Raw genomic sequence first — 72089 nt, 5'->3', positions numbered from 1 at the left:
GGGCTAAAGAGAAGTTCTAGAGAGAGGGGGAAGTGAGGGGAGGTGTGAGGAATGAAGATGGCTTCACCTATTATTTATAGGAGGATGGAGGTTCATTCACATCGTGAGTTTTAAGGTGCTCACGTTGTGAGCCAGGCTAGCTACAGCCAGGCACAACCTGGTGCTGACACGTGGCATCGCACATAAGGTGGAAATCAGCCAATTTTCAAAAATCCATAACTTTCGCATATGAACTCCATTTTCTACGTTCTTTACATACACGTGTAGGTAAAAACAAGATCTACAACTTTCATTTAGACTTCGTTGGCTAATTCCCGACTGGTCATACATTTAATAGTAGGAGGAGATTAGATTGTTAAATGACCGCGAAGAATTCGTAACTCCTTCATACAAACTCCATTTTCATTTGTATTTTTATCATTGAGTTCATAATAATGAGATCTTCAACTCTCATTTAGGTTGCATAGGCTAAAAACCGCTCGAACTAAAATTAGAGTTTCAGGTCGTACACTGCTAAGCTGAAACTTCGAAAAATCATAACTTCCTCATACAAAGTCAGATTTGGGCGTTCTTTTTATGGATGCTCTCAGGTTAACATATTCTATGACTTTCATTTATATTACTAGGGCTAAAAGTCGCTCTATCATAAACTCACTATTTACATCTTCCCGGTGTCGTGTTGGTTCCGTCGCGAAACTTTGACGGGTCATAACTTCTTCATTGTAACTCGAATTTCGGCGCTCTTTATATGTACAAAACCCTTGAGATATATTCTACAACTTGGTTATTATTATTTATTCTAAATAATCTTTTTTCAAAAAGTCGTTTTCAACCCCTATTATCTCTAAATTGACTAGCCTGTATCTACGAGCGTTACATGTGTCCCCTTTGATTACACTGGAAGCAAATTAGATCTGATAATGACGTGACGATGGTGGTAGCTATATAATCCCTGCTAACATGACCAGTTCAACCACACTTACAGTAGCCCGAACTCCCCGCCTTACACGTCCCCTTGTGCAACTTGCCGCACTTGCCACAACGGTTGCAGCCCTACAGGTTCCTAGGTCGGTGATTTGATACCTTGAGTTTCTTTCCTTCACTCCCTGATTGAATCCCCTTTGGTTTAATCTTTTTCTCCATCTCCAAATCTAACTCTCTCTCTCTCTCTATCTCTCTCTCTCTCTCTCTCTCTCTCTCTCTCTCTCTTTCTCTCTCTCACACACACAATCATATCTTCCAACATTTTATAGTCGGATCGGTTCACAAATTGGTGGATATCACTCCGCAACATCTCATGGTATCGGGCCTTTTACATCTTCTCGTCCGCCACCTACTGCGGTACGAGAAGGGCCCTCTCACTGAACATGGCGGTGATCTCAGTCACCGTCTCAGTCATCTGCTGGAGATCCTGGAACTCCCTAGCAAGTTGTTGCACCTCTATCATAGGTGCAAACTTCTCCCTGAACCTGGCCAAGAAATCACTCCAAGTCATCGCATCTAAAGATGAATCATCTCCAATGGCATATACGACCTCCTCCTACCATTCACGTCCTCTTTCCTTTAGGAGACAGGAAGCAAGTCGGACCTTGTCCCCCTCGATACATCTACTGGTACGGAAGGCGTTGGCAACATCTACCAACCACTTGTTGCTAGTAATGGGGTCCCAATCCCCATGATAGTCTAGAGCTCCACAAGCCCAGAACTCCCTGAAAGTCACCATGCGCGCCCGTAGCATGGCCTCCATCTCGGTACGAAATGCACCCAGCCTCTCCTCAAGTATCTCTAAGATGCCGTCCTTGACCGTACCTAAGATTATAGGAGTCTAGTCTAAAATATTGTGTGTAATCTTAGATGAAATGAACTCTCCCATCTGCTAGTCGAGCTGCCCAGCTCCAAACCCCGAGCCTGATCCCTCACATGCACCAGAGTTTCCAACTGGACTAGTGCGTAGTGTCACCATACTGAAAATACACCATAACAAACATCAATATACTCATCATAACTCGAGGGATCATACATACTACAAGTTTCCTAGGTTCATCTCAGCTTACCTTGATTCGAGTACGGATCCTCTGCTTTCAGTAGTATGGGCCCATACTACCTTCCACATCTATCCGTACTTTCCTTAAGAACTGCCTTGACTCCACCAAGTCCATTCTACTACTACTGCTATCTGCTAATTTCATCCTAGGCTTTCCCTAGGGTAACCCCCAACCTACTCTCCACCATCAGTTGCATAAGAAGTCACTGCTATCTCTCCCTCACTAGCTCACGAATACTATTACATATTACTAAGACCATATAATTCTTCGAATGAGAGGTTCTACCGTACAACGGTTAGAATCAAACAAGAGTTGTGAAATAAGGCTAAACCTAACCTTCTGAAATTAATTAGTCCTTGTAATATGTAACTTAACATATTCATTTACTAGTTAGTTAAAGATAACTAGAACTCCTAAAAGCACAAAGTAGGCAGCATTCGAGCATTGAGTAACATAATCAAGCATATCCTTCTCAGGCTATCATATTACTGACTAATCAGTACTTGCATACAGTTCAATAAACTCATATAAAAGGCATATAAGGCATCATTCCTAGATCTTTAGCCCTAACTAGCATGCAGTTCTCATACACATATAATAGGTATACAATGCATCATTCCTAGATCCTTAGCCCTAATCTAGCAAGCAGTTCTCATAATCATAATATAACAATCTTGTATGGGTAATTTAGGATTACTTACTTGAGCTCAGTTGATTGCACGCACCACACCCTTTTCTCTTGTCAAAAATCCTTTTTAATAAACATAGTTTTCTTTTGAAAATATTTATACCAAGTTCTCGGTTTGAGTTCAGACACACCCGCGAGTGCATCCGGATCCCTCAAACCGAGGCTATCATACCAACTTGAAAAATCCCAAAAATACGGTCCAAAATTTTCATTTTTAATTCATAAATAAAACCATAGTCACCAAAATCAGTCATCCAAAGACATAAGTCATCATATCAAATCAGAGTATCATATGAAAACACATAACAACATATCAGAGTAAAACATCCCAGGATAAAACAAATGGTGTGTGCACTGCAATCATCCCAATCTCTTTCCCTTGATACCGGAAGTACCTGAAACCAAAACTGAAAACTATAAGCACATAGCATAGTGAGTCTCCCCAAACTACCACATATCATACATATAATCACATAATTACATAATAACATACATTGGGCCTTGCCCGCTACATCGTGCCACGCCCGACATCGAGCAAAGCTAGGTATACATATAACATATCAACAAATACATGTAAACATAAACATATAAACATTCATCAGGCCCCGCCCGACATTGGAGAAAGATCCGGAAACATATAAACATTCATTGGGCTTTCCCCAGCATCGGACCGAAGTCCAGAAACACATAAAACAAGCACATGAAAGAATCACGAAGACATCAAGCATACAAACATTCCTTAGGATTTCCCCCGCATTAGACCGAAGTCTGGAAACACATAAGCAACTACATCGGGCTCTACCCGGCCTCAGACCTTAGTCTGGAATATGCTAACATACATAAACGGTCTAGAATTGGTGCCTTCGACCCATTCCGACTGGAGGAAAACTCACCTCAATTTTGGGAGAAATAGCTTAAACGTCTTTGCTCCTGCAATCGACTCTACTTACGCCCTATAAAGAAACAACCCCTTAGATACCTTTCTATACTCAATACCCCTTCACGAGTCAACCTTGGTCAAAGTCAAGGTCAAGGTCAAAGTCAATGTCAACACCCCGAGTTGACTCAACTCGTCGAGTCATCCCTCTGACTCACCGAGTTCCCATGCTCAGCAGAATTGTGATAAAATGAGTCAACTCATCTAGTCCCTCCATAGACTCGTCGAATTCTGCCCTTTACAGAATCGGCACAAATCGTTTTAACTCGTCAGGTTCCTCTATGGACTTGTCGAGTTCTTCAGATTGTTGCTTCTTCTTAATGGATTAAGCCCCTATTCCTCATATATGAGCTTCATACTTCACATATACACTGAAGATGTTGTAACATCCCGAGTTCAGGAGTGCAAGTTCAGGGTTCAAAGTGAAAATGTGAAAGGGCAACTCGGCGACTCCATGGATGGACTCGGCGAGTACGGTCGCGATGTTGGTCAAGTGATAAGTGACCAACTCATCGAGTCTCAAGGGTGGACTCGGCGAGTTGGTGCTGTATGAAGAAAACCCTAATACCGAGGATTTAGCCCTATATAATGAACATAAAACCCTCTCCCCAGCCTCTTTACTCTCCCATGAAGTCCAGAAACCCTAGCTTTCGGTTATAAGAGAGTTAGATAGCATTTAGAGCCTTGGAGGAGGAAATCTTGTAAGTGAAGTGAAGAACAAGAAGGTTGGAGCAAAGGGATTTATAGAGATTTAGCTTATTCTTCAGTTGGAGCTTCCTTTTGAGATAATAATCTGCTGTTTGAGCTTTTGTGCATCTAAATCAATCAATTGTGAGGGTTTTGTGGTATGTATGAGGTCCATCTCAAGTTTGGTGTAAGATCTGAGGTTGCTACCTCAGATTTAGGTGGTTAATGGTCCAGAAAGCTAGAAACTCTACGCTTAAGAGTTGTTGGTGAAGTTCTTGTGTCCCAAACCCTAGCCCTAGAGCATATTATGCTTAGATCTCTTTGGATTCATGTAAAGTTTGCAACTTTACGTGAGGAATAACTTGTGGAAGAGTAGATCTGTGGATTGGAACCCCTGCATGGCTTGGAAATCCTCTGTCTAGATTCAGACCTGGTGGTACTCGGCGAGTCACCTGGGTGGACTCAGCGAGTTGCTTGAAGAAAGACTGGAACTCGGCGAGTTGGAAGAACAACTCGGCGAGTTTGATGAAGATGGCCTGGAACTCAGCGAGTTGTAAGAACAACTCGGTGAGTTGGTTGAAGATAGCCTTGGACTTGGACTCGTCAAGTCTGATCTTGAGGTCCTAGCCTTTTCTGGTTAAGCAAAGAATCAGTGAGTCAAGGGATGACTCAGTGAGTTGAGATGAGATTTTCCGAGTTGAGAAACTCGGCGAGTCGTCGGGTTGACTCGGCGAGTAGAGCCAGTCAGGAGGTTGACTTTGACTTTGACTTTGACCAAGAGTTAACCAGTTGACTTCTAGGAGCATTTTGGTATTTTGTGGTATTTATTGAGTTTAGTCTTTCAGCTTTATCAGGGGTGAAGTCGCGTCGGAGATTGGAGCAGCGTGAGCTTATCTTTTCAGTCAGCAGTTGCAAGGTGAGTTATCCTCACTATATCAACAGGGTCTAAGGCACCAAGGCCGGCCCTTTATCGGATTGAGATTCGGGTATCTGTTGTTATGTTATTGCTTTGATATGTCTGCATCCTGGTAGCTTGGATGGTATATGTTAAAGACCTGGTTAAAGTCGGTTTCCTGATATGTAGGGTGATGCATTGCTAGTGACCGGTTAGGTCGGTATCCTGGTTAGGGTAATGATATGTTATGTGATCTGTTTGATCAGCTTGTTGACTATGAACTGTTATATGATTGTATGTTATGTGCACATGGTTGTTTGGACTGGAGTTGGGTTGAGGCGGGTCCTGCTTTGTGCTATAGGCCAAGATACCTAGGGCGGACCGGTTGTTCTGAAGGCCCAGCGAGCGGTCCGGATAGGCTGTAGGCCCCACGAGGGCGGACCAGACGTGCCCAGGCTCGGAGAGTGGACCAGGACGATTGAAGGCCCAATGCAGGCGGACCAGTCATACTGTAGACTCAGAGAGTGGACCAGGTGGGTTGAAGGCCCGGTGCGGGTGGACCAACCACACTGCAGACTCGAGGGACATGACTGGACTCGAAGGGTGGACCAGGTGGACTGAAGGCCCGACACGGCGGACCAGTCCCACAGTAGACCCGATATGCATGGCTGTTCTGTGATTCGATATGATATGGCATGTTACGTGTATGGTATATGTGGTTGGTATTTTGGGGGTATCTCACTAAGCTTTCAGGCTTACAGTTGTGGTTTAAATGTTTTTCAGGTTCTTCAGGAGACTGTGGCAAGGCGAAGGCGTGATCGTACCGCTCCTCGTGTTTATGTTTTATGATATGGACCTGGGAATACTCTGATAATAAATGTATTGAAAATCTTTTTGTAATAACTTAATGAATTGGGATGTTTTTGAAAAGTTTAAATTTGGTTGAAATTTTTGGGTGTTACAAGTTGGTATCAGAGCCTTGGTTTGAGTGAATTGGAGGAACACTCGTGTGAATCCAGTCTCAAATCGAGGAGGGTTTTAAAAAGAGAATTTAAAATGGTTTTCGAAATAAGTAAAGGAGGACGCGGAGGTACGATCAGTCGGAGCCAGTAAGTAACCCCAAAATACCATACATGATATTTGTTTTTATTGAGCTTGAATAGAACAGCATGCTAGTACTAGGCTAGGGATCTTTAGGATTTCATGATAATGTTGCCTGTTTTATGATGCCTACTAGCCTAGGGTTTCCTTCTATATGAGATTTCCAGTGTTCCTCTAGGAGTGAGGATTGAGCGCTTGCTATGTGCATTTGTCACTAGGCTGTTGTGGTAGTACTTCATACAAATATGGGTAGGTGTGGAAGGTAGTATGGGCCCGTACTACTGAAAGCACTGGACCCATACGCGTATCAGGGAAACCATGACCTCTAGGGTTGGGTTGAGAGCTGGTTCCCAGGATAGTGGGAAGTGTCTGAGTTTTTGTGGTTTATTTTCAGTATGGAGATTTCGAGGCACGCGGGGAGTGGATCCGGGTCAGGATCGGGAGCAGGAGAGGGAGTTCCGGGTGGGTCGGTACCGCCCAAGGTTATCGGTCAGATGAGCACGTGCGAGTTGGATGCGAGGATTCGTGAGATCCTGCATGATGAGGTTGCTGCGTTGTTCCGGGCCGAGCTGCTGGAGCTGTTTGGGTCGATCAAGACCGCCATGGTGGAGTATTTTGATGAGCGTTATGCAGCCCTCACAGAGACGGCTGTTGCGGCAGCTACAGCGGCTGTAGCAGTGGCAGGGGGAGGAGTTGGTTGGGGTTTTCAGTATCGGGAGTTCGATAATACGAAGCCTCCCACCTTTGATGGAGTTCAGGACCCGATTATTGCTATGAGATGGTTATCGGATGTGGAGAGGTGTTTCTTCACGAGTTCATGCCCTGCTGATCAGAGGGTGAGATGTGCTATGAACCTGTTGAGGCTTGGGGCGAAGGACTAGTGGAGATTGACCACGGGGTCGTATTCGGATGCGAAGAGGGTTGCGGTTTCATGGGATCAGTTCAGAGAGATGTTCAGCACTCGTTATGTTCCGCGGGTTGAGAGAAAGAAATTGGCTCAGGAGTTCTTGGAACTGAAGTAGGGTTCGGAGTCGGTGACTGAGATCACCCAGATGTTCACTGAGAGGGCGATGTTCTGCCCTGAGTTCGCTTCGGAGCAGGCTCAGATGTCCCGATATCTGAGTATGCTCAAGAGGGATATCAGACATTTTGTTTCTACGCAGAGGTGCGAGACTTTGTTGGAGTTGCAGGAGGCCACCAGGCGGTGCGAGTTAAAGATTGAGTTGCAGTTGCGTGAGCTAAGGCAGGCTCTGGTGCAGTCGCAGCAGGCACCGAAACGGTCTACGACCGTTATTTCTAGATTGGGAGATTATAGCAGCCACACTTGTGGGAAGTGTGGTAGGGGTCACGCCGGAGTTTGTCGATCCGGTGGTGCATGTCGCAAATGCGGAAAGGAGGGGCACTATGCTAGGGATTGTTGGCAGGTAGTTCTGAGTCGGGATTTCAGGATTTGTTATCATTGTCATCAGGTTGGGCACTTGAGGGTCAACTGTCCACAGCTTGCTGCAGGACCGGTGCAAGCTCCAGCACCGGCCACGTTGAGGATCACGGGGGGGAGGTCAGGGTGGAGCGGAGCCCCTAAGGGCTCAGGATCGTGCTTTTCAGCTTATGATAGAGGAGGTCGGGGCAGTGCCGGATGCAGCTGCGGGTATGTTCTTCTTGGTGTCTTATTATTTTATGGTTATTGTGGAGTATTGTTTATCTGCTAGTCTCGTTGCATGGTTTTCGGTATTGTATTCTTTGGTTTTGAGGGTTGTGGATTGGTTATGGATTTAGTGTTGCGAAATTCGCTGGTTATCTTTCATGAGGGTTGTTCGTGGGAATCGGGTGTTGGTCTGGATATCGGGTAGCATTTGCAGTCTGAGGAGTGGTTAGCTGAGGATCGAGCTCTTTCGTGCCTGGATCATCAGTATTGTTATGCGATTGGTGAAGGTTGTTCGTGTTAGTGGGAAACGGTTCGCGTGAAAGAGTATGTGCCGTGAAGGGTTGTTGAGGGAGGTCTGTGATGGTGACCGGTGGTTGATGGTCAGTGCTCTAAGTGGGGGAGAATTGGAGAATTCTCCGGAGGATCGACGAGTATGAAAGGTTGTTTAGTTGCATGGGATTCAATAGTGTCTTGGTCAGCCAAGGGCATTGGCTGGTATGAGTAAATGGCAGGCGTACGGGGCGGGATACAGACCATTAACGATTGATTGTGGAAGGCCTAGGATTGGGCCGGGACTGAATATATGGGATGGCGATAGAGTTCGAAACCCTAGAAGGCTAGAACAGTATGCATAGGAGGAGTTCCCGAAGGAGTAACTCGGAATGTTGTTTGCTAGTTGAGCTGTCCAGATATACTGAAGGCCAGTAGGCATACCAGTCAGGCCGAAGGCTCGGGGAATGGTCTAGCTAGACTGAAGGCCCTGGAGGGCGGTCCAGGTCCGCTGAAGGTTATGAGAGTGGTCCAGTTTGGCTGAAGGCCTGGTAAGGCGGTACAGTCATGCTGAAGACTCTGCATGTGTCGTTAGATTCGGTGCGAGGAAATGGATTGGGTATGTCGTGATATGTTAGCGTTGCAAGGTCTGGCCCCGGATATTGATCACGATCAGTGGAGGTAGTACATGGACTTGAGAGTCTTCGCGAGTGGATTCAGAGTATGTATGGTGTATGGGATAGCGGTTATGCCATAAGGAAACGGTGTAGTATTGGGTGAGCACCTTGATCCTGGTGGTAGCGTCAAGGCAGCCAAGTGGATCTCCTTGGTAAGGAAAAAGGAAAATAATGTAGCTCCGAGAGGGAATGTAAGTCACGGAAGTGAATTAGTAGTGCGAAGTTATGATTGGAGTGTTCCAATTATGGTTATGGCACAGTGTGTGCGGCGGTGGTATGGAATCACATCCAGTTTGGATGTCTGCCGAGGTTACGAAAGGAAATTCCGAGGGTGTAAAGTCAAGAGGCTCGTAAGGAATGCAGGAATGGAGTTTTGGAGTCCCAGCTTGATTTCGGTGAAGGAATTGTGTAGTAGTGGTTCATCCTGAGGGATGTTTTAAGGGTCTTCAGTGTGATGGGTTTTCCTAACCCGAGGGTGCTAGAGCTAGTTCAGCATGTGCATGTGATTGCAAGAGGAGAACTCATGGGAGTTGCTCTGAAGAATGTGTCTTTCTGTCAGCATGGAATGTATAGAGTTGGACTCGGATTGGGAATTCGGTGGTGCATGGTTATATCTAGCTCGTAGGAGTCAACTGAGTGTTGTGATCTGGAACGAGTGAAGTACCATGGAGTGGTACCCGGTTGAAAAGTGCGGTTATTAGAGGATGAAGTCGGTGGCCGGCTTGAGGAGGTGGTCAGGACACCGCGTGGGGAGAGTTGGGTTTCGGGTTTCGATGGTAGTGTTTGAGGAACCTGGTTGGGTTAATGGCAGGTGGTGCATTGCGAGAATAGTTTCTGGAGTGTGTTGCCACAGGCTTTGAGGGCGAAGCCTAATTTAAGTGGGGGAGAATTGTAACATCCCGAGTTTAGGAGCACAAGTTCAGGGTTCAAAGTGAAAATGTGAAAGGGCAACTCGGCGAGTCCATGGGTGGACTCGGCGAGTAGGGTCGCGATGTTGGTCGAGTGATAAGTGACCAACTCGGCAAGTCTCAAGGGTGGACTCGGTGACTTGGTGATGTATGAAGAAAACCCTAATCCCGGGGATTTAGCCCTATATAATGAACATAAAACCCTCTCCCCAGCCTCTTTACTCTCCCATGAAGTCCAGAAACCCTAGCTTTCGGTTATAAGAGAGTTAGATAGCATTTAGAGCCTTGGAGGAGGAAATCTTGTAAGTGAAGTGAAGAACAAGAAGGTTGGAGCAAAGGGCTTTATAGAGATTTAGCTTATTCTTCAGTTGGAGCTTCCTTTTGAGATAATAATCTGCTGTTTCAGCTTTTGTGCATCTAAATCAATCAATTGTGGGGGTTTTGTTGTATGTATGAGGTCCATCTCAAGTTTGGTGTAAGATCTGAGGTTGCTACCTCAGATCTAGGTGGTTAATCGTCCAGAAAGCTAGAAAGTTTATGCTTAAGAGTTGTTGGTGAAGTTCTTGTGTCCCAAGCCCTAGCCCTAGAGCATATTATGCTTAGATCTCTTTGGATTCACGTAAAGTTTGCAACTTTACATGAGGAATAGCTTGTGGAAGAGTAGATCTGTGGATTGGAACCCCTGCATGGCTTGGAAAGCCTCTGTATGGATTCAGACCCGGTGGTACTCGCCGAGTCACATGGGTGGACTCGGTGAGTTGCTTGAAGAAAGACTGGAACTCGGCGAGTTGGAAGAACAACTCGGCGAGTTGGATGAAGATGGCCTGGAACTCGGCGAGTTGGTTCAAGATAGCCTTGGACTCGGCGAGTCTATTCTTGGACTCGGCGAGTCTTTTCTTGAGGTCCTAGCCTTTTCTGGTTAAGCTAAGAATCGGTGAGTCAAGGGATGACTCAGTGAGTTGAGATGGGATTTTCCGAGTTGAGAAACTCGGCGAGTAGAGCCAGTCAGGAGGTTAACTTTAACTTTGACTTTGACTAAGAGTTGACCAATTGACTTCTAAGGGTAATTTAGTATTTTCTGGTATTTATTGCGTTTAGTCTTTTAGCTTTATCAGGGGTGAAGTCGCGTCGGAGATTGGAGCAGCGTGAGCTTATCTATTCAGTCAGCAGTTGCAAGGTGAGTTATCCTCACTATATCAACAGGGTCTAAGGCACCAAGGCCGGCCCTTTATCGGATTGAGATCCGGGTATCTGTTGTTATGTTATTGCTTTGATATGTCTGCATCCTGGTAGCTAGGATGGTATATGTTAGAGACCTGGTTAAAGTCGGTTTCCTGATATGTAGGGTGATGCTATGCTAGTGACCGGTTAGGTCGGTATCCTGGTTAGGGTAATGATATGTTATGTGATATGTTTGATCGGCTTGTTGACTATGAACTGTTATATGATTGTATGTTATGTGCACATGGTTGTTTGGACTAGAGTTGGGTTGAGGCGGGTCCTGCTTTGTGCTGTAGGCCAAGATACCTAGGACGGACCGGTTGTTCCGAAGGCCCAGCGAGCGGTCCGGATAGGCTGTAGTCCCCACGAGGGCGGACCAGACGTGCCGTCGCTCGGAGAGTGGACCAGGACGATTGAAGGCCCGATGCGGGCGGACCAGTCATACTGTAGACTCAGAGAGTGGACCAGGTGGGTTGAAGGCCCGGTGCGGGCGAACCAACCACACTACAGACTCGAGGGACATGACTAGACTCGGAGGGTGGACCAGGTGGGCTGAAGGCCCGACACGGCGGACCAGTCCCACAGTAGACCCGATATGCATGGCTGTTCTGTGATTCGATATGATATGGCATGTTACGTGTATGGTATATGTGGTTGGTATTTTGGGAGTATCTCACTAAAATTTCGGGCTTACGGTTGTGGTTTAAATGTTTTTCAGGTTCTTCAGGAGACTGTGGCAAGGCGAAGGCGTGATCGTACTGCTCCTCGTGTTTATGTTTTATGATATGGACCTGGGAATACTCTGATAATAAATGTATTGAAAACCTTTTTGTAATAACTTAATGAATTGGGATGTTTTTAAAAAGTTTAAATTTGGTTGAAATTTTTGGGTGTTACAGATGTCCTTTTGAGGGTAAAGTTTCCAACTTGACCCGTTAATAACCTTACATATTGGTTTTAGCTCAAACCCTAATTCTTTAAGACCTATATCTTGATCCAAACGCCATGGATACTCTAAACCCAGGCATATAAACTGAGATTTGGACCCTACACACTACAAGAACACGTAAAGCTTCCCTATTTTTCTCCATGCATGGCCTTTTGGAGCTTAAAAGGCCAAAATGACATCCTAAAGCTTGTATGGGGTTTCAATGGCCATTAAGTTTTCACCTTTATGCCATGAGATCCCTTGAAGGTTCTAGATCTGAAGGTACTCTCACTTGGGACGTCCATTTCCCAAAGATCATGCTTCTTGGATGAAAAACCCAATAAAATGATAATAAGGAGATCTAAGAAATTACTAAGCAAGTTTGAGACTTGCTTACCAGGAAATGATGAGAATGAAATGGACTCTCTGGATCTACTAGCTTCTTCTTAAATCCCCAAGTTTCTCTTTCCTTCACAAGCTTCAACACACACAAAACATCTCCAAAAAATGGCTCACAAGCTCACAAGTGCATTAGGGTTTCTGGATTTAGGGTTTGGGACTTGGAGGCTGGAAATGAGGCTAGCTTGATGGGGTTAAGATGCTTAAATAGGGTGCAAAACCCTAAAATTAGGGTTTCACCCCTGCCAACCTACTCGTTGAGTTGAGGGCTCTCGACTCATCGAGTAGGTTGCTTAAATATTGTGTCCCTTCTGATCTCTACTAGACGAGTTTAGGGCTCCCAACTCGTCGAGTTGCTCTACAAAAATGAATAAATTATTAAATTAAATGCATACCAATAATCAGGTGTTACAAAACCCTAACCCTTAGAAGAAGCTAAGTTCGACATTGGTGTTTTCTCCAAGCATTGAACTCAAAATCAGGAGTAATAGGGAAGAGATTATGCCTCCTTAGCCTTTGATTGTTTCCCTTCTTGTTTGAATGCTTCTTAACTTGCTTGATTCAAGCCCTAGGAGATCTTTAGATCAATTAGGGAGTTCTTCCCGTGCAAAACACAATCTGTAGAAGAAGAATGAATGAGGCTTCCATCTTATTTCCCAATATTTTCACAAATGGTCCCTCTAGTTTACATTATTTGTCCAAACCCCACTAAATTATAATATTTTTCGCTTTAATTTAAGTTTTTGACATAAGAATTCCTTCTCCATCCATTTTATAACTATTTTTAGTCCCTTCCATTAATTGAGTAAACGCTTTGGTCAACTCACTTTGCAACTTGACACTTTTGACCTATTTAACCTTTTAGATGTTATTATTTCCCACTTTTGACTTTCTAAATTACATATCAATTAATGATATGATTAACCCAATATTATTTAAATATATAAGTCATATTTCATCTATTAAATTTATTAATTAAAGAACCTTGTCTTAAATTTTTACGATGTTATAAAGTGTGCACTCTTTGTGAATCAATATACGTTTACCTAAATCATGTCATGATCATACTTCTTCTTGGGTAGTTTAGTCATAAAATGCGTGGTGATGTCTTCCCAATTATCCATAGGCATAGGCAAAGGTTCTAAACTCCAATATGGTTTTTGATGTTGTGCTTTAACTCTTGCATATGTTACACACACCGCCACATACTTTGCAACATTGAGCTTCATCGCCATCCACCAGTAGTAAGGTTTCAGATCCCTATACATCTTAGTGTTGTTGGGATTAATCTAGTACATGGTTGTGAGAACCCAAAATTTCTATCTTGTACAACCATTCAATTCAATCAAAGTCAGACTTGTTCTGCTATTTGTTTAGCACTGTTTAGGATCTGTTGGAGTGTACTAAGCCTATTACATCTAAGGAATGAGTGTTAGGAAGTGTCTGCTAAAGTTCAAAACCATCAAATAAGTAATAAACTCCTTCACGAGGAGTTTACAGCCATAACACATGAGTTTACGGCCGTAAACTCATGGTGGTCGTAAACTCTTGGCTTTATGTGTGATGTTCCTTCACTTTTCCCTCATTCTTCACCCTTTCAAGTCTAGAAAGCTAATTTCTCTCTCAAGTATCATAAGGATCTTCATTTTGTTCTTCAAAAGTGTAAGTGGCTCATCCCTTTATTAGTTGATACATCTTCTTAACTAGCATCACCCATTGAATTCATCCATTAACTTCATCTTTTTGGGGTTAAATCTTTAAGATCTTCAAGAACAACAAGAACACTCTAGTTTTTTGGGCCGAAATCAACCCTTTTAGCTTCTGTATCGTAAGTATCACTTCCCTATACTTGTTATATAGTTGAAACACTTGATTAGTACCTTGAAAACAACCATTTCACTATATCAATAAGAGTTTACGGCCAAGAGCATCTCCCTTGGCCGTAAACCCTTGTTAGGGGTTCATGTGTGACCTTAAACCCTTCCTAAGGCTTGGATTTGAGTCTAGAACACTTCCTTGTTGTTTGTAAGACCTTAAAACACATCTTTGGCACAAAACATTATGAGTTTACGACCGTAAACTCATAGGTCCGCAAACCCTATGGCCATAAATTCATGTGGTCGTGAACCCTTGGCCAAAAACACAAAAGTGTGGCCATACTCCCCGTGTATACACTCATATGTGGTTTATACCCCTCTATTCAAGTGTTTCATTGTCCATAAGGTGTTTTCCCTTACATTATTAGTCATATAAAAAATAATGATATATATATATATATATATATATATATATATATATATATATATATGTACCATTATATGCTAATTAGGATCCGCTTGTGCCCGAGATTTCACTTAGCACTCAACATCCTTTCCCGATCTTTCAGTCAAACCACTCACTATAGGTGAGTTCATACCCCTAACTAACCTTTTAAAATGATTTTAAATGCTTTTATGGGGGGGATACAAGTTGAAACAATATAGTTATTATATCAATCACATGTGATTAATAACTAGATCAAACAGATAGATTTCTTATACTTCAAAATTGTGTTATCAAACATCTACTTCAAAGCATTTTTATCAAATTCTTTTATGCTAAAACTCTTTATTTAACTCTTTCAAACTCATATATTGTCAAAATCATGTCTATATAGATATAGTTATACAAGTAAGGTTGAAAGGGCTTAGGACTGATAACGAACCTTATTTCATGTTCCTTGTTTGGTTCTGGACTTAGGGTATCCGGTTGTTTGTCCAAGTGTCGTTTGAATCTTATTTATATATTACATATACGTATATAGATATAAAATCTTTTATCTCAGTTTCAACACCCTTGGGTAGCAAAGGTGTATAAAACACACTCGGTCATCCAAACAACATTACTAGTAAACTTTAATAGGTATAGTTTAGGAGATTACTACTCAGTACTTCTATTACAATGAAACATACAATAGTCAGCTCATTCATGAGTCAATACAAACATACTATTATGAGAAACAGAAAGAACATACCATTATGAGAAACATAAAGAACATACTATGATGAGAAACTAAGAGAACATACACTACACTATACAAGAGAACATACTATACACTAGTACAAAGAGAACATACAATACACTAGAACTTACTATACCAACACTAGCATACTATAACATAAATGTGATCCACTACTTCATGGCATGGAAATCTTCTGTCATGTCATGTTTTGTAACCAAAGTCTCCTAGAGGGAGAGCGTGAATTTGTGTATATATCTATATGGGACTGACCGTCCTACACCTTGCTGCTAGCTACAGTGGGACCTGTAGGTCTATAGGTGACGAATGCCATACCATTTCGATGTCTTCAAGCATCGTGTTTTTACTAGTCGATCAAGTATGGTTACAATCATATCACATTATACCTTAATTAACAATTGGTTTAAGGTAGTTAATACAATAGTAGTTATTATATACAACACTACAGTACTTTATTATTTTCCCATTGCATTCACATTCTGATATTCTCACATAAATGATAATGTAGAACTATATTTTTGTTAATGATAGTCACACTTGGGATAATACACACTTTTACAAGAAACAAACATTTAGAACATTCGGGTCTTGGTAGAAGGCTAAATTTTAGTAGAAAATATAGGATTTTCTAGGAGTAACAAACATTTACAACATATACAAACATTTACAAACATTTTCTTCAAACTCACAACATTTGACACTAAAATCTTATGAACTCACCAGTTTAAATGCTGATCCTCTCTTTCAAAATAACTTGTATTCTCAGGTCATCAGTAGACAGGTATCGATGCCAGGATTTGAAGACGGAGCTTTCAAGACTCGTCTTTATTTTGAGTATTCATTTTGGTGTCTTATAAACTATACACAGAACACACTTGTATTGACTTATACTATTAATGCAATGGATGATGTTGTTGCTTGTTTACTATTATGCATTGTTGTGATATTGTACATGACGTCCTCCGCCCCCGAATGTTTCCGCCAACTCGGTTTGGGGTGGTGACAATGGTCTTGTGAGTTTCTTCCATGAGAAGATCTCTTATTCCTCCCATATTAGGCATCCAAATCCTATTTTGGAATACCTTCAATCCTTGACTATTTGTATCGAATACTAACGTTTTTCCTAAACGTTCTTCCTTTCGGCCATTTTTCTTCAAATGTTATTCCTAAGATTTCTTAATGATTTCCATAATTATTGAGACAACTTCTATTCTTAAGGCTCTTGGCCTTTTTCTTTCCAAGTTTTCTTTTCGACTCAAAGCATCAGCTATGACATCTACTTTACCAGGGCGGTAAAGTATCTCACAATCGTAAGTTGAGTAATTCTAGCCAGCGTCGTTGTTTCATATTCAATTCCTTTTGATAAAAGAGATATCAGAGACTCTTATCATCAGTGAATATTTTTCACTTTGTGTCATAAAGATAATGCATCCATATCTTTAATGTGAATACTATTGCAGCCAACTCCAGATCATCAGTGGGGTACTTCTTTTCATGCCTTTTCAACTGTTGAGTTGCATATATGATTACCTTATCTCTATGGGTCAAAACACAGCCTAACCCAACTCCAGATGCATCGCTATAGACTGTGAAGTCTTCAACTCCGTCAAGTAATTAAAGAATTAGTGCTTCACACAACTTCTTCTTTAATTTATTGAATGCTCCTCCATGTTTCTGAATCCATGTATATGTAGCTCCTTTATGGTTCAAAGTTGTTAATGGAGCAACTATCGAAGAAAAACCTTGGATAAACCTTTGGTAATATCCAACTAATCCCAGAAAGCTTCGAATATCGGTAGGACTTTTTTGGTCGTTCCCATTTCATCACAGCTTAAATTTTTGTTGGATCAACCATTATTCCTTCCTGGTTAACCACATGACCCAAGAATTGGACTTCTCATATCCAAAAATCACATTTAGAGAACTTTGTGTACAACTTATCCTTCTTCAAAACTTCTAATACTACTTGCAAGTTGTAACACCTGGAATCTTAAGGAACCATTGTTGGGAATAAATCCCCTTTTTTGGAGTGGACATGACGTGTTGGAGGAACCAGCATGGCGTGTCTAGATAGAAAAATCACGGCTTTCATTAAGTTCAACACGACATGTTGCCTCTTAGAACATGGCGTGTTGACGGTTGGAATGAAAACCCTAATCTTCTGGGTTTTTACTCACTATTTACAAGAATAATGAGGTTAGGGTTTGTCCATAATCAGCCCCTCAAGTCCTGAAATAAATGCCAATCATATTCCTCCATTTTTAGCGCTACTTTGGTGCTTTTTAAAGCTAAGAAGGAAGAAAGGAGGAAGAAGAAAGCAAGTATCAAGCAAGCAAGTCCCCATTCTCCACTTTGGCACCCTTTTGGACCTTTGTAAGTGTTCATGACTCGATTTTTATCATTACAAGTTGTTAGTTCTTGATATTTTTTCTTTAGCTTCTTATTCTTGAATGATGGAATGGTTAGACCTCATAAAGTTGGCAACTTTATGAATCTTCAGGTCAAGAGGAGTTAGTAGTGTTTTGAATATGGAGTATAATCAAGTTTTAATGTCATGCATAAAGATTAGGTCATGAATCCCCATTTTGACCTAATTCAGTTTCAAGACATGTATTGGACACGTATGTCTATAAAGCACCAACCTTGGGGATGGTTTTGGCGTTTAAATCACTTTTGGAAAGGATGGACTTTGGACTTCGAGGATTAAGTGCTTGTTCCTTAAGCTCTTGCATTATTAAGCTTTACAGATTTAGTTTGAACCTTTTAGGTATTCCTAATGGATAAAGTTGGAAATTTTATCATTCTGTACCACGTTATGGATAGATATGAGCTTTATAGCTTTTGGAATCGGAGAAAACAACTATGTTTTCATGAGTTTTAATCTTCAACATTATGTCAGATTTGTTTACTCGACTTTAAAAGGTCATAACTCACTTAATTCTTGATCAAATAACTACATTCTTCATCTGATGACTAATTCCTTGAGTTAACTTTCAAACCCATTTGGCCTTACTGTAAAAACATTAAAAATCTGATTTTTGACGATTTTTACAAAATAGTTGCGCAAACAACAATTTTTATGTGATCACTAGTCTTGCATTACATGATCAAGGGTCTTAAAACCCACCCTAACTATGGGGGACATATTTAAAAAACATAACATATCCATAAAACAATGCCTAAATTTTTATGGATTAAAACCGCATAGAATTGTGTACACAAATTCGTGAATATCCAGCTACATTTAGAACTCATGCACTATATAGTGCTACATTCCCTAGTGTTTGGAGGTCGAATGCCCTATTCATCTTCGAGATAATTCTGAAAAAAAAAATGTTTTTATGAAATTAAGTGGCTTTGAGAGGTTTTATGTGAAATCCCAAGTGCTTAAACAAAATCCTTATTTTTCTCCAAAAATAATAATTTAATGACCATAAATTCAAAATAATCGTTTTTAGAAGAGATAAAAATCTAAAAATTTGTATTATTAATGTATTCACAAAATAAAATTTTAATGTAAATATTCAGACGATTTAAACACTGTTTGGTATTTTATCCATATTTTTTCATTAAATTTGAGCATGAATTAAAATATTCAAGTCGTTGGACTCAAAGACCCTAACCAATATTTTTCTCAACATTCGGAACATTATGGAAACTTGTAAAAATTAAACTGAGAATTTTAGAAACTGTTTACCATATATTTTGAATTTTCTCTATTATTTGGGCTTTAATTTACAATTAAATATCAAATGACCTTCAAAAATTACTACAAAATTTCTGAACATCAATACCCTTTGTTAGAACCAAAATATAAATTTTTACAATTTTTCGAGTTCATTTTCATGCTTTTATAGATTTTTTAACACAATGCACCGTGAATTCAGTAATACCAATAATGAACCAAATAAATTTTGGGCACTTTGCGACACCACGTTTAGTGAATTGTATCTCATAAACTATTTTTTTCATAGGGCACTAGTAGAAATCGATCTCTACAACACTGAACCGCAAAGCTCAAACCGCAAACTCTCCCTAGTGAGTATTTACAGCCCCTTTTTACTTTTTCATGTTTTGGGGTAGAAAGCATGTTATAGTTTTATGAGTTATATGTACTATTTTATGAACTTGTGAAACTTTGTTTTATGAACTTGATGAACTCTATTTTGTGAACTTGTCGAGCCTTGTTTTATGAACTTAATGAACTTGGAACGATATCGTTTTATGAACTTAATGAACTTGGAACGATATTGTTTAATGGACATGATAAACTTTGAGCGATACCCTTTTATGAGCTTTGTGTTATGAACTTGTGCTATGAATTTTATGCTATGAACTATTGATATAAACTTTGTGATATGAACTTGTTATGAACTTTATGTGTTAAGTCCCCGAGAACCGAACTACAACCTATTAACTTGTATTCGAGCCGACGGTCTTATGGATAACGCAATTAGGGGTAGACAGCCCCCACTCACCCAAAACCATGAGTGCATATTTCTGTGAACTGACATCATGGGAACTATGGACATGAAGGAATAGTGCAAGAACGGTCGTTTGGCTTGGTTGTGAACGGAGTGTTTTGGCATTCAACACTCATTTAGATTTGGAAATTTTTTTGAACAAATCTATATTTTCTTATTGAAATGATGTACCTTTATAAACCTGTGAGCTCACAAACTATTTTATAGTTGACCCTCATTTTTGCATGTGTTTTAGGAAACATTCAGCAGGCCAGTTTAAGACGACACAATGATTTATTTTTATTGCTCTTGTTATGTACTAGACTATGTGGTATGGAACTAAAATGTAATTATTTTTTCGAATATGATGTAATGCAACATCCGAAAATTTAAGACTAAAAATTTCATTTTTAATTAAGTAATTATAAAACTAATAGTATAAAAACATACATAGTGTCATCCCATATCATACCAAAATGTCAATAATCAAAACATGTCATAATAAAACATGTCGTAATCATACCAAAATATCTCATGTGCTGAAATCATGGTGTGATATGTTGCAATCATGTCGGCTCATTTCCTTTCAAAGAAGAAGTACCTAAAACCAAAGATAAAAACCGTAAGCACGAAGCTTAGTGAGTTCCCCAAATACCACATACCATACATATCAACATACTGTCTAGCATATATGAGTGTTGGCCTACCCCTTCGATCTCTTTCAACCGGATACAGTCTAGCATATAAGCACATAAATCACATATTGCCATACATAACCATGAGCCAATCATATATCATAATCAATAAAGGTACTATGTACCGAACATACTCTTGCCATTATACCACGAGCCACCACGTGGTCTTTCTTGCAATGCCAGGGGCCACCCCTTCGGTCTTACAGACAAGTGCCAAGAGTCACCTCCTGATCTTCCATGCAAGCATCACAAAGACAACTAGCATAAGTACTACTCTACTTACCCAATTAGCATATAATGTGCTAGGATCCACCTCCAGGTCTTTTCACACATAATGCCTATGGCTAACCCCCGGGTCTTCCTACCATACATAATAACATACATTGTGCCACGAGCCATCTCCTGGTCTTTCATACATAATGCCTAGCGCTAACCCCCGAGTCTTCTTATAATACATAAACCAAATGGGTCAGCATTGGTGTCTTCGACCCATACAAACAATGAAGAGACTCACCTCGCACTGCTGAAGTCCCATGGATAAAATTGTGGTTGCTGGCAGACAAATCCTCAAACTGTCAACATCAAAACAACACCCAATTAATGATTGGGTTCCAATGCATAACCATAAGTCTATACTTGGGGTAAAAAGACCATTTTTACCCCTAACCTAGCATGGTCTAAGACCAAGGCCCAAACTCAAACTCTGGAGGCCCAAAAGCCAAATAATAACTCAAGGCCCAAAATATGGCCCAATTTTCCAAAATTTGACCCAAACCTCTACATGGTCTTACCTTAAGGCCCAACCATTTATTCTAGATCAACATTTGGCATTCCGATGGTCCAATGTCTCATAATCATCAAGGCCCAATTATAGCTCATCTATGGCCTAATTTTCCAAATTGGGCCCAAACCCCTAACATAGGCCTTACCGTAAAGTCCATCCAAATATTACAGTCCATATACTTGTTCTTAGATGGACCATCAATAGACCAATCACCAAAACCCAACAGAAATGCCCAACTGAAGGCCCAAACAAAATTAGGGTTTTCATATAACATGACGATTAGGGTTAATTAAAGACAATTAACCCGTTAAGGATTTAATCCATTAAGTCCATCATTCTACTAGGCCAAACATACAATGTGGTCGGGATTAGTTCATAATTCCAATCCAATGGTCCAAAAATGCGGGTACTAACAATTCCAATTTAACTTATCCAAAATTAGGGTTTTCTAAACCCTAAATAGGGTTTCCAACCCCATCGCGTTCCAATTAGTCCATTAGTTTAGCTTTTAGGTTAATTAATTGTTAATTAAGTCGGGCACCACCCACTACCACCTCAGGTAGTGGTGGTCAACGGCGGCAGCCACCACCTCACGGTGGTGGCTATTAATTTCCTTGATTACTCCGGCCACTAAATAAGTAAATATAGTTATACAACAATATCCAAATGAACACACACACACACTCAGGTACCCTTGTGGCGGCAGGCGGTGGTTGGAGGTGACAACCACCACCTCACGGTGGTGGTGGTGGTGGTGGGTTTTCCGGCTAAAAAAATCACACGTACATCATCATACCCACAAATACACATAATATACAATATCACACACACAAACACACACCTACACAACCACCTTCCACGGTGGCTGGTGGCGACAGGAGATGGTAGCAGGCAGCAGCCACCATGGCTGGCAGCCATGGTGGTTTTTTTCCCGGTTTCCAACCAAAAACACCCACATACTCTTCATGGTGAAGTAGCAACACACCTTAATGCGAGCCCATGCACCATATGAATACAAATGGTCCCTCCTAATGGCGATGAACCTCGACTGGAGCACTGAAAGAGAAGATTGCTCGAACGGCGGCAGCGGTAGCGACAAGCTGCCATGGAATAGAGTCGGAGGTGAGGGCAGCTGGAACAGCACCATTGATTGTCACAGGCGGCTACAGATGGTGACAGAAAGAAGGAGAAGGAGAAAGGTGGAGGTATGGCAGCAACATTCACGCCCGACACTCACACCGGAATGAAGCAATTGTGACGCTCAGTGGTGGCAACAACATGGGGGTGGCGGCGTTGGAGATGGTAGAGGTGAGGGTGGTGGCTGGAGATTGCTTTAAGGTTAGGGTTACATGGCATGGGTGACGGGTTTATATTCCCAGTCATATACAACTTCCCCCATATTTACATTTCCAGCCCGTCCATCTAAATTCCATTCAACACAAATGTAACAGCCCGGATCCCCAGGTATCTTTACTTTCATATTTTTGATATTCTGTGAGGGGAATCGGCGAGTTGCAGGTCGAACTCGCCGAGTCGATTCGCGGTTTTGGACGGAGGTTCGCGTCCGGACTCGGCGAGTCCAAGGTATAGATTCGGCGAGTCCGCGCTGTTTAATGAAAACCTAATTTTCCGGTCCTAAGCCCTATTTAAAGGACCTTATGGCCTTCATTTGCAGCCACCTTGACCCCTGAGTGCACCCAAACGGCTGTGAGACTTTGTGAGTGAGATAGAGGCCATTTGTTCATCATTTTGTGTGATTTTTGCAAGAAGGAAGGAGAAGATCAAGCTTGAAGAGTTGGGGATCTTGGATCTGCTTCTATTTCATCAAGGGAACCTTCTTGAGGTAACTTTCAGAGCTAAAACTTCGTATTTTGGTTGATGTGTCAATTCTAGGGTTTCTTCTTGCCTTATTTGGCTTGATTTGGAAGTATGAAAGGTCCCATGGAGGTATGGAACCTAGATCTGGACCTTAGCAGGTCCAGAAGGCCCCAAATGACAAGCTTTATGTCCATTCTTTTGAGTTGGAAGCTAGGGTTGCCATATTAGAGGTTATTTTTCCAAAATGAGCCTTGTATGCGTTGCATGGCGACCAAGACTGAGACTTTACGTGACAAATGAGCTTGGGAAGGCCAGATCTATGTGTGTATGGAACGGATTTGACCGCAAAAGCCAGTTTTAGCTGATGCATGGCATGGACTCGCCGAGTCTGAAGAACAGACTCGACGAGTCGCTTGAAGATTGTCCTTGTGACCACCCAGTGTATAGTCCTACCGAGTTATAGGTGACTCGGTGAGTAGTTAGAAAGGTTTTGACAGGTGGACCGAGTCGAGTTGGGACTCGCCGAGTTGTCCTTGCGACTCGGCGAGTTGAGTCGCGGTGGCCCCGTGATTCATGCCCAGGTGGAACTCGTCGAGTCAGGGAAGTACTCGACGAGTCAAAAGGGAAATCCTTGCGAGTTGGAGAAAACGCGTAGACTCGCCGAGTCATTATAGTGCACTCGCCGAGTCCGGTCAATTTGACCAAAGTCTGTTGACCAAGTCGACCAGTGTTGACTTGATAAGAATGGTCAACCCTAGTGGTACAAGTAATAATTATAGATTCATGATGTCATAGGAGGATTACAGCTCGGGGGTTCGAGCACGAGTGATTCCAGGGTTCACGAATTAGCGAGACATACGAGGTGAGTCTTCTCACTATACTGTACCCGGAAGGGTTTGACTGTGTGACCGGAAGGTCGAACGTGATATGAGATATATGCCTTATGTGTAATAAGTTATTCGTTATATGTGCCATGTGTGATATGCTTAATATAGGCCGAAAGGCGTGGTCATATGGACCGTAAGGTTGACGTGGGTAGGACCGGAAGGTTTACCCAGTCGGGATGGAAGTCCCCTGAGACACATGGACCGGAAGGTCAAGGCCTGGAAAGGCGTACGTGCGTAGGTTATATTTTGGGGAACTCACTAAGCAATTATGCTTACAGTTGTTGTGTTATGTGTTTCAGGTACTAGCGAGGACCGTGGGAAGGTGCCAGCGTGATCGTACACAGACTCGGGGAAATCGTTTTGTGATCTTGTTATGTAATTGGTCGTGACTAATTGTTACATTGGAACCTAAATTTTATTACTCGATGTTTTTAATGATTGTACAAATGAAAATTTGGTTTTGAAATTCATGACGTTACATGTTGGTATCAGAGCCTTGGTTTGAGGGATTCGGGTACACCTTCGGGCGTAGCTGAACTCAAACCAGGGATTTGAGAAAAAATTTAATTAATAAATCAATAAAATTTGATAAGTGATTTCGAGACAACCAAAGAAAAAGGAGTGTGTACGGTCAGCCAGCGCCCGAACGGTAAAATCCCCAAAATGCTCTTACAATATGTGTTATGAGATATGATATAACATGATATGCATGCTAGTAGACTAGGTATGCATATTAGGACTAGAGTGGCCTGATTTTTTGATGCCTTAGTCTAGGGAAACCTGCTTCTATGAGGTGCTTGAGAGCGAGTGGGTAGCTAGTGCATGACAAAAATAGAGTACTCAGGATTCAGGGTTTGGGGAGGAGGACTTGGGGTGAATACTGACGTGGTGTAATTGGTAGTATTGGGCCCGTACTACTAAGGACACCGGGTCAGTGGGCAGCCCCAAGTAAGAATCCCTGGGTATCGGAGACTGAATAGGACTGCGTTATCGACTGCAATTATGCCCGATAGAGTCTCTGATATTTTTATGTTGTATTTCAGAGACATCATGGTTGGACCACGACGCAGACCTGGTACGAGTAGTGTGACTGACGAGGAGCTTCGTCAGATGATTCATGAGGAGGTAGCTGCAGCGATCCGGGCCGAGATTCCGGAGATGTTTGGGTCTGTTAAGACCACACTGATGGAGACATTTGACGAGCGGTACACCGCGTTGACTGAGGCCACCGCCGCTGCAGCTACCGCAGCTGTGGTCACTGCCAGACCACAGGGAGGTGACTCGTTGCTGTTCCGGGAGTTCAGCAACATGAAGCCACCGTAGTTTGACGGGACGCAGGATCCGATCGCTGCGATGAGATGGATTGCTGATATCGAGGGATGCTTCTACACTTGTTCATGTCCGGAGCATCTGAGGGTACGGTTCGCCTTGAACTAGCTCCGCCTGGGAGCAAAGGATTGGTGAAAGTTCGTGACGGCAAACTTCACTCTGGCAGAGGTCTCAGCTGTGACTTGGGAGAGGTTTACTGCTATGTTCAGAGACGAGTATGTTCCCCGGTTGAGAGGGAACGGTTGGTTCAGGAGTTCTTGACCCTCAAGCAGGGTAATGATTCTGTTACGGTGATCACGCGGAAGTTTCATGAGAGGGCGATGTTCTGCCCCGAGCAGGTGTCCACGGAGCAGGCTCGGATGAGTCGGTATTTGGGAGTGCTGAGGAGGGATATCCGGGAGTTCATATCGAACTCGTCATATCAGACTTTTGCTGAGCTTCAGGCGAATGCCAGGAAGCGTGAGATCGAGTTGGAGACCCAGGCCAGATAGGAGGCCGAGTCTCAACGGGTGGACCGGCGGCCGGCTCAGTCTCAGTCGGCAGCCAAGCGGACCAAGTCCGCCGATTCGAGATCCGGAGGTCCAAAGGGCCGCACTTGCGGAAAGTGCGGCAAGGGTCACGAGGGGGCATGACGATCGGGTGCTTGTTACATGTGTGGCAAGGAGGGGCACATCGCCAGGGATTGCCCCAAAGGATTCATGGTTTGCTTTCATTGCAACCAGACCGGCCATCGGAAGGCCGAGTGCCCCCAGCTTCGCCAGGGATCCACGCCTGCTGCCAGGGTTCCCGAGATTCGGCTAGTGAAGGTTGAGGCTCCGAAGGCTCGCGGGAGAGCTTTCCAGTTGACTGCGGAGGAGGTCCGCGCGGCACCTGATGTCGTAGCCGGTATGTATTCTTTCATATATTTACCTTTATGCTGAAATATTTTGCTTATATTATGATATGCGTAGGTACTTTTCTCGTGAATTATGTGCCTGCTTTGGTATTATTTGACTCGGGTGCGAGTCGGTCTTTTGTTTCGTTGGCTTTTAGCCAGCACATCGGTACTGATCGGGAGGTGATGAGTCGACCCCTGCGAGTTGCTATAGCAAATGAGAAGGCGGTATACGCCACTGAGGTGATTCGAGGATGCGTGCTCGAGATTTTTAGGATCGAGTTCCTTATAGACTTCATTCCTATAGCTATGGGAGATGTATGCGTTATCGTGGGCATGGACTGGTTGAGTAAGTTTGGAGCAGTCATTGACTGCGAGAGATAGCTGGTGATGATTCGAGACCCTAGTGGGGGAGTACTCACGGTTTATGGCGAGGGGACCTGGTGTGGGTCGGCGTTTTGTTCGGCTGCCAGGGCAAGGCAGAGTTTGCAGCGGGGCTGTAATGGATTCATAGCCTATGTGATGGATACTCGAGTGGCCGTGGGGAGGCCCAATTCGATTGATGACGTTCCGGTTGTATGCGAGTTTTCGGATGTGTTCCCCGAAGAGTTACCGGGTGTGCCTCCGGAGAGGCAAGTGGAGTTTCGTATCGATTTGGTTCCGGGAGAGGCGCCCATCGCCAAGGCGCCTTATCGTCTCGCTTCACCGGAAATGCAGGAGTTATCCTCGCAGCTTCAGGAGCTGTTGGGGAAGGGATTCATTCGACCAAGTAGCTCACCTTGGGGAGCGCCGATTTTGTTCGTCAATAAAAAGGATGGTTCACACCGGATGTGTATCGATTACCGGGAGTTTAACAAGTTGACGGTTAAGAACCGGTATCCATTACCTAGGATCGACGATCTGTTCGATCAGTTGTAGGGGGCATCTTGGTTTTCCAAGATTGACTTGAGGTTGGGGTATCATCAGATGAGGGTTCGAGAGGAAGATATCCAGAAGACTGCTTTCAGGACTCGCTATGGACATTATGAGTTTGTGGTGATGCCTTTTGGGCTCACTAATGCCCTGGCCGCGTTCATGGATCTTATGAACCGGGTGTGCCGGCCGATGCTGGATCGGTCAGTGATCGTATTCATTGATGATATTTTGGTGTATTCGAGGACTAGGGATCAGCATGAGGAACATTTGAGGGAGATTCTTGGGGTTTTGAGATCGGAGAGACTGTATGCCAAGTTCTCCAAGTGTGATTTCTGGTTACGAGAGGTCCAGTTCCTCGGGCATCTTGTTAACAAGAAAGGGATATTGGTCGACCCGGCCAAGATTGAGGTGGTGTTGAGGTGGGAGGTGCCGAGATCGCCCACCGAGATCAGAAGTTTTCTGGGTTTGGCTAGATATTATCGCAGGTTTATCAAGGATTTCTCCAAGATCGCTGTGCCACTTACTACGATGACCCGAAAGGGTATTACGTTTTCATGGGGACTGGAGCAGTAGTCCTCATTCGAGACGCTTCATCAGAAATTGTGCGAGGCTCCGGTGCTTGCACTCCCGGAAGGGATGGAGGATTTTGTGGTGTATAGTGATGCCTTTATATTGGGTTTGGGGGTGGTGCTTATGCAGAGGGGTCATGTGATAGCGTACGCTTCTAGGCAGTTGAAGCCTCATGAGTCGAGATATCCCACCCACGACCTGGAATTGGGGGCGGCGGTGTTTGCCCTCAAGATCTGGCGACACTATTTGTATGGGGTTCGGTGTACGATATACACGGGCCATAAGAGCTTGAAGTACTTGATGGATCTTCCAAATCTGAATATGCGACAGAGGAGGTGGTTGGATGTGGTGAAGGATTACGATTGTGAGATCCTGTACCACCCGGGCAAGGCTAATTTGGTAGCCGACGCGTTGAGCCGTAGGGCGGATAGTTCCCCGATCCGAGATATTTGCATGAGACTGACGTTATTGACCCCGATTTTGGATATTATTCGAGGAGCTCAGGTAGAGGCTGCGAAGCCAGAACATCAGAAGAAGGAGCTGGTGGTAGGTCAGGTATCAGGATTCGTCACGGATGGTCGAGGGCTTATGACTTTTCAGGGTCGGATTTGGGTACCGTTTGTGGGCGGTGCGCATACTATGTTGATGGAGGAAGCACATCGATTGAAATTCTCGATTCATCCCAGTGCTACGAAAATGTATTTGGATCTCAGGAAGGAGTACTGGTGGCCCTGTATGAAAAGGGATGTCGCTTGGTTTGTCGAGAGGTGCTTGACTTGTCGGCAGGTCAAGGCCGAGCACCAGCAACCGCACGGTAAGCTGCAACCGCTAGAGATTCCCGAGTGGAAGTGGGAACAAATCACTATGGATTTCATCGCCAAGTTACCGCGGACTGCGAGGGGAGTCGATGTGATTTGGGTGATCGTGGATAGGATGACGAAGAGCACTCATTTTCTAGCCATCAGCGAGAGCTCTTCTGCGGAGAAGTTGGCCGAGTTATATGTGAGGGAGGTAGTATCTCGGCATGGAGTGCCGATCTCGATTATTTTGGACCGTGACGTGCATTTCACTTCCAGGTTCTGGAAGAAGTTTCATGAGGAGTTAGGTACTAGGTTGCATTTCAGTACTACATATCATCCCCAGACAGACGGTCAGAGTGAGCGGACGATTCAGACGCTCGAGGACATGCTTCGGGCATGTGTGTTGGATTTCGGAGGAAGCTGGGACACCTATCTACCTTTAGCAGAGTTCTCGTATAACAATAACCATCATTCGAGCATTGGTATGCCACCCTTTGAGCTGTTGTATGGGCGGAGGTGTCGCACCCCCATCTGTTGGGGTGAGGTAGGACAGCAGGTTATGGGTAGCACGGAGATCGTACTTCAGACGACCGAGCAAATTCAGCTGGTCAGGCAGAGGTTGTTGACCGCTCAGAGCCGACAGAAGAGTTATGCAGACAGACGCCGGTCCGAGCTTGAGTTTCAAGTTGGTGATCTTGTACTCCTGAAGGTCTCTCCTTGGAAAGGAGTGATTCAGTTCAGGAAGAGGGGCAAGTTGGGGCCCCGATATATTGGTCCTTTTCGTGTGATCGCGAGGGTGGGCCGGGTAGCCTACCGTTTAGACTTGCCAGCAGAGTTGGGGCAGATTCACGACACTTTCCATGTGTCGTAGTTGAGAAAGTGTATAGCCGACGAATCGGCGGTGGTTCCATTAGGGGATATTTAGGTGGATGCGAGCCTGAATTATGCTGAGAGACCAGTAGCCATCAGAGATCGGAAGATCAAGGTTTTGAGGAACAAGGAGGTACCCCTGGTATTGGTTCAGTGGCAGCATCGGAAGGGATCAGAAATGACCTGGGAGCCGGAACGTGAGATGCGTGAGCAGCATCCGGAGCTATTTTCCTAGTGGGACTTCGAGGGCGAAGTCTTGTTCTAGTGGGGGAGAATTGTAACAGCCCGAATCCCCAGGTATCTTTACTTTCATATTTTTGGTATTCTGTGAGGGGACTCGGCGAGTTGGAGGTCGAACCCGCCGAGTTGGGTCGCGGTTTTGGACGGAGGTTCGCGTCCGGACTCAGTGAGTCCAAGGGATGGACTCGGCGAGTCCGTGCTGTTTAATGAAACCCTAATTTCCCGGTCCTAAGCCCTATTTAAAGGACCTTATGGCCTTCATTTGCGGCCACCTTGAGCCCTGAGTGCACCCAAATGGCTGAGAGACTTTGTGAGTAAGATAGAGGCTATTTGTTCATCATTTTGTGTGATTTTTGCAAGAAGGAAGGAGAAGATCAAGCTTGAAGAGTTGGGGAGCTTGGATCTGCTTCTATTTCTTCAAGGGAACCTTCTTGAGGTAACTTTCAGAGCTAAAACTTCGTATTTTGGTTGATGTGTCGATTCTAGGGTTTCTTCTTGCCTTATTTGGCTTGATTTGGAAGTATGAAAGGTCCCATGGAGGTATGGAACCTAGATCTGGACCGTAGCAGGTCCAGAAGGCCCCAAATGACAAGCTTTATGTCCATTCTTTTGAGTTGGAAGCTAGGGTTGCCATATTAGAGGTTATTTCTCCAAAATGAGCCTTGTATGCGTTGCATGGCGACCAAGACTGAGACTTTACGTGACAAATGAGCTTGGGAAGGCCAGATCTATGTGTGTATGGAACGGATCTGACCGCAAAAGCCAGTTTTAGCTGATGCATGGCATGGACTCGCCGAGTCTGAAGAACAGACTCGACGAGTCACTTGAAGATTGTCCTTGTGACCACCCAGTGTGTAGTCCTGCCGAGTTATAGGTGACTCGGTGAGTAGTTAGAAAGGTTTTGACAGGTGTACTGAGTCGAGTTGGGACTCGCCGAGTTGTCCTTGCGACTCGGCGAGTTGAGTTGCGGTGGCCCCGTGATTCATGCCCAGGTGGAACTCGTCGAGTCAGGGAAGTACTCGACGAGTCAAAAGGGAAATCCTTGCGAGTTGGAGAAAACGCGTAGACTCGCCGAGTCACTATAGTGCACTCGCCGAGTCCGGGCAATTTGACCAAAGTCTGTTGACCAAGTCGACCAGTGTTGACTTGATAAGAATGGTCAACCCTAGTGGTACAAGTAATAATTATAGATTCATGATGTCATAGGAGGATTACAGCTCGGGGGTTCGAGCACGAGTGATTCCAGGGTTCACGAATTAGCGAGACATACGAGGTGAGTCTTCTCACTATACTGTACCCGGAAGGGTTTGACTGTGTGACCGGAAGGTCGAACGTGATATGAGATATATGCCTTATGTGTAATAAGTTATTCGTTATATGTGCGATGTGTGATATGCTTGATATGGGCCGGAAGACAATATGTTATGGGCCGGAAGGCGTGGTCATATGGACCGTAAGGTTGACGTGGGTAGGACCGGAAGGTTTACCCAGTCAGGACGGAAGTCCCCTGAGACACATGGACCGGAAGGTCAAGGCCTGGAAAGGCGTACGTGCGTAGGTTGTATTTTGGGGAACTCACTAAGTAATTATGCTTACAGTTGTTGTGTTATGTGTTTCAGGTACTAGCGAGGACCGTGGGAAGGCGCCGGCGTGATCGTACACACACTCGGGGAAATCGTTTTGTGATCTTGTTATGTAATTGGTTGTGACTAAATTGTTACATTGGAACCTAAATTTTATTACTCGATGTTTTTAATGATTGTACAAATGAAAAATTGGTTTTGAAATTCATGACGTTACAACAAATCCAACATTTACCAATTCAGCCCTCAACATTCCAAATTGATTTCAATTTAGGTCCAATATTTACCAAACACCCCCTAAGCTCTGAAAATATTTACAAAATAAATCCCAAAATTACACTTTAACCCCCAAAATCTCAAATTATATTATTTGGCTCCTAAAAACCAACATCCCGCTAAATATTATTGATTTTAGGACTACTATTCATTTATAAATTTTATCTATTTATTTATTTAATAAACGGGATGTTACATGTAAACATAAAATTATCAATGATTATGGTTGGTAATCCAATTTACCTTATGTTGTGAGACCTTAGCCTGTCACCCTTTGTGATTCTGCTTTATCGGGTTGTGACATGAATTTCGGCCATGACTTCTTTCTAAGTGCGTTGGAAGAAATTTTGGTCCCTTCCCTCTCTCTCTATAATTTTACTTGGTTGTTAGGTTTTGATTGTGAACCATTAGAGGCGTGACACTTGTGGCGCTTGCTACCAAAGGTCTTTCAAGCAAGGATTCAATATTGTTTTTAATAACATTCTTAAAGGTATGTATCATAACCCTTCTTATGTGATTTTCGATTATTCTATTGAGATCTAGGGTTTACACTTGATTTTTTATATTGTATGTTCAATTAGACAGAACATAAATCTTAATTAGGGTTGCATGCACACATAGGATTGTATGCTATGCTCAGAACCCATCAGTGGTATCAGAGCCTAGGTTTAGTTTTCTATTGAGTTGATACTAATATGAACTTGAACAAGAGGAGAAAACAGAATCATCGTTTTGTTCTTCAAACACACTTTGGTGTTCTTCGAACACGGCATGTTAGCCTGCAACACAGAGTGTTGGCTTGTCAGATCCTTATTTTCAGATTTTCTTACCTAACTTGATTCATTTGGTTATTATTTGGTAATTATCTAATTATCTTTTATAATATATGCAATATTTCGATTTTTGGTAATACTAGATAACTAAATAAGAACTAAATGTTATGAGATAATTATATATTAGATAATGATAAATTTATTTGATTATAATTATCTTTATGGGAGTTGTTACTAATTTAATTAAAGGATAATTAATAAATCCATAAATGGTTTAAATTTAATTAAATTAAAAGTTTAATTTATTAAAAGATTACACAATTGCTATTATAAAATGTTTTAAAATACACCCTTATATATTATATGTAACATTAAAAGTTATATATATATATATATATATATATATATATATATATATATATATATATATATATATGCGTGTGTGTGTACGACAAGTCAGTCGAACCGCTAGTACGCCAAATTCGCGAAGCCGATCTATAATGGGAGCTTAAGGAATCGGCCTATAAAATGACCGCCATTGGGTATCCACTCTTGCCCACCGCTCTCTTGATTGGTGGACGGTCGTTAGCCGAACGAGTTTGATAGGACACTTAATTCTCATTAATAAGTATAATGAAATTAATAAAGTTACTAAATGTTTTTATAAAATTCCCAATAATAGTTATATTAGGAAAATCTGAATTTGATGCTAATCCATGAAATTGGACATTACACTTTATATAAGTTATTAGTGGAGCGTGTGTGGTTAAACGGAATACTAATATGGACTACTAAATATTGTTGGCAATGGGTGTCTCGTAAATTATATTTGATTAATGGAGCGTAGGTGGCTAACCGACACATTAATTATATGATAAATGACATCGAGAGTACCAAGCTAATTTGCATGGTTATTCACATCTCGTTTATGATCCTTGGCATCACAGGCACAAAAGTGAGAGGATAGTTGAGATTAAACATGTTATTGAATGGTTCAATGAATCTCAAAAGATCTAGGAATTTCATAAGATTGAAATTGGTAAATGCTTTACCAATCTAAAATAGATTCGAATTTGATTATGCATCCCTTTTCAAAGTTCGAATCGAAATATGCATCCTAGCCTTCATTTGAATTTTTGGGTTAATAATTAAGGATTAAATCAGTTAACTTGAATTCTCTTTTCTCCTACTATAGATGTCGGGTTCAGACAACAATGGTCTTCCTCGTCCTTCTAGAAATGGTCTTCCTTCTCTATCTGAATATGATTTTACACATGTTGATCAAGGTGAAAGAATGTTCCCATCTTCAAGCAATGGTGGAATTGAAAATCATGCTCTTCCTCCACCTCCTCCAGTGACTCTTCCAAAGTCATGTTTCCTTCGAGATAAAAAAATATGAAATCACTCAAACACTATTGGCATGTAAACATCAAGATGGAAAGTTTTTGTGTGCACATGTTCTGAAAATGAAATCGTCCATTGACAGATTGGGACCGTTGGGAGTCGTTTTCCCAAGGGAGTTGGCCATTGACTTGGTTCTACTCTTGCTTCCTGAATCATATAGTTAGACTACTCTGAGAGGGACCACGACGTGACCCTAATTGATCTAATCTATATGTTGATTGTTGCTGAAACAGAAATGCTTAAGAGCACAAGTTAAACATATATGTTTGAAGGATCTGTCTCTAAAATTACTATGGATATTGACAATGGCAACATTGGTAGTCCAGACAAGGTTTCTCTTCCCAATGGAAAAGGATCGACTAAGGTCAAATCGTTAGACTATATGGTAAAAAGAAAGGCTAATTCTAAGATAGTCTCATGTGCTATTTCTGAAAGGTCCATATGTTTATATTGAAAATTGAAGGGGCATTGGATGTGAAGCTGCCCAGACTACTTGAAAGATCTTAAAGATAGTAAAGTTAAATTATGTGACTCTACTTCAGGTACATCCACTATCTAACTCCATTATTAAGTTCATATTCATAGATTCTTAATACATGATGCGATAGTCACATTTTGATGCTTTACATGATCTAAGAGAAAAGAAGGAAGCTTAAGAAGAGTAAGTTGAATCTGATCGCAATAGATGGATTTCGATCACATAGTTCGATGATCAGAATTTGGAAGATGCTTTTAGGAGTTATGATAGATTAATAGACTGCTTAGGAAATATTTAGAAACATAGTTTCATACATTTGCATTGTAAGGACAAAATTTTCAACTTATTATCAATAAAGTGAATTTTATGATTTATCTAGTTTACTTTATATTTCCTTGCAATGACATTTATGAAAATTGGTGGTTATATTTCTATTATGGATTTGATTCTTAGTTATATCATTTGTGGTAATGTCATAGTTGACCAAGTGAAAATGAATTCTCATTACCCAAGTTTCAGTTTGATAGAAGCTTGGAGTCATGCAATTCGAATTGTGTGATGTATGAGAATCTTGATCTTTGGAAGATTAAAACTAATTCATTGATCATGTGTTTATGTGAGTCAAAGTGAAGGACAAATGGATATAGTACACATTGATATGCACTAGTTAGATCCACCACAAATAACGATTAGTCTATTTGTCATGATTTACTGATGGTTCAGTAAATATGGTTGTGTTTATAAGATTAAGCATAATTCTAACACTTTGAAAAGTTTCAAAGAGTAGTGGAAAAAATAAGAAGAATCTATTAGGCATAATGATAAAAGTTTCTCCAATCTTAAAGGAAAGGAGACTACTTTAATATCATGTTTTATGATCATCTTAATGATTGTGGACTATGTCACAATTGATCCTTGAAGAACGTCTTAGTGCAATTGTTTCAAATAGTGTTGAAATAGTTTAATCAGGAGATGAGTCATACTTCGTATCAAGTCAAGTTTTAGAGTCATACTCTAGTAACTACAAATCGTATCTTTAAGCTTATTTAAAACTAAGTAGGTTTATAGCACCTCATAAAATGTGGAGTAATAATGTTTTCTTACTCTAGCCATTTAGAATTGGAAGTTGTGATGTTTTGGTTAAAACACATAATAAACTAAGACCAGTTCAATGAAGTGTTTTCTTGACAAGAATCCACACTAACTTTTGAATATCTTTTTTAATTCGTCAAGGAATGTTCCTTGAAGAAAGAAACTTATATGTCAAGAAGTCAATTAGAGTCTTATTGATCTTGAAGAGTTTCAAGAATCAATCAAGAACAAACCTTTTAGTTATCACTAGCACACGACCTGAGGTTGATAACGTATCGTGTTAAGTTGACACATTCTTTTTTCTGTGCATCTTCTAGTTGAGTTGGCAATTCTTATGACTTCTATGGTTCTTATTTGACTACAAAAGCTAGAGCACGTTGGTCATTGAAAGTACACTGATCAATAAGGGTGAGTTGCTTAACAACACTGAAGCACTAGTAGACCCTTGGGCTACCAGAGGGCAAGAAATTTAGAAAAAGCAAAGTTCAGTCCATGAAAGGAAAAACTAAAATTGATTTTGGTTTTGTCATAAACCTTGTCTTATGATTGTAGGTTGGTAATGATATATTCACATGGATGGGAACACATACACAAGAAAATCTAGGTGGCTAAATGTTTCACCCCAATTCATGAGAATGATTATGAGGAAACACTTTCGCTAATAAATTTTTAAAAGATCTGATTAATATCATTATGGTTAGTAGTTGTGTCAATTGCGTTCTCAAATTGTCAATATGATTACGACATCCCTTTTTATTGTTCGAATTGTGAGAAATGGCAAGGAATTGTTTGAACGTTCAGGACTTATTGCTATACGTTCTGAAAAAGGTTTGAACACACACATAGTTATCAAATGAAAGGTGTATGAGCTTGAGAAGTATGACTAAAGACTTATCGAAGCATCACATATCAGATCTATGCACTTTAGTAAGAGAGTCAAAGATATTTATTTCTAGAATTCCAACTAATTTTTTAGTACATATCAAAGCTAATGGGAGCATAGTTGTTATGCTAAGTATTGCAGGTTGGCAATATTGTAGGAAACAAAGTTTTCAATTTGCAAGTTGCTATATTTGTAAATTGTTTCTCTATGATAAGGTTTAGGGGAGAGGGCACTCATACTTCATTTCAAATCTAAAAGTTTAGATTGAAAGTTTTAATGCAACTTAGTCATGAACATATATGATATCATGTTGAAATGATTCAATATAGGAAATTCGATGTGTGAAAATATTGTAGCATGGGACTGAGCAGATTTCAGGTCTTTATGTAATACATAATGGATCAAGTCCTATATGCTTTGGATAAAGGATCAATTACATATGTTATAGTATTCACTTATTCTAAATTTTCTAAATGAGAGGGAAAAGGACTAGAACAAGATGTGACTAAAGTTGTTAAATAACTATCAATAACAGTCTGAGGTTCACCAAAAGATTGGTTGTTTGTGGACAGTTAGAAGTATAGTTGTATTTGGACAAACCGTATTCTAAATGGAGGTGATTCTTGTTCAGAATTGATAGTCATATGGGAATATAGAAATGTTTCCATAGTGGGATTTTATTATTGAAATATACATGTGAGTTAGAAACTTTAATGCAAGGAAGGTGTTCAAGGAGCATATATTGAATTTGAAACTTCATTTCCATGGATTTGTTTTTAGTAACAAAGATCCAATGGGACGTTTTTGTAATATCATTGGCAAAGTCTTGGTGACTTTGAAGTAACATCATCACAAAAGGATATTGCATGTAAGGTTAGACTCTAACACATTTAGTGGTGACAAGGACTTGGAATTCTTACTCTTGTAATAAGGATTTGGAATTGTGAAATGAGCATCCTTAGAATTATGTCAAATTAATCTATTCACAAAGGAATGACCATAGAGAGACAAAGTATGCATGTTTATAATATGGCATGACTGATGTTTAATTCAAGTGTTTAGTTGATTACTCGAAATACTATACAATTAATAAAGTCTAATTAATATGGTGATTAAGTAATAAGTGTTTTATTTATATTCAATATTTTTGATACCATAGTTAATTAGGTTATTATTATGTTTCACTTTGCATGTTTTACTTCATGAATAATTGGATTATTCAAACATCCACAATCAATCGTACTTTTGGAAGTAAGTAGCGAATTAAAATTGTCATGAATTGGAATGTAGATTGTCTAAGGGCTTAGACATAGAAATAGTTTTGTTGAAATATTCATGAGTACATGGAAATGGGGATTTTAAGTATTGGATTAACCCACACTCAGAGAATTACTTCATGGGTTTTATCACGAGTAATTTTGAAACGATAATATCTTATATTCTTGAAATGGAGATATATGAGTTGTTGTTTACGAGTTGGTTGTGCATTGATAATACATAAATGCATTAGTAACTTGATGTTATAAAATGTATTGTTGTGTGTGATTTAATGAGTAAATAGTGCAAACATATAATTTGAAGTTTATCCGTTTTTTTTTTCTAATGGGAAAAGTGATATATGTGGGCCCCTCGATGATTTGATGATGACATCTAAAGCGCTTCGCTAAGCCTGGACTGAATTGATGTGTAGAATTAGTAGTCTGATTTCAATCATAATAAATCAGAAATCGGGAAACAAATCTTGGACAAAGAGATTTATTATAATCCATGTCTCATGTTCGTACGATATCTTGTAGAACGGAGGAATATTTGATCACGTCACTAACTAGGTCAAAGTTCGACAACGGCTTTTGGTAGCTACAATTTTCTGATCAATTTGGTAATTATAGTTATTAGACTTATCCAAGTGGGAGACTGTTGGATTAGGTGCCTAAGCCCATAACTATAATTGGTATATACTTGAATTGATAGTAGCACAATCCTTTTTTGATGCCTTCAAACCTGACAATTACAAGGATCAGGCACTATTAATTAACCACTCCTCTTCTTGTTCCTCCTTGCACATTGCTTGAAAAATTAAACGGTCAGTTTGGGCACCCAAAATTTTTTGGAGCCCGGAGTCACATGTAACCCATAATAATAGCCCAAATACTCACTAGAGTTTAGTCTAATATTTACCGAGACTAGTTAATAGTCTAGCTATTATTACTATTATATAAGCGTTAAAAAAATACTTATATAACCCACAATAATAGACCAAATACTCATTATAAGGTCCTAATAACATTACTATATTGAAACATAAGCTATACTAAAGATAGGTTAGGCGTAGCTCACTTACAACGGGGTTTTCTCAAAATCAGGATTCCCTAGAGCGTTCCCGAGCCGAAAGGCTCTTCTTCTCAGAGCTGTCGGGCACTCCGGGGCTTCCGTCTCGTGTTAGGGAGGTTCTCTAGGCTTTTCGGGGCTAGAGAGAATTACTAGATAGAGGGAAGTTATGGGAGGTGTGAGGAATGAAGAGGGCTTCACCTATTATTTATAGGGGGTGGAGGGTCACTCACGTCATGAGTTTTATGATGCTCACATCATGAGCCATCTGGAGACATCCAGGCATAGCCTGGTGCTGACACGTGGCATTGCACACAGGGTGGAAATCAGATGATTTTCAGAAAAACCATAACTTTCACATACGAACTCCGTTTTCGACGTTCTTTATATCCACGCGTAGCTAAAACAAGATCTACAACTTTCATTTAGACTCTATTAGGTAATTCTCGACCGATCTTAAATTTAACAGTAGGAGGAGATTATATTGTTAAATATCTACGTAAAATTCATAACTTCTACATACGTACTCCGTTTTCATCTTTTATTTAATCGTTGAGTTCCTATTAATGAGATCTTAAACTCTCATTTAGGTCGTGTAGGCCAAAAACAGCTCGAACTAAAATTCGAGTTTCGGGTCATGCACTGTTATGTCAAATCTTAGAAAATTCATAACTTCCTCATACGAAGTCAGATTTGGGTGTTTTTTTTTATGTTATTGGTTTAATGTATACTACAACTTTTGTTTAGATATCTAAGGCTAAAAATTCCTCCATCGTAAATTCACTATTTACGTCTCCCAGCGTCGTGCCGGTTTTGCCGAAAAACTTCGACGGTCATAACTTATTCATTATAACTCGGATTTCAACGTTCTTTATATGTATGGAACTGTAACATACACATTTTCAAATCGTGTTTTAAGTAAATAATATTATGTGAATTTGAATGTTGACTTCTAACGGATAGTTTTTATTAGAATTGAAGTAAAACTATGTTTAGAATCACTCATAATATATTGGAAGTCTTATGAGATTCCAATTAAAAGTCAAATAGTGAAATATAGCAAAAATATAAAATTTGAAATAAGTAAAATTTTATTATTGAAAGTTGTAGATAATCTCGTTAGAAACATTTAGGCGAAAACCTCATCGAAATCCGAATTATAACGAAGAAGTTATGACCAATTGAAGATTCGCGACAAAACCGGTACAACGTCGAATGACGTAAAAAGTGAGTTTTTTATAAACTAATTTTTAGCCTTAGTAATCTAAATTAAATTCGTAGTATTCGTTAAACCGAGAAGTTCGATATAAAGAACGCCAAAATCTGACTTCGTATGAGGAAGTTATGATTTTTCGAAGTTTCAGCTTAGCAGTAGACAGTTAAAAACTCGAATTCTAGATCGAGTGATTTTTAGCCGACACAACCTAAACTAGAATTGAAGGTCTCATCATTAGTAGTACAACGGTAAAAATTCTGACGAAAAGCGACGTCGAATGAAGAAGTTATGAATTTTTAACGGATTTTCCTATCCCGGTCTGTTAAAAATAATAATATTAAAATTAAGTTCAAAATTAGCCGACGAAATCTAAATGCAAGTTGTAGAGCATAATTTTAGCTACGCGTGCATATAAAGAACGTCAAAAATGGAGCCCATATGTCAAAGTTGTGAATTTTGGAAGATTTTGGCTCAAAAACCGAGAAATAAGTGGATAATATCGGAAATTTTCGCATGGTCAGCACTCAGCCACGTCACCTCGCATGCGAGGCTTCTACGTGTCGGACATGTACTCACTGTTGATTGGACCGCAGTACGCGTTGTCACCCGCTGATTGGTCCGAAGTGTTGGCCCGAACCAAGGAGTATTGCGTCATCCGACCAATCCGAGGCTCGTAGGTGTCCATCCGAAGAGTGCCAACTGCCAAGTCCGAGCCTCGCCCTTCCACCGCATGGCCTTCGCACCAGCTGCCTCCTCACATGCGAGCCACGTGCTCTCTTCTCATTGCATCGGATCCGAGCCTTCGGACCTCCTCCCCTATATAAGGGGTGCGAGACCTCTCGGGTAAATGTTAGAAATTTGCCACTTTTTACCCCTAAACTTATATTTCTTCTACTTCGACTTCCCCCGAAGCCCCGGTACTGATTCCAAAGCCCGAAACACGCCCCGAGACTCCCGAGAAGCCCGAAAAAAAATTATCTTTTCGGTTTTGAAGCTCTACCTTCGCAGAGCCCGGTTTTCAACGAAGAAAGTGATATTTAGAGCCGAAGTGCTGCCCAAATTAATATTTTAGCCCGCGGTTATTTCACGGTGAGTTTAATATATAGGAACAATTGTATGTTATGTGTTATATGTGTTATGTGCTTTTCAGTGTTATTATTCCGGGTTATATTTATTCGCTATTTTTAATAGAAAATAAATACCTTTGACCATGTGATCAGTGAAAGGATTTAGATTCACGTTGGTACTGGTATGTAGCCTCTGGCCATGTAGAATATGTCTCCATAAGAGAATGATTTCTATTCTATGGTATTGGCAGAAAGTTAGACAAGTCTATAAGCTTGAAATCTACCAAAATGTTAATCCGAAGTTGTATGTCTTCTGTGTCGTTTGGGCCAAAGCTTTATTGATGTATATCAAGCATGGAAATTGTTATGTCTCGTTGATTGTATATCTTTAAATCAAATCAATGATTGATATGGAATGTTTGTCACATGATTCACATATTGTGACAACCTGAAATTTATTTCGTCACTGTAACCCATTTCCGTTAATAAAACTCGTTTTTATTATATTTTCCGTTAACATTTTGGATTAGGCAAATTAAATTGAAACTTTCATTATGACTTCATAAGTGTAGAAATGAATTAGAAACACATGAAACACCCTCAATATTCCCTTGAAAAGTTTTTAGTTACAACCAAGTCGAGTTACGATCATTTAATCGGGTACGACCATAAACTCTATTTAACGTCGGTATTGGGTGGATTCCCACCTGGCCACAAAATCAAACCCTATATAAGGGTTGAGTGGTCACCAATTTGAGCTTTTTCCCACTCCTTAAGCTCTCTCTCTCTCTCTCTCTCTATATATATATATATATATATATATATATATATATATAACTCGGGTTTTGATCGAAAAACATCTCATTCAAGCTCCAAAATCGTAAGTAATCCTTCCTATCTTGTTATTTGGCTTGGTATACATGTAAATTCGTGTTTAAATCATTCAAAAGCCCCAAAATCATGTGTTTACGGTTGAGGAACACCCTCCAAAACCGTAGACACCCATAAGTGGGTTTTGAAGCCCCAAAACCCTTCCAAATCACTTCTAATGCTTAGTTATGACTTAGGGACTTGCATGAATGAGCTTATAACACCAAAAAACACGTCATAAAGAGGGTAAACATGAGTTTACGGCCCATGAACATTCATGGACGGTAAACACCTTTTCATGGTGCTAGATTGCCCTTAAACACCTCCAAAAGCTTGCTTAAGTGCCTAGAACCTTGTACCCCTTCATGTGATTCACCAAATCATGCAAAATCACCCCACACATGAGTTTACGGCCGTAAACCCATGTGTTTATGGCAGTAAACTCACCAAGGGTCCTTCAAGAACCATAAACCCCATTTCCAAGGTCATTTCAAGTCCCGATCACTTCCTAAGCCTTTGATTCAACCCTAGAGCCTTCCCTTGTGCAATATAAGACCTTTGAGCAACCAAAAACATCCCACCCATGAGTTTACGACCGTAAACTCATGGAGATATGGTCTTTGGGCCATAATCTCCCCTAAGGGTTTACTCTTGAAGTGTAAACTCCCTAACTAGGCCATATACTACTAAGATGCAACCCGTATAATTCCTAACACTTGAGATAAAGTGTTTTCGCGCATCAAAGTGTATTATCTTACTTAATTAGTGGTTCAATGTCTAATTAGATACAATTATGTATCACTTCATGTTACATAGGATCCTCACGTGTGCTCCAGTCCTAAATTGGCACTTAGCATCCTACCCGACACATTCTCGTCTGGTGAGTTCATACCCCTACACCTTTTTCCGTGTTTTTCATGTTTTCAGGGGGGAATACAAGCAAAAAGTACAAGGAATCTTGGACTCAAAACTTATTATTTCGTATGAAATGTTACATGTTCAGTATGAATTTGACACAGAAAACCGTATTACCAACCATTTAACTTGTAGAGTTTGTTTTCGAAACTAAAACAAGGAAAACTTGTGAAACTCATTATAAAATGATATATTTTATATTTCAAAAAGGATTTCATGCCATTCATAAAACGGGATTTTCCATATCATTACTTGTAAATTTATTAATCTTAGAATTCGAGACACGTCCTTGGTAACACTCCCCAGAGATACGAGAGTGAAGGACCAATAACATTAATCTTAAGATTGGAGACACGTCCTTAGTAACACTCCCCCGAGATACGAGAGTGTAGGACTACCGCTGTAACCAGAATCTCCTGGAGGGGGAACGTGACTTGAGTGTATACATCTATACGGGACTGACTACCCCGCACCTGGATGCTAGCTACAGTGGGACCGACAGGTCCATGGGTGACAAAATTCATAAAATGATATTGGCCCCGTTACAAGCCATATCTAGTTTATTGTATGGTTATGGAACTCGTGACTTAGATAATGGAGACTTACCTTAGTAATTATAAACCTAGTAAACTAACCTCAAAGTAATAACTGTTTTGATTACTAGAGGGTATCAGTAATACCCTTAGGAGTTAGTTTACTACCTACTTATTAGTTTTATATACGTGTTAAAACTAACATACTTTTCAAGGATAACCAAGCTTTCATGGAAACTTCACTTAACGATACAAGTATGGTAGATACTTGTACACTTCATTCCGGATCGATAACCAACCACCAACTTTTAAGGAAAAATAAGGGTTTTTCCTGGGATAACTTTACTTTTCATGAAGAGGCTATTTAACAAATGAATAACCAAACTACTTTCATAATAAAATATGGAATTTTCTTGTGAAAAAACTTTTCATAAAACCAAAGGAAACTTATTCTTTTACCACAAACAAACCGCTTATGAACTCACAAGCTTTATGCTGATATTTTAAAACTGCTTGTATTCTCAGGTTCTCGTTAGACAGGTATCCCGCGTTCTTTTGGAGAAGACGAAGCATATAGAAGTCTTGTCTTTACTTTTGTTTGTATTGATGTATATATAAAACATGTATTACTTTGCTTTCAAACAAATGTAAATAATCCTATGTAATGTAATGGTTGTGTTTACTATGCTTGTTATGTACGTTGGTTGTGATACTACGCATGACGTCCTCCGCCCTGGAACGTTTCCGCCGTCGGTTTCAACGTGTGACAGATTGGTATCAAAGCCCTTCTTCATAGTGAACAAGTATACCGAACCTTACATGGTATATAACTATAAACACTAAGGGGCCGAAGTGCTCTGAACTAAAAGTATACTTTAAAAAAAATATAAGTATTTTTTTCAAAAAGTATACAAGAATACCTAAACGCCAGGAATCGTAACCACGAGTAGAACAAAACATAAGTAATTGGGTGTTGTACACTGCGGTTAAACTTGGACAATTATGTTGTTATGTCTAGGGTCAATATAGCCTGATCAACTATATTCATCTGAGACACGGCCAACATGTGCTTGGGAGTGACTGTGGTGTGCAGCAGGCCTAAAACTTACCAAATATCCAAACAATGAGTCATCGTCGCATCAAAACATAAAATACTATGGGAGTATTTTCTAGATTCAACTTCGTTATAAAAATCCTCATTCAAGTGTTGCTACTCATTTTCTTTAGAGATAAATTCCCTTGCTTTGGTAGCTTTTCTATATATTATCGCATAGTATAACACTTTATCTACTATAATGAGATATCTCTTGTTCCATATCTCTTGATTCAATTCAGAGGACTTACCATCCTGTCTTCCTGGTCATTTTAGATCAAGATGCCTCCAAGGAGAAGACCCAGTTCAAGGAACAACAATCCTACTCCACCAGCTCCTCCATTTGATCCTGCCATGTTCCAAGCAGCTATTACTGCTGTTGTGGCTGCTGCCATGTCACAAATGAACCCCAGTGGTTCCGGCGGGCCAAGAAGTGGTACTCAGCCCCAAAACTAGGAAGGTAGTCAGGGACACCGGAAGGAGTGTTCCTAAAAAGATTTCATGAACGTGAAACCCACACCTTTCAATGGCACTAGAGGTGTTATTGCTCTGACTCGATGGTTTGAGAAGATCGAGTCTATTTTCGAAATCTGTTCCTGTTCGGAAGCTGATAAGGTGAAGTTCGCCGCCTGCACTTTCACCGATAAAGCCTTGACTTGGTGGAATGGTCGACTTAAATGCCTAACCCTACCAGTAGCCAATGTTATGGGTTGGGAGATCATGAAGGAGCTTCTACTTGCTGAGTACTACCCGCAGGGCGAAATGCAGAAATTGGAACACGAACTCTCGAACCTAAAGATGAAGGGTTCTGGTATCACCGCTTAAACCTCCAGATTTGAAGACCTAGCGCTTCTCTGTTCGGGAATGGGTACCCCGGAAAGCAAAAAGATTGAGAGATTCATCTGGGGCTGACCCAGCCAACCAAAGGAAATGTTTTGGCTGCGAAGCCAGACACCTTCGACAGTGCTAAATTCCTGGCGCAAACTCTGATCGATCATGGTGACGATCTCGAGGAAATGGGCACCGCTCCTGAACCAGCAAAAAGGAGTGGTTAGAAAAGAAAAACTTGGAAATAGAATAAGCGTCAGTCTTCACAAGAGCCCTCAAAGAAGCAGTAAACTGTGACAGTCCACGCTGCTACTACCCCTGTTGTTGCTTCTGTCGTCGCCCCTACAGCTTAAGCACCTACCAATAGGTATGCTGGTACCCTCCCTAGGAGCAACAACTGAAGCTATCATCATCTCACTTCCAGCCCATGTCGTGAGATTCTCTGCAACAACTATGGCAAAAAGGGCCACACTGCTCGAAACTACAAAACACCAGCCCAACCAACCAATCAAGCGTCCGGAGCAGGTGTCGGTCTGGACTGCTACGGTTGTGGTGAAGTCGGGCATTACAAGCGAAACTACCCCAAAGCAACAACAACCAACAACATCGGGAGAGTTCTAACTATAGGGCAAGAGGAGGCAGTCGTCAATCCCACCGTTGTCACGGGTACGTTCCATCTCGACAACTCTTATGCATGCATCCTTTTCGATTCTGGTGTCGAATGAAGTTTTGTTAGCCATTCATTCAAACATCTTCTTAAACATAGTCCTCAACCATTAACTGAAACATTTACCGTTGAGATGGCTAACGGCGAGAAAGAGAACGCTAACGATATATTCATAGGTTGTACCCTTACCTTGAATGATCATTCCTTTCCCATCGACCTAATGTCAGTTTCCATAAAGAGCTTTGATGTTATCATTGGGATGGATTGGTTGAGTCACAATCATGCTGACATCCTTTGTTACGAAAAAGCTACCCATCTCAATCTTCCCTCTGACCAGACTCTCATGATCTACGGCAATAAACTTAGTTCAAATCTTCGCATCATTTCATGCATCAAAGTTCAAAAACTTCTGCAAAAGGAGTGTTACGCATTCCTAGCTCATGTGATCAACAAGAAATAGGAAGTTAAAGACCTCGAGAGCATCCCTGAAGTCTGCAATTTTCCTGATGTCTTTCCCGAAGAGCTCCCGGGAATTCCCTCCAAACTCCAAGTCGAGTTTCGCATCGACCTAATTCCTGGAGATACCCCTGTAGCCAAGTCTCCATATCACTTAACACCAGCAGAAATGCAGGATTTATCCAGTCAGCTTAATGAGCTACTCAGCAAAGGGTTCATCAGACCGAGTTCCTCACCCTGGGGAGCCCCGGTACTATTTATGAAGAAGAAAGATGGATCCTTTCGGATGTGTATAGACTACCGTGAGTTGAACAAGCTGACATTCAAAAACCGTTATCCTCTCCCTTGAATAGACGACCTTTTCGATCAACTTTAGGGAGCCAGTTACTTCTCAAAGATAGACCTTAGATTGGGGTACCATCAGCTACGAGTTCATGAGATTGATGTTTCCAAGACAGCATTCAGGACTCGATATGGTTACTATGAGTTTGTAGTGATGCCCTTCGGTCTAACCAACGCACCGGCAGTGTTCATGGACCTGATGAACCGCGTGTGTCACCCCTTTCTGGACAAGTTTGTTATTATGTTCATTGACGACGTACTCGTCTATTCCAGAAGCGAAGCAGATCACAAACAATAATTGAGGTTAGTGTTGGAAACTCTTAGGTCGGAAAAGTTGTACGCGAAATTCTCCAAGTGCGAATTCTGGATTCGGAAGGTAAATTTCCTTGGTCACGTGGTAAGCGAGGAGGGTATACACGTGGACCTGTCAAAAATCAAGGTGATAGAGAATTGGTCGGCACCGAAGACACCCACAAAAATCCGTCAATTCTTGGGTCTCGCCGGCTATTATCGTAGATTCATTCCGAATTTTTCCAGAATCGCCAAACCCCTAACCACTCTTACACAGAAAGGTGTACCCTTTTGCTGGAGTGAAAAGCAAGACACTGTATTCCAAACGTTGAAGCGAGCCTTGTGCAGCGCACCTATCCTATACCTGCCCGAAGGGACAGTTGCATCCAATCAGGGCTTAGGTTGTGTGCTTATGCAGAGAGGAAAAGTTATCGCTTATGCCTTGAGACAGTTGAAGGCACACGAAGTTAACTACACAACTCACGACCTAGAGTTGGGATCAGTGGTCTTTCCACTGAAGATTGGGAGACATTATCTCTACGGAACCAAGTACACGATATTCATCGACCATAAAATCTTGCAACACATCTTCGATCAGAAGGACTTAAACATGAGACAACGGCGATGGGTAGAGCTGCTCGGTGACTACGAGTGCGAAATCTGCTACCATCCCGGCAAGGCCAATGTGGTGGCAGATGCCCTTATCCGAAAGGAAAGCTCAGGAAACAAGGCGAAGACACTAACAATGACCATCCATTCCCACATATCCGCACAAATCCGAGAAGCTCAGTTGGAAGCCCTAAAACCAGAGAACGTGTTGAATGAAGCCTTGATGGGAATGGATAAGAAACTTGAGATCAAAGGTGAAAGAGTCTATTGTTTCATGGATCGAATCTGGACCCCAAAGTTCGGAGGTTTCAGGGAGGTTGTCATGAACGAAGCTCACAAGACCAAATACTCCGTTCACCCAGGTTCAGATAAGATGTACCTGGATCTCAAGAAACTAAACTGGTGGCCAAACATGAAAGCCAAAATCGCCACCTTCGTGGGCAAGTATCTGACTTCCGCCAAGGTGAAGGTCGAATACCAGAAACCCTCAGGCCTGCTCCAGCAGCCCGAGATACCCAAGTGGAAATGGGAGATGATTACTATGGATTTCATCACCAAGTTACCCAAATCTCCGAGTGGGTACGATACCATTTGGGTAATTGTCGACCGATTGACAAAATCCGCTCACTTCCTACCGATCAAAAAAACATTCAAAATGGAAAGACTCACGCGAATCTACATTCAAGAGATAGTCCGACTGCATGGTGTACCTGTATCCATTATCTCCGATCGAGATAGTAGGTTTACCTCAAGAATTTGGCAGTCCCTTCAGAAATCTCTTAGAACTAAGTTGGATATGAGTACAACTTATCATCCTCAAACAGATGGACAGAGTGAGAGAACTATCCAGACCCTGGAAGACATGTTGAGGACATGTGTCATCGATTTCGGAAAGTCGTGGGACACTTATTTACCCTTTATTGAATTCTCTTATAACAACAGCTACCACACCAGTATCAAGGCTGCCTCGTTCGAAGCCCTCTACGGTCGCAAGTGCAGATCCCCTTTGTGTTGGGCCGAGGTAGGGGACACGCAGCTAGCCAAGGGTTGAGTCCCCGATAGTACTCTCACTGGTCCTGAAATCATCCGTGAAACCACCGTTAAGATCATTCGAATCCAAGAAAGACTGAAAGCTTCACGAGACAGACAAAAGAGCTACACCGATAAACGACGAAAACCTTTGGAATTCCAGGTTGGAGATCATGTCTTGTTGAAGGTCTCACCCTGGAAAGGCATGATACGCTTTGGAAAGCGAAGGAAACTGAACCCAAGGTACATAGGACCTTTCAAGATCCTCGCTAGGATCGGTCCCGTAGCCTATAAACTCCGAGTACCTCAAGAACATGGCAACATTCATCATGTATTCCACGTCTCAAATCTTAAGAAGTGTCTATCAGATGAAACCCTCGTGATCCCTCTTGATGAGATCGAGATCAACGAAAATCTAAACTTTGTGGAAGAACCAATCGAAATCATGGATCGAGAGATCAAACGTACGAAACAAAGCCGCATCCCTATAATGAAGGCTCGCTGGAATGCCAAGCGAGAACCCGAATTCACTTGGAAGCGCGAAGACTCGATGAAACAGAAATATGTGCATCTCTTTCCAAATCCATGATTTGTATCTTAATTCTAAATTTCGGGATAAAATTTCCTCTAATGGGGGGATGATGTGACAACTTGAAATTTATTCCGTCACTGTAACCCATTTCCGTTAATAAAACTCATTTTTATTAAATTTTTCGTTAACATTTTGGATTAGGCAAATTAAATTGAAACTTTAATAGTGACTTCATAAGTGTCGAAACGAATTAGAAACACATGAAACACCCTCGATATTCCCTTGAAAAGTTTTTAGTGATGACCAAGTCGAGTTACGACCATTTAATTGGGTACGACCATAAACTCCGTTTAACGTTGGTATTGGGTGGATTCCCACCTGACCACAAACTGAAGCCCTATATAAAATTTGAGCTTTTTCCCACTCCTTATGCTCTCTCTCTCTCTCTCCTCTCTCTACAACTCGGGTTTTGATCGAAAAACACCTCATTCAAGCTCCAAAATCGTAAGTAATCATTCCTAGCTTGTTGTTTAGCTTGGTATACATACAAATTCGTGTTTAAATCATTCAAAATCCCCAAAATCATGTGTTTACGGTTGAGGAACACCCTCCAAAACCGTAAACACCCATAAGTGGGTTTTGAAGCCCCAAAACCCTTCTAAATCACTTCTAATGCTTAGCTATGACTTAGAGACTTATATGAATGAGCTTAGAACACCAAAAACATGTCATAAAGGGGGTAAACATGAGTTTACATCCCATGAACATTCATGGACCATAAACACCTTTTCATGGTGTTAGATTGCCCTTAAACACCTCCAAAAGCTTGCTTAAGTGCCTAGAACCTTATACCCCTTCATGTGATTCACCAAATCATGCAAATGTTGGGTTTTGAGCATTCTAACACTCCTAAGTGTACATGCAACCCTACATACCTTGGATCTATGTTTTCTCTATTATACATGCAAATATGAACTTTCCAAGGTATTCATCCTAACTAGCATAATAATATGATTCATATGAATATATATCAAGTTAGAATTACATACCTCTTTGATGTAGAAAGTCTTCATGAAGCTTGAGTGCCTAGTGCCCCAAGTGTGACACCTCAAATGGTTCACACAACACCAAATACACTTGGAATAACTTGAGAGAAACTTGAACACTCCTTGAAATCATCTAGCCCTCACACTCACACATAGTGCTCGATTTCTTGATCCATGGGATTCTTTTATATGGTGGCTATTAGGGTTACACCATGTTACTCATGACTTTACCCATTCCTATGCTCCATGGATTTTAACCTCCATCGAGTATCCATGGGTCACCCCATGGACTTAGTCCAACATAAGGAATCTTGGATCACAAGCCCACATATATAAGAATGCATGATTCACATAATCAACCCATATATTTAGTTAGTCTTCTTTTGATCACTTAATTAATTCCAAATTAATTCTTGATCAATACCAATTAAATAACCTTATTAACATATTAGAACTTATAATATATTAACAAACCTTAAGTGTTATTTCTCTCATTTTAGTCTATCCAAATGCATGATGCCATGCAACCCAAATGGACCATGCCGGGTCGGGTCAAGTCTCACCAATTATAGTTATGGACTTAGACATTAATCCAACAGTCTCCCACTTGGATAAGTCTATAACTATTATTGCGTATGACTTCAAGAACCGATTGGCAATCGTAGCTCTCAAAAGCTTCTGTCGAACTCTTACCTTATAGATGAACTCTGACCTTTATTAATGACTTGTCCATTAGATAAGGGATCATATATTCCTCCATTCTAGATATCATATGGACTGAGACATGGATTATAATCATTCTCTCTGTCCATTAGTTGTTTCCCGATTTCCGATTTATGACGACTGACTAATTGAACAAATCAAATCAGTCCTGGCCCGGCCGAGCACTTCCATTTGTCATCATCAAATCATCGAGGGGCCCACAGATATCGCTTTCATCCCGAAGGTAAAAGGAATGGGTAAACTTCGACTCATATGGCTTGTTCTACTACTTGTTGAATCATACACAAAGACACGTTTTATAACATCGAGTTACCAATGCGTTTTCGTGCAATCAATGTACAACCAACTCATAGTAACAACTCATATCTCTAGGTTTGAAGAATATAAGATATTATCATCTCATGATCACTCGTGATAAAATCCATGAAGTGATTCCAATGAGCGCGGGTTGAATCCAATACTCAGAACTTATAAGCACTCATGAGTGTTGTGGCCCTTTGTCCAACATCTTCGACCTCTACAAGCCAACCCATGACAGTCTTGATTCATATCTACTTCCAACATATGACCGACTGTGGATGGTTTGAATAACTTAGTCATCCAGTACAATGATCTAGTTATTTTGGAAGTTAAAACATGCAAAATGAAACACAAGAATAATTGAATCTAATGTGGTATCAAAACCTATGAACATAAAGAAAACACCTTTTATTTATCACCATATGATTACACATTATTCATTATATGCTGTTTCAGCTATCAACTTTATTCTTGAATTTAAAACAATAGTTGTCCCATGCTCCTAGCATGTACACTATGTTTTCTAAACACTAGTCATGCCATACACCAAATATGCATACTATGTTTGTCTATGATCTTTACTTTGTGAAAATAGATCAATTGATCATAACTCCAATGATCCTCTTTTCACAGTCCCAAATCCTTACTGCAAATGCAAAAAATCCAAATTCATGCCATTTACAAAAATATGTTAGATTCTAAACTTATATGCATTGATCCTCTTGTAATAATTAAGCACAAAGTCAGAAAGACTTGACAACAACCATTACAGAGCATTCCAAAGGAGATCAGCTCCTTGGAAACATCCTTCTTGCATTAAGTTTCCTAATCTTACACAGATTGAAAATTTTCTAACTTTGAAACATTTCCAGATTCCCTTTTTACTATAACTTCTGAACAAGAGTTGCCTCCTTACAGATTATGTCAATATGGTCCTTCCAGAATTATCACTATACTTCCAACTGTACTTGAGTAACCAATCTTTGGTAAACCTTAGATTGTCCTCAACAACTGCTTAATCCTTTTAGTCATATCCAATTCTAGACCTTTTCCCTTCTTAATGCCCCAGGCATTTGTAAAAATTTATAAAGGATGAATATCGCACATGTAATCGATCATATATCTGAAACATATGGGACACGATTCATGATGTCTCACATAAAGACTAAACCAGTCTTTTGCTATAACATTTCCATTTCTATTTGCCAAGTTCTCATAACTCAGATTATGAAAAGGGATGCCATAATCATAATCGAATTTTACAACGCAAATAATGGACCCATATACATAATTTCCTTATGTTGAGTCATTCCAACATGAAATTCATATATATACTTGACTAAATTGATTAAAATCTCACGATCGAAGCTTATAGATTTGAGATGAAGTATAATTTCCTCTCCCTTAATTATAGAAAAACAATTCTTTCCCAATTGAAACTTTTGTGTTCTATAATTAACATTGCTAACTTGCAATGCTTATTATAATTATTGTGATCCCACTAACATGATGATTATTAGCATAACACTTATGCTCCCCCTAGCTTTGACATGTACTCAGAAATTAGTTGGACTTCTAGAAATCAATACTTTATTGACTTTCTTACCAAAGTTCAGATTTCAGATACTAGATTGCTTTGATAAAACTTTATCAATATCATACACCTTATCTTAGATAGCTCACAGGTTTGTCTAAACAAGTTTAAGAACTATGAAAAGGGATGTCGTAATCATAGTCTTGATTGTTTAGACCTTTGCCACTTCTCACAAGTCCATGTTAGTGTGCCGGTAAACCACACACGCTCCACTAACGACTTTGAGAATGCAAATATCACAATTGCTATATAGCTAAAATCTATTTAGTGAAAGTGTTTCCTCACCATCATTTCATGAATCAGAGAGAAACCTTATGACACTTAGATTTAATAGTGTATGTGTTCTTATCCATGTGACTTTGTCAAAACCATAATCACAAGACAAGGTTAGTGACAAATCCAAACTCATATGGATTAAATTTGTGCAATCTTAAATTCTTGCCATTTGGCAGCTCAGGTGCCTGCCATTGCTTCCAAGTAGCTGTGCAACCAATTGAGAACTCTCAGAACTCCTATGCAAAGCCAACTTGAATAGGCACAAAAATTTCAACACGATAGGTTATAAACCTCAATTCATGTGCTAGTGAAGGACTTTAGGTTTTATTCTTGATTAAGTCTTGAAACTTTCAAAAGCTTTAAGGCTCCCACTGTCCTCTTGACATATAAGACTCCCTTGTCAAATATTCAAGAGATAGTGCGGATTCTTTATCAAGACTAACACTTTACACAATTGGCCTAAGTTGGTCTCTGTTTTATCCAAAACATCACAACTTAACAATTTCAAATGTACAAGAGTAAGTAACCTTTTACTCTTACATTTGACTAATGTTAACAAACCCTCTTTAAGATATGTCACTCAAGTTACAATCTTGGAGTATGACTCTAAGAATTGTTTTGGAACGAAGTATGACTCATCTTTTTGATTTAACCATTTCAACAATTCATGACTCCTCTTCTTAGTCATAAGAATGCACTAAGATGACTTTAGAGGACCAATTGTGATATGGTATCTTAATCATTAAGATGATCATAAACATGATACTAAAGTACTCTCCCATATTTTCAGATTTGAGAAACTTTTATCTTTCTGCCATACTTTGATTCTTCTTATTCGTTCTGTCTCACATTGAAACTTCTCCAATGCTACAGACTTATACTTAAACTTATAAGTATAACCATATTTACTGAACTTAAGTAAATCATGATGAATAGTCTTCTTGATCTTTTGTGGTAGACTTGACCAGTTCACAAGAATGTGTACTCGATCCCTTAGTCCTTTCTTTATTCACATAAGGAATCAGTCTTAATTTTCCAAGCTGAAAGTTCTCATTCATCATACTATACAACTTGCATGATTCCAAGTTTCAGTCCAATTGAACCTAGGGTGATGAGAATATTTCCTTATTTGGTAATATTAGACACTACCACAACCGAAAGAATCAAATCCATTTTTCCAATATTGCTATCAATGGAATCGTATAAGCAACAACTTTTCACAAATGCCATTATAAGGATACTTAAAATAAATAAAATCAAAACCTTTTCTTTTATTTTAAAACTTTGTGGAAAAACTTATCCTTACAATCCATATGAAAACCTTGTTGTTATCTATTCCTGAGCAATATAAATATCATAACTCTTAAGTAATAGCCCAAAATTCTGATCACTGAACCATGCGATTGAAATCCATCTTCGCAATCAGAATCAACATGTACTTAATAGAGTTAGAAAATGGACTTTACCTGAGGTAGAGCCAAACTTATTGACTTTAACATCCTTAGGTACATTTGGCAGCTTCGCAACCAATGCCCCTTCCTTTGGCAATAGTTACATATGGACCCTTGATAATCGGACTATCTCAGACTTAGCCTCTCTCTTTACCATTTGGTCAACCGAGTTGACTATGGCCGATCCCTTTTCCATTGGGAAGAGAGAGCTTCACTGGATATCCAATATCATCATTGTTAATGTCCACAGCGTTTTAGGAAGTTGATCTTAGCAAATAGATAAGATCATTAAGGGTCTTGTCTTAATTTGTTTCATATGATTCCCAAAACATCTCACTATGTGACTTAGAAAGTAGTTGAGCCACCAACTTTCTCAAGGCTTTGACACCCAACTCTCCTGGCTTGTCAATATGTGACTACATCTCCAAGATGTGATCACACCTAGACCTTGCCTTGCCAATAGGGCTTGAGTGACCTTAAACTTTTTAGGAACTTGAGGGTTAGGGAGAATAATTGGAGGAGGTGAAAGAAGTATGGTATCCATGGGATATCATCTTTATTTAGGAAAGCTTGTTTCAAGAGATTTGGGAAGATCATAAATGTCTAAACCAGACATCTTTTTGGGAGATATTCAAGATAGTTGATTTAAAGTCCTTAATATGACACCCAATATGAAATATTAAGGCTAGGACCCAACAAACTATTTTATAACTTAGAAGAGGGATACCGTAATCCAAGTTATAAAATATTTGAAGGTAGGTGAATGACGATTCACCAATTTCCACCAAGATAAACGAAATGTATTATTAGGTTTTAATTGGTTTTGAAACTCCTAGATCTTTGAGATTCATTGAACTTTTCAATGGCATGTTTCAATCTCGAGTGTGCCCTTCAGGTTTTGTGACTGGGATGCCGAGGATCACAAAACAAGGTGTGAAGTAACCATGAAAATATATTGGGTACCCTTAATATTTACCCCTTAATCGATGTGTCGGTTAACCATACACGCTCCACCGATACTATGATAAATATTAAGTTACCCTGTGCCTACCTTGTTAAGTATAGGTTAGTGTGCCGGTTAACCACACACGCTCCACTAACGACTTAAGCAAAGTGCAAATTGTAATTTCACTGGTTAGCACCTTTTCACTTTTACCTAAGTAACTAAGATTGGGTATTTATAAAAGGTTTAGTTACTTAGTATTTATCATTAATACTTTTAATGAAGGGAGAATTATAGTCCGTGTCCTACCCGTTCGGTTAACGACCCTCCACCAGTTGAGGAAGCGGTGGGTGAGAGTGGACACCCATTAAACTGTCATTTTATAGGCAGTAACCTTATACCCCCCCTTATAGACCGGCTTCGTGAATGAGACCTACTAACAGTAAGACTGACTTTACTCTTATATATATATATATATATATATATATATATATATATTATTAACTTATAATATTATAAAGTATAAGAGTTGAATTTTAACTTTTAAAATTCTAAGGGCTAACTTGGAATTAAAATATTCATGGGGAAAACTTTACAAATTCCAAAACTTGAGGGCAAGTTTTGAAACTATTCAAAACTCTTGGATTTTCAAAACTTATGAGTTTAATTAAAGTTTTAAAAACTTTAATGAAGAGACTCTTGAACATCCATAACTTGAGGACAAGTTATGGAGTCATAAAACAATTTAATGAGGAAAAAACTATTCATTTTGGAACCTATGTTAACTTTTATGAGTTTTAAGATTCATAAATGTGACTTTTAAGTTACATTAACACATTTTATGAACTTCTTTTGGATTAATTTGGATTAAAACCAACTATCACATAATTTTTTTCATTAATCTAAATTCACTCATAAAACAAGGTAACACAAAAAACTTTTGGTGATCCATAACTTATTCTTAAGTTATGGAATTCTTTAAAACATTAACACCAAATTTTGTAACTCCATAAAAACTTTGAATCAAATTTTCTTTTAAAACCTTTTCATATCCATAACTTATGGAGGTTTCAAAAAATAAAATTCTTTAGATCAAAATTTTAAAACTAATAAAATAATCATATTGTTTTATCTTTTACTAAATTTAACCTAATTCAACTCATATAGCAAATTATTCAAATTTTACAAATAATTAGTTTTTCAGAAAAACAAGTAATTATCTTAAAATTTGACAAACTCCATGTTTTTTTTCTTTTTTTTTCAACTTTGAAAATAAAATATTTGCATCAATATAACAGAAAACAACATGTGGCTCTGATACCACTGTTGGGTTTTGAGCATTCTAACACTCCTAAGTGTACATACAACCCTACATACCTTGGATCTATGTTTTCTCTATTATACATGCAAATATGAACTTTCCAAGGTATTCATCCTAACTAGCATAATAATATGATTCATATGAATATATATCAAGTTAGAATTACATACCTCTTTGATGTAGAAAGTCTTCATGAAGCTTGAGTGCCTAGTGCGCCAAGTGTGACACCTCAAATGGTTCACACAACACCAAATACACTTGGAATAACTTGAGAGAAACTTGAACACTCCTTGAAATCGTCTAGCCCTCACACTCACACATAGTGCCCGATTTCTTGATCCATGGGATTCTTTTATATGGTGGCTATTAGGGTTACACCATGTAACTCATGACTTTACCCATTCCTTATGCTCCATGGATTTTAACCTCCATGGAGTATCCATGGGTCACCCCATGGACTTAGTCCAACATAAGGAATCTTGGATCACAAGCCCACATATATAAGAATGAATGATTTACATAATCAACCCATATATTTAATTAGTCTTCTTTTGATCACTTAATTAATTCTTGATCAATACTAATTAAATAACCTTATTAACATATTAGAACTTATAATATATTAACAAAACTTAAGTGTTATTTCTCTCATTTTAGTCTATCCAAATGCATGATGCCATGCAACCCAAATGGACCATGTCGGGTCGGGTCAAGTCTTACCAATTATAGTTATGGACTTAAACATTAATCCAACAGCAAAATCACCCCACACTTGAGTTTACGGTCATAAACCCATGTGTTTACGGTAGTAAACTCACCAAGGGTCCTTCAAGAACCGTAAACCCCATTTCCAAGGTCATTTCAAGTCCCGATCACTTCCTAAGCCTTTGATTCAACCCTAGAACCTTCCCTTGTGCAATATAAGACCTTTGAGCAACCAAAAACATCCCATCAATGAGTTTACAGCCGTAAACTCGTGGGGATATGGTCTTTGGTCCGTAATCTCCCCTAAGGGTTTACTCTTGAAGAGTAAGCTCCCTAACTCGGCCATACATTCCTTAGATGCAACCCGTATCATTCCTCACACATGAGATAAAGTGTTTTCGCGCATCAGAGTGTATTATCTTACTTAATTAGTGGTTCAGTGTCTAATTAGATACAATTATGTATCACTTCATGTTACATAGGATCCTCGCGTGTGTTCAAGTCCTAAATTGGCACTTAGCATCCTACCCGGCACATTCTTGTCTGGTGAGTTCATACCCCTACACCTTTTTCCGTGTTTTTCATGTTTTCAGGGGGGAATACAAGCAAAAGTACAAGGAATCTTGTACTCAAAACTTATTATTTCGTATGAAATGTTACATGTTCAGTATGATTTTGACACAGAAAACCGTATTACCAACCATTTAACTTGTAGAGTTTGTTTTCGAAATTAAAACAAGGAAAACTTGTGAAACTCATTATAAAATGATATATTTAATATTTCACAAAGGATTTCATGCCATTCATAAAACAGGATTTTCCATATCATTACTTGTAAATTTGTTAATCTTAGAATTCGAGACACGTCCTTGGTAACACTCCACAGAGATACGAGAGTGAAGGACCAATAACATTAATCTTAAGATTGGAGACACATCCTTGGTAACTCTCCCCCGAGATACGAGAGTGTAGGACTACCCTTGTAACCAGAATCTCCTGGAGGGAGAACGTGACTTGAGTGTATACATCTATACGGGACTGACTACCCCGCACCTGGTTGCTAGCTACAGTGGGACCGACAGGTCCATGGGTGACAAAAGTCATAAAATGATATTGGCCCTGTAACGAGAACTCTTTCGTCTAAGGATGCCTAACCGCCGCACCGATCATTCGGGGGGGGGGGGGGGGGGCATTGCGAGGTGGGTAGTTTATCTGGGGTGGATGCCTCCTAAAGAGTAACGGAGGTGTGCGAAGGTAGGCTCAAGCTAAGATTATGCTCATAGTTGTCCCCACTGGAATCAAAATCTTTAGTTGGATCGCTACTATGTGAGGGGTTTGATACAATACAAAACACCCATGTTATTTGTTGTAGGGTCCATATTTTAGTTCACCATAGGGGACTCACTGGAATCGTTCCAGCAAATTGAAAGAAATTTGGGTTCCCAATGCTTCTCCACGCTCAACGAGATGCGCCAACCTCGGGATGCTTTACTCCTAACCCCACAAGGTTCTGAGATGGAGCTTAACATGAGTCTTGGTTAAGAACGGCGATGACCTATGTTTCACACGGCGCACGATTCCATTTCATTCGAGATCGTGATGGAGGATATATCTTACGATCATCAGCTTTAATCATTCCACTAGGCATTTGATTAGGACATTGCACAATGATCCAAACACTTTGTCGCATCTCTTCGATACGAATACAGTAACGATCATAGCGATCTCCTCTGGTACCTACTGGTACGTCAGGATCTGCAAACTAGCTAACTCCTCTATCAACGGAAAGAGAGAGAGAGAGAGAGAGAGAGAGCCAATACATGATAGGGGGAGAAGTGAAGCAGCTTTCTTAGACGGAGAAGGTTCTTAGTCTAAAGGGATTTCATTTTGGCGATGATTTCATTTTTGAATTCAAAGTGTCGAATAGCTATATCCCTTAATTGGGCTTGTTGCTCTGCGTTGAACTCCTTTAGTGGCTTTAGAATGGAGTCTGCCCTAATTACGTCTTGAAGTTCTGCCTTAGGAAGTCGATTTATTAGAGAATCCATTTCGTTCTCCTGAAGTTCAATGTTGATAAATTTATGTTAATAATGAAATAAAAACATATATAGATATTAGAAGATAAGGCAATCCCCGTGGAATTCCTATCGATTTCTGATGGATAACAATCCATCTTTCTCGCTTTCGCTCTTTCTCCCAATCAGTTGCGAGGGTTTCGGGCATGAGAACGCAAGTGCTAGAATCAAACAAAAGGTCCGAACGTCCGAGGACGAAAGAGAAAATGCTCCGCGGGGAAGTCGTTTCCATCTAGGATAGCGTATTCGTGCCGGTTAGACATCAGCCATGAAATCCATCACTATACCGAGCAAATCATGGGCATTCACATCTCGGTCAAAGGGAACTGTGCGCGATTCTCTCGTGAATCGCCTTCAGCAAGGTATGGCATTCAGGGTCTTAACCCATTGGATTCCGGAGGAACTACTTCATTAGGATTGAGGAATTGCTGTGATTCTTCCTGAATAGCCTGGATTCTCCCGTCGAGAGTCTCTTTGAAAGTCTTACCTAAACTCTTCCGACTGAATATGATAAAGCCTATAAAACAACGAGCTACTATCATTTCTTCATTATAGATTGAGATCTTCTTCGAACTTGATGCACAAATAGATAGAATAGCAGCAAATAGCATCTTTCTAGCCTGCATATTCATGGAACTCAATCTCATTTAGAAATCCTTCTCTCTATCTTTCAGCAACTGAACGGGAAGTGGTTGCTATTGATACCATATTAAACCAAAAGCAAATGAACTCAAGGAGCACCTTTGAGAGTGAGACATTGTATTGTGTCTATGTAGCGATTGGACAGAAACGCTCAACTGTGGCACAATTAGTTCAAATTCTTTCAGAAGCGAATGTTATGGAATATTCCATTCTTGTAGCAGCCACCGCTTCGGATGCTGCTCCTATCTAGTTTTTTGTATGGTTATGGAACTCATAACTTAGATATGGAGACTTACTTTAGTAATTATAAACCTAGTAAACTAACCTCAAAGTAATAATTGTTTTGATTACTAGAGGGTATCACTAATACCCTTAGGAATTAGTTTACTACCTACTTATTAGTTTTATATACGTGTTAAAACTAACATACTTTTCAAGGATAACCAAGTTTTCATGGAAACTTCACTTAACGATACAAGTATGGTAGATACTCGTACACTTCATTTCGTATCGATAACCAACCACCAACTTTTAAGGAAAAAAAGGGTTTTTCCTGGGATAACTTTACTTTTCATGAACAGGCTATTTAACAAATGAATAACCAAACTACTTTCATAAGAAAATACGGGATTTTCTAGAGAAACAAATTTTCATAAAACCAAAGGAAACTTATTCTTTTACCAGAAACAAACCGCTTATGAACTCACCAACTTTATGCTGATATTTTAAAACTGCTTGTATTCTCAGGTTCTCGTTAGACGGTTATCCCGCGTTCTTTTGGAGAAGATGCAGCATATAGAAGTCTCGTCTTTACTTTTGTTCGTACTAATGTATATATAAAACATGTATTACTTTGCTTTCAAACAAATGTAAATAATCCTATGTAATGTAATGGTTGTGTTTACTATGCTTGCTATGTACATTGGTTGTGATGCTACGCATGACATCCTCCGCCCCGGAACGTTTCCACCGTCGGTTTCGGGGTGTGACACATATACCCTTGTTGTTCCTTGTTCCTCTTTACTTCTACTATATTGAAGTATATATGGTATAATGTTATTATAACACCGTAAAATTTCAAACAAATTTTCACATTTTAAAAACACTTTATTTCACAATATTATAGAACTCATTGTTTCATATATTCGAACATAAGTCAAAATCCCAAGATCATAGCATATAAATAAAACTTTGCGTGTGTGTGTACTGATCACGTCAGCGCCTTCCCGCGATCCTCACTAGTACCTGAAACACATAACACAAAACATTGTAAGCACGAAGCTTAGTGAGTTCCCCAAAATACCACACATAACACATACTAGCCACTCGAGACTATAACTTTGTAGGCCCTTGGGCCCTAACTCTGTGGACCTTCTGGTCCTAACTTTGTGAACCTTCCGGTTCTAACTCTGATATACTTGTTGGATTAATGTCTAAGTCCATAACTATAATTGGTAAGACTTGACCCGACCCGGCATGGTCCATTTGGGTTGCATGGCATCATGCACTTGGATAGACTATAATGAGAGAAATAAGACACTTACGGTTATTAATATATTATAAGTTCTAGTATATTAATAATAAGAATAATGAGATTATTTAATTAGTATTGATCAAGAATTAATCTAGAATTAATTAAGTGATCAAAAGAAGACTAATTAAATATATGGGTTGATTGTGTAAATCATTCATTCTTATATATGTGGGCTTGTGATCCAAGATTCCTTATGTTGGACTAAGTCCATGGGGTGACCCATGGATACTCCATGGAGGTTAATCCATGGAGCATAAGGAATGGGTAAAGTCATGAGTTACATGGTGTAACCCTAATAGCCACCATATAAAAGAAACCCATGGCTCAAGAAATCGTTACTAACACTATGTGTGTGTATGAGGGCTAGACGATTTCATGAAGTGTTCTAATTTCTCTCTAAGTTATTCCAAGTGCTTATGGTGTTTTGTGAACCATTTGAGGTGTCACACTTGGGGCACTAGGCACTCAAGCTTCATGAAGACAAGCACTATCAAAGAGGTATGTATTCTATCTTGTTATATCCATTATTTTGTATGCTAGATTAGGATAATACCTTGGATATTCATATTTGCATGTATAATAGAGAAAACATAGATCCAAGGTATTTAGGGTTGCATGTACACTTAGGAGTGTTAGAATGCTCATAACCCAACAGTGGTATCAGAGCCTAGGCTTGTTTTCTTGTTATGCCTACAATAGAAGCTGAAAAATCGAGTTTTGATGCTGTCAGCCCAGCTGACTCGCCAAGTTCATGAAGGGACTCGACGAGTCCAAGGCAAAATGCATCCAACTCGCCGAGTTGTGTTCATGCACTCGACGAGTTGGACCCCAGACAGCATATCTTCGAGGTTTTTGGCTAGAAATGGACTAGGAACATTACCCTAAGTTGTTTTTGAACTTATAAACTTGTTTTTAATGTGGTAATGTTCATGCTAATCCATTCTCAAAGATAATTGTCAATAGATTCATGTTTTGTATTAGTTTAAAGGTTAGACTAATTACATGAAAAAGTTTGATTTGAATTATCTTGTTCTTATGAGTTGCTTAGATTAATAGAAAAGTTGAGTGAAAAAGTTGTTTTCAATCCAAATTAATCTAAGAGTTGAGTATAAAATGTGTTTGTGTAACTTATCCTTAAGTTACATGAAGAGTCACATTAAAGACTCATAAAACTCATAAAAGATGGCAATGGTTACAAAAGATGAAGAGTCTTGTCCTTAAGTTATGGAGGTTCAAGAGTCACTTCATTAATAAATAAATAAATAAAATATGTAACCTTAATTAATTCCATAAGTTATAAAATAAAGAAAAGATTAATTCTTTATTAGTTTAAAGTCTTCCATAATTTGTCCACAAGTTATGGAACTTGAAGAGTTTTTGGATTAAAACTACTTTAAATACATAAGTTATGGAATTAATTAGTTTTGAATAGTTTCAAAACTTGCCCTCAAGTTTTGGAATTTGTAAAGTTTTCTCTTATGAATACTTTAATTCCAAGTTAGCCCTTAGAATTTTAAAAGTTAAAATTCAACCCTTATACTTTATAATATTATAAGTTAATAATATATATATGTATAAGAGTAAAGTCGGTCTTACCGCTAGTACGCCTTATTCACGAAGCCGGTCTATAAGGTGGGTATAAGGTTGTTGCCTATAAAATGGCAACTTAATGGGTGTCCACTCTCACCCACCGCTTGCTTGACTGGTGGAGGGTCGTTAGCCGAACGGGTTTGACAGGACTATAATTCTCCCTTCATTAAAAGTATTAATGATAAATACTAAGTAACTAAACTCTAAATAATACCCAATCTTAGTTACTTAGGAAAATGTGAAGAAGGTGCTAATCCATGAAATTACACTTTGCACTTTGTTTAAGTCGGTTAGTGGAGCGTGTCTGGTTAACCGGCACACTAACTCGTATTTAACAAGGTAGGCAAAGGGTAACTTAATGTTTATCATAGTATCGATGGAGCGTGTGTGGTTAACCGGCACATCGATTGAGGGGTAAACACTTAAGCGTACCAAGTAATTTGCATGGTTACTTCACACCTTGTTTTGTGATCCTCGGCATCCCAGTCACAAAACCTGAAGGGCACACTCGAGATTGAAACATGCCATTGAACAGTTCAATGAATCTCAAAAGATCTAGGAGTTTCAAAACCAATTAAAACCTAATAATACATTTCGTTTATCTTGGTGGAAATTGGTGAATCGTCATTCACCTACCTTCAAATTGTTTTATAGCTTGGATTACGGCATACCTCTTCTAAGTTATAAAATAGTTTGTTGGGTCCTAGCCTTAATATTTTCATATTGGGTGTCATATTAAGGACTTTAAGATCAACTATCTTGAATATCTCCCAAAACATGTCTGCTTTAGACATTTATGATCTTCCCAAATCTATTGAAACAAGCATTCCTAATGAAGATGATGTCCCATGGATATCATACTTCTTTCACCTCCTCCAAATTATTCTCCCTACCCCACAAGTTCTTGAAAAATTTAAGGTCACTCGAACCCTATTGGCAAGACAAGGTCTAGGTGTGATCACATCTTGGAGATGTAGTCACATATTGACAAGCCGGGAGAGTTGGGTGTCAAAGTCTTGAGAAAGTTGGTGGTTCAATCACTTTCTAAGTCACATAGTGAGTTCCTTTAGGACACCTATGAAATAGACTATGACAAGACCCTTAATGATCTTATCTATTGTTAAGGTCAACTTCCTGAAACTTTATGGACATTGACAATGGTGACACTGGAAATACAGGAAAAAAAAAGAACATTCTCTTCCCAAGGAAAGGGATTGACCATAGTCAACTAGGTTGAACAAATGGTAAAGAGAAAAGCTAAGTCTGTGATAGTCCCGTGTACCATTATCAAAGGGTCCATATGTTTATATTGCCAAAGAAAGGGTCATTATTTGTGAAGCTGCCTAATTTACCTAAGGATGTTAAAGTCAATAAGATTGACTCTACTTCAGGTAAAAGTCCACTAATCTAACTCTGTTAAGTTTCTATTTTCAGATTCCTGATACATGATGTGACTGGGTCACATGGTGATGTTTTAAGAATCAAAGAAAAGTAAAGGAACTTAAAGAAAGAATATGTTGAATCTGATCGCGTAGATGGATTTCTATCGTGTAGTTTGAAAATCGGATTCTTGAGCTACTTCTTAGGAGTTATGAGATATTGCTTAGGAATAGATAACAACAAGTTTTCATATGGATTGTAAGGATAAGTTTTTCCACATAGTTTTAAAATAAAAGAAAATTTTTGATTTTATTTATTTTAAATATCCTTACAATGGCATTTGAAAAAAAAATTGTTGCTTATATGATTCCATTAATAGCAAGAGTGGAAATATGAAATTGATTCCTTCATTTGTGGTAATGTCTAAATTTACCAAATAAGGAAAGACTCTCATCATCCAAAGTCTCAATTGGACCGGGACTTGGAATCATGCAAGTTGTATAGCATGATGAATGAGAACTTTCAAGTATTGGAAAAATTAAGACTAATTACTTGTTCACATGGATGTGTGAGTCAAGTAATGGACTAAGGGATCGAGCACATAGTCATGTGCACTGATTAAGTCCACCACAAAAGATGTAAGGCTATTCGTCATAGTTTACTAAAGCTCAGTAAATATGATTATACTTACAAGCTTAAGTGTAACTCTGAGACATTGGAAAAGGTTCCAATGCATGGCAGAGCGGATAAGAAGAATCAAATTAGGCAGAAGGATAAAAGTTTCTCAAATCTTAAAAGATGGGAGAGTACTTTAGTATCAGTTTTGTGATCATCTTAATGATTAAGAAACCATATCAAAATTAGTTCTCTAAGGAAGTCTTAGTTCATTCTTGTGACTAAGAAGAAGGGATCTTGAATTGTTGAAATGGTTAAATCAAGAAGATGAGTCATACTTCGTTCCAATACAAGTCTTAGAGTCATACTCCAAGATTGTAATTTGAGTGACATGTCTTAGAGAAGGTTTAAAACACTTATCAAATGTAAGAGTAAAAGTTTTCTACTCTTGTACATTTGAAATTGGTAAGTTGTGATGTTTTGGATAAAACAAAGACCAACTAAGGCCAATTGTGTGAAGTGTTTGTCTTGATTAGAATCCGCACTATCTCTTGGATGTTTGACAAGGAAGTCTTATAGGTCAAGAGGACAGTGGGAGTCTTAAAGGTCTTGAAATTCTCAAGAACTAATCAAGAATAAAACCTAAAGCTCTTCACTAGCACACGACTTGAGGTTTATAACCTATCGTGTTGACATATTCTGTGCCCATTCCAATTAAAGTTGGCTTTGCATATGAGTTCTTAGAGTTCTCAATTGGTTGCACAACAATTTGGAAGCAATGGTAGGCCCTTGAGCTACCAGGTGGCAAGAAATTAAGATTGAGTTCAGTCCATATGAGTTTGGATTTGTCATTATCCTTGTCTTGTGACTATGGTTATGACAATTCACATGGATAAGAACACATACACCATTAAATCTAAGTGTCATAAGGTTTCTCTCCGATTCATGAAAATGATGGTGAGGAAACACTTTGACTAAGTAGATTTTAGTTAGATAGCAATTGTGATATTTGCATTCTCAAAGTCGTTAGTGGAGCGTGTGTGGTTTACCGGCACACTAACTTGGACTTGTGAGAAATGGCAAAGGTCAAAACGATCAAGACTATGATTACGGCATCCCTTTTCATAGTTCTTAAAATTGTTTTGACACACCCATGATCTATCTAAGGGAAGGTGTATGTTTTTGATAAAGTCTTATCAAAACAATCTAGTATCAGAAATCTGAACTTTGGTAAGAAAGTCAATAAAGTATTGATTTCTAGAAGTCGAGCTTTCTGAGTATATGTCAAAGCTAGTGGGAGCATAAGTGTTATGCTAATAATCATCATGTTAGTGGGAGCATGATAATTACGATAAGTATTGCAAGCTAGCAATGTTAATTATAGAAAACAAAAGGTTTCAATTGGGAAAAAGTTGCTTTGCTATAATTAAGGGAGAGGAAATTATACTTCATCTCAAATCTATAAGCTTAGATTGTGAGGTTTTAATCATTTAGTCAAGGATATATATGAATTTCATGTTGGAATGGCTCAACATAAGGAAATTCTGTATATGGGTCCATTATTTGCGTTCTTATATTCGATTATGATTACGGCATCCCTTTTCATAATCTGAATTATGAGAACTTGGCAAATTGAAATGGAAATGTTATAGCAAAAGACTGGTTTAGTCTTTATGTGCGACATCATGAATCGTGTCCCATATGCTTCGGATATAGGATCGATTACATGTGCTATATTCATCCTTTCTAAAAATTTCCAAATGCCTGGGGCATTAAGAAGGGAAAAGGTTTAGAACTGGATATGACTAAAAGGATTAAACAATTGTCGAGGACAATCTAAGGTTTACCAAAGACTGGTTTCTCAAGGACAATTGGAAGTATAGTGATAATTCTAGAAGGACCATATTGACATAATCTGTAAGGAGGCAACTCTTGTTCAGAAGTGATAGTCGAAATGGAATCTGGAAATGTTTCAAAGTTAGAATTTTCAATCTGTGTAAGATTAAGGAAACTTAATGCAAGAAGGATGGTTCCAAGGACTTGATCTCCTTTGGAATGCTCTGTAATGATTGTTGTTAAGTCTTTCTGACTTTGTACATAATCATTACAAGAGGATCGATGCATAAGGATTTGGGAGTGTGAAAAGAGAATCATTGAAGATTATGTTCAATTGATCTAGTTCACAAAGTAAAGATCATAGACAAACATAGTATGCATACTTGGTGTATGGCATGACTAGTGTTTAGAAAACATAGTGTACATGCTTGGAGCATGGGACAACTATTGTTTTAAATTCAAGAATAATGTTGATAGCTGAAACAATATACAAGAAATAGTGTGTAATCATATGGTGATAAATAAAAAGTGTTTTATTTATATTCATAAGTTCTGAGACCATATTGGATTCAATTATTATTGTGTTTCACTTTGCATGTTTTGACTTCCCGAATAAAGTAGGTTATTCTTCCGGAATGACTAAGTTATTCAAACCATCCACAGTCGGTCATATGTTGGAAGTAGATATGAATTAAGACTGTCATGGGTTGGCTTGTAGAGGTCTAAGATGTTGGACAAAGGGCTACAACACTCATGAGTGCTCATAAGTTCTGAGTATTGGAGTCAACCCGCGCTCATTGGAATCACTTCATGGATTTTATCACGAGTGATCATGAGACGATAATATCTTATATTCTTCAAACCTAGATATATGAGTTGTTACTATGAGTTGATAGTACATTGATTACACGAAACGCATTGGTAACTCGATGTTATAAAACGTGTCTTTGTGTATGATTCAACAAGTAGTAGAACAAGCCATATGAGTCGAAGTTTACCCATTCCTTTTACCTTCGGGATGAAAGCGATATCTGTGGGCCCCTCGATGATTTGATGATGACAAATGGAAGTGCTCGGCCGGGCCAGGACTGATTTGATTTGTTCAATTAGTCAGTCGTCATAAATCGGAAATCGGGAAACAACTAATGGACAGAGAGAATGATTATAATCCATGTCTCAGTCCATATGATATCTAGAATGGAGGAATATATGATCCCTTATCTAATGGACAAGTCATTGACAAGATCAGAGTTCATCTACAAGGTCAGAGTTCGACAGAAGCTTTTGAGAGCTACGATTGCCAGTTGGTTCCTGAAGTCATACGCAATAATAGTTTTAGACTTATCCAAGTGGGAGACTGTTGGATTAATGTCTAAGTCCATAACTATAATTGGTAAGACTTGACCCGACCCGGCATGGTCCATTTGGGTTGCATGGCATCATGCACTTGGATAGACTATAATGAGAGAAATAAGACACTTACGATTATTAATATATTATAAGTTCTAGTATATTAATAATAAGAATAATGAGATTATTTAATTAGTATTGATCAAGAATTAATCTAGAATTAATTAAGTGATCAAAAGAAGACTAATTAAATATATGGGTTGATTGTGTAAATCATTCATTCTTATATATGTGGGCTTGTGATCCAAGATTCCTTATGTTGGACTAAGTCCATGGGGTGACCCATGGATACTCCATGGAGGTTAAAATCCATGGAGCATAAGGAATGGGTAAAGTCATGAGTTACATGGTGTAACCCTAATAGCCACCATATAAAAGAAACCCATGGCTCAAGAAATCGTTACTAACACTATGTGTGTGTATGAGGGCTAGACGATTTCATGAAGTGTTCTAATTTCTCTCTAAGTTATTCCAAGTGCTTATGGTGTTTTGTGAACCATTTGAGGTGTCACACTTGGGGCACTAGGCACTCAAGCTTCATGAAGACAAGCACTATCAAAGAGGTATGTATTCTATCTTGTTATATCCATTATTTTGTATGCTAGATTAGGATAATACCTTGGATATTCATATTTGCATGTATAATAGAGAAAACATAGATCCAAGGTATTTAGGGTTGCATGTACACTTAGGAGTGTTAGAATGCTCATAACCCAACAATACTCTGATATACACACGGCATAAATCACATAGAAATAATGCAGTGCAACACATAACATAAATAGCATACAATAACTCTGTCACATAACTCTAATTACCACTCAAGGTAAAGTATAGTGAGAAGACTCACCTCGGATGTCTCGGGTAATATCTCGCTCGTGTATACATTGATCTAGCCTCTGTTTAAACACATAAACAATCATCTCAATCAATAACGGCTCTCCAGGCTAGACTAGACTCTCACATGTCCTCTAAGAAGGCTAAAAGACCATTTTACCCTTCAACAGTCCGCAAGTCCAATTGTTGATCAAACCCTAAAAGTCAACAAAAGTCAACGGTCAAACCTTGACCAGACTCGTTGAGTGCAAAAATGTGACTCGGCGAGTCCATGCGTGTCCTCCTCACCCCTGGTCCTCACTTGACTCACTGGGTTAACCCTCCACTCTTCAAAATCATCTCTGGTTGTGAATTGTGGGACAACCCGACCCAACTCGTCAAGTTAGGCTCTTGACTCGGCGAGTGCAGTCATGAAATCAGGTCCTCTAAATCCCCTCTGACTCGCTGAGTTATTACCCCAACTCAGCGAGTCACCAACTGTGTGATTCATGGGGAAAACTAATCCTACTCGTCGAGTCTGTTCTTGGACTCGGCGAGTTCATGCCATGCTCAAACTTAAATGACCTCCTGAGGTCAGATCTGTTCCTCTAATCCATAGATCTGACCTTCCCAAGCATGATAATCACGTAAAGTTCAGAACTTGGTGCTAATGCAAAGGCCTAAAGACTCTATTTGAAGGAATAACCTCAAATATGACATCCTAAGCTCATGCATCCCAATATCAATCATAAAGATCAAAGGGTTAAGGTCTTTGGACCTCTTTGGATCCAGATCCTAAGACTCAATACGAGACGAGACCAAATGCTCATCAAATCAAGCCTCTAAAGGGTCTAGAAAACCCTAACTCCAAAGGTTAACACCAAAATTGAAGAAGGATCGAATCTATACCTCAAATATGAAGTCCCTGGGCTTTGAAATCTACAGAATAGCACCCTCTTCAGCTCCCTGTTGCCTTGATCACCTTCTTCTTGCAAGAATACCAACACAAGGATCAAAAATGGCCTCTCCTTCCTCACAAACGCTATAGATCTCTTAGGGTTTCTCTATAGGGTCTGGTAGCCGCAACTGAAGGCTATAATAGCCTTTAAATAGATCCCAAACCCGAGAAATTAGGGTTTCACTTAACAGCATGGACTCGCCGAGTCCACGAGTCGACTCGTCGAGTCCGGTCACCAATCCGGATAAGAACCCGCGGTCCTACTCGGCGAGTCTAAGCATTAACTCGTCGAGTTCCTCCCCAAACTCAAAATAAATGAATAATATAATATACCTGGAAATCCAGATGTTACAGTTATATTGTATCTATTATTGAACTCACTAAGCGTCGCCGCTTACCCTCTCAATGTTTAACAAATTGCAGGAGATAAGCATCATGTATAGTTATATACTAGTAGAAGATTTTTGAATAGTTTGAAACTATTGTATCGATAGAAGCTTATGAATAGTTTGAAACTATTGTATTTTGCACTCCCATATGTATAAAACTATAGAATCCTGGGAAGTTATGTAATATATAACACTTTAAAATAGTCGGTTTGTATCCAGTAGTTTGTAACCTCTTTATCAATGTAAAATATTGTTTTTATGAATATGCAAGTAGCATGTTTTGGAGTAACTATATTGTCAAGTATGAAAGTTTGGGTCTTTCATAAATACGAAAGTTAGGGTCTTTCAGGAACCCTTGTAACATATAATACAACTTGGACAAGATTAATCCTTCTAAGTAATATTCCATCAAAAACTCATTTTTTGATTATTATTGTCTCTAAATTGATTAGCCCGGATCTGCGTGCGTTACATTATGATTTTCAAATTTGTAGATGGGTCATCCAACAACATTTAGCGTGGTGATACAATCAAGGTAAAATAACAAACTCCTAATTTGTGACGATACTTAGACGAAGAAAAAGAGTTGTTGTGTGAGAAACCTCGAGATCACAGAAAAACTTTCAGGCGTTAGATGTAGCTGATATATTATTGACTTCGTTGAGGTATTTTTACAAACATGTTGTATGTAAATGGATATGTCACACCCCAAAACCAAGAACGGCGGAAACGTTCTGGGGCGGAGGACGTCATGTAAGTATCACAACACAGTAAATGTAAATAAGCAAACAACATCATCCATTGCATTAAATATATAATTTTAATACAAGCGTGTTCTGTACATTATAGACACCAAAAATAACGTATATCAAAATAATAAGATGAGTCTTGAATGCGCTCCATCTTCTCAAAAGCTGGCCTCGGTACCTGTCTACTGATGACCTAAGAATACAAGTTATTTTGAAAGAGTTTATCAGCATTAAGCTGGTGAGTTCATAAGTATTTTAGTGTCGGTATTTGTCATCCAAAAATGTTTGAACATGTATAAAGTATAAGTTTGTAAAATGTGTGTAAAGATTTGCAATTGTTTGTAAAAGTTTGAATCTCTCGGAAAAACCTATATTTTCTATTAAAGTAGCCTTCTACCAAGGCTTAACTGTTTTGTATGCTCGTTTGATGTAAAAATGTGTAATTTCCCAAATGTAACTATCATTTAACAAAATTTAGTTTGTACATAAACGTTTAAGTGAGGTTATCACTAAAAATATGTAATGGGTAAATTATTGTAGTACTGTAGCCTTGTATTATAAGAACTACTGTTGTACTAACTACCTTAAACCGGATTTATATTAAGGCATTACGTGATAAATTGCACCATACCATCGACTAGTAACAACGACAAATGAATGGTCGTAATAACGGAATGACGTTTGGCACCCGCAGACCTGCAGGTCCGGCTATAGCTAGCAGCAAGGTGTAGGATTGTCAATCCAGTATAGATCTATACGCAAACTCACGCTCTCCCTTCAAGAGAATTCTGGCTACAACTCGAGCC

The sequence above is a fragment of the Lactuca saligna genome, chromosome 5, assembly GCF_052625555.1.
Source record: "Lactuca saligna cultivar CGN05327 chromosome 5, ASM5262555v1, whole genome shotgun sequence".
In the NCBI taxonomy this organism is placed as follows: Eukaryota; Viridiplantae; Streptophyta; class Magnoliopsida; order Asterales; family Asteraceae; genus Lactuca; species Lactuca saligna.
This window is presented reverse-complemented; position numbering follows the sequence as displayed.